At 51.2% G+C, this 71,322-nt stretch overlaps 4 protein-coding genes across 4 annotated transcripts in view; 1 reads left to right on the plus strand and 3 right to left on the minus strand.

Annotated features, from left to right (window-relative positions):
• Window positions 1-10,073: 10,073 nt before the first annotated feature.
• LOC122375824 (disintegrin and metalloproteinase domain-containing protein 10-like) lies at window positions 10,074-12,677 on the minus strand (the record flags this gene model as incomplete). Its single annotated transcript, XM_043355360.1, has 2 exons — window positions 12,458-12,677; window positions 10,074-10,212 (listed from the first exon to the last, which is right to left on the minus strand). Coding segments are annotated over exons 1-2 (236 nt in total), but the record flags the coding sequence as incomplete, so codon positions are not given.
• A 6,892-nt stretch (window positions 12,678-19,569) lies between these two features.
• Window positions 19,570-22,308, minus strand: LOC122375825 (T-cell acute lymphocytic leukemia protein 1-like). The gene is made up of 2 exons (XM_043355361.1): window positions 22,226-22,308; window positions 19,570-20,050 (listed from the first exon to the last, which is right to left on the minus strand). The coding sequence occupies exon 2, from the start codon at window positions 20,047-20,049 to the stop codon at window positions 19,570-19,572; it is 480 nt and encodes a 159-aa protein (XP_043211296.1). The 5' UTR covers window position 20,050; window positions 22,226-22,308.
• A 3,831-nt stretch (window positions 22,309-26,139) lies between these two features.
• On the plus strand, window positions 26,140-42,645 carry LOC122375823 (kinesin-like protein KIF9). Its single transcript, XM_043355359.1, has 10 exons — window positions 26,140-26,702; window positions 27,010-27,185; window positions 30,526-30,619; window positions 31,078-31,260; window positions 31,493-31,681; window positions 32,119-32,235; window positions 32,559-32,659; window positions 33,916-34,060; window positions 40,127-40,303; window positions 41,195-42,645. Exons 1-10 carry the CDS (start codon window positions 26,469-26,471, stop codon window positions 42,272-42,274), a joined length of 2,496 nt encoding a protein of 831 aa, XP_043211294.1. The 5' UTR covers window positions 26,140-26,468; the 3' UTR covers window positions 42,275-42,645.
• A 7,050-nt stretch (window positions 42,646-49,695) lies between these two features.
• LOC122375826 (homeobox protein Hox-A2-like) overlaps window positions 49,696-71,322 on the minus strand; it is a 24,592-nt gene continuing 2,965 nt past the window's right edge. The window contains exons 2-3 of the mRNA XM_043355362.1: window positions 68,607-68,779; window positions 49,696-51,464 (exon numbers count right to left, since the gene is read on the minus strand). Coding sequence (XP_043211297.1) covers window positions 51,246-51,464; window positions 68,607-68,779 — 392 coding nt within the window. The 3' untranslated portion in view covers window positions 49,696-51,245. The remainder of the gene's footprint in view (window positions 51,465-68,606; window positions 68,780-71,322) is intronic.

A 71,322-nucleotide genomic window follows, 5' to 3' on the forward strand; every position in this document is an offset into this window, starting at 1 on the left:
TGGTCGCCAGTTTACGACGGTCACCGGGGCGCTAGTGAGGAAGGTATCTCATCCCGACGCGTCGCACCTCGCCGAGGAATGACATCCCACCGCGCGGGTGGGAGTGCCTGGCCTTCGTCCTCCACCAAGGTCACCAACGGTAACTCAACCGTCACAGACATCGAACGGCTTGAACTCAACCGTCGCAGGTCAAAAAATTGGGGAAACTCAACCAGGCATGGCCAACCTAAAATGGTTTAGCTTGCTATATAGACTCACAAGGGCAACGACCTTGATCGCAAATGGTTCAAGCAGAGAGTTTGCATTTGATTTCGCAGTTGTCATGCTACCTGTTTGGCCAGCCTCGGCCATGTCGACGATAACGTCATCTTCTGACCATCCGGACATAGTGACGTCAGAAGACAAAGCGAGGCACGGACCGAAGCAACGGCCAGTATGTGGTGGCAATGGCGTCTGCTGGTTAGTCCAAGCCTGACCAGCTCCCACATATCAACTGCCTTTGTACTGACTGACGAGTGGTATCGGTTGAACGCGATACAACCAATGCATAGCTAACTATATCGATAGCTACATATGAGTATATTGCCAGAACCTTGGGCATGATATCGTCAATCCATGGCCCTTACGTCCCAATCAACATCAGACTGCGCATTCCACCCATGAAAGTCGGCCAGACTGTAGTCTGAACGCATTGGTGGCTGTCAGCGTCCCGACCATCGTCCGCACCGTCACAGCACGGCAGGCCGGGTCGGAAACCGGTCCAATTGTGAACGAGTCGCGACTATTCGAAGCTGGTCACGAAATCAGGCGGATTTGGTCGGTCAAAGATCCTTCATAGAGACTGATCTAGAGGCGGGCAGATGATTGGAGGGATTAACTGGAGCGCTCAAAGGTCAAGTCAGAGTCTGTGGACATTGTTCAATACCGATAAGCGTTGGTCAATGGTAATGGTCGCCAGTTGTTACAATGTCCTTAACGGTCTGAAGTTATTCGTAACTCTCGGTTACAGTGATGGTTAGTCAGGAGTCGTCAGGGTCAGGGTCAAGATGGGTCAAGGTCACTCAATATCCTTCATGAGGCTAGTGAGGATCGCTTAAAATCGATAGTCCAGACATATAGGGTTAGGCCGGGGAGCCACCACCTGCCTTTTGGATACCATACACGGCTGCCCGAGATCTAGATAATCTGATTTCACTTTGAATACCAGTAGGTGGCATCGGCTCATGGAAATAACAAGGCCAAAACTGGATTGATTCTTCTGGTTATGGCTAGAGAGAAACAAAAATCGCTGCACGACGCTCCACTTCACAAAAGGTGCTCACTGTGAAATTTACTCTCAGAGCTCAGGACCAAGCGTCTTCGACATATAGCTAGCTTAGGAATCATCTTATGTGTTGTTTTCAACCAAAGAGGCCCGAATAATCAATACGATTGCCACACTGATCAGTCCGACGATGGCTTCACACAACACGTCCTCCGTACGTCGCCTGGTGTTCTGGCGCTCAGCCATCGGCGCAGTTCATGTGGGGTGACGGTGTGGGTCGCCGAGACCTCCAGTTTCGCAAACAGTCGAACATCCGACAAAACCTGACCTTGTGATGCAACAAAGCGGGCAGCCACGCGCGCTGTGCTGACGGCGGCAGCGGCGGCGGTGACACCCGTGGCTCTGAGACCAGCGTGGCGTTGCGAGATGGGCCACGCGCTGCCGCCGACCTACGCTTGGCACCGTTGGGTGCCTCGCCGCGCCACCGCCGGCCGACGGCCCGTGGGCGGACCTGTAGGAGGGTGAGTCACCGGCGGAGCGCAGCCAACGGCCGCCAAAGGGATCCTGTTGGTTTGGCACATCCAGGGGTGCGGCCAACGGATGGGAGAATTTGTTTTCTAAACGTCATCGAACAGATGCCACCAAGGGAGTAACCCGACAGCCCTGGACGGCAGGGTGGGTAAAAATGCATGATCAGCGAGCTGTGGATGGCTCTGGCACCGCAATGTGTGCCGTGGGACTGAGACTGCACTGGCACACCCGGGTCCCAACCGGTAAAACTAGTGAAACAAGTGGAACTGCGGAACCCAAGCCCCAAGGAGAGACCCGCCCGACTTCCGGACTACCACCGTCCACCTAAACACAAGTGTGTCACGAGGCGGCCGGGCGGCGCCGGTGGCCTCTGGCCGCCTCCGTCGGCACTCGGCGTGGGAACGGCGTGCTTCTTTCGGCGTCACCTTGACTGTCGGTCGGCCAGCGCGGGGCGGCCGGGCGGTTATCTGGGCCAGCGTGATGACCACGGACACGGCAGTCGACTGACCGTCGCACCTGGCCCTGCTGTGTATGGAACAGATAGCCCATCTCTACTGTCGGTCGGGACTAGTCCTGTCAGTCGTTCTCTCTGGAGCTTGCTCCTGTCAGTCTGGCCCACTGAGTTTTGTAAACCACTCCTTTATTTCTTCCAAATGTGCTTTAAAAGTACCAAACCGTCAGGCAGTCCATTGGTCCCATTGGTCTCAGTCAGTCATTCCGCCAGTCCCATCAGTCTCTCCCAAAAGTCCTATCAGTCCGTCCCAACTTTCCTTCGTCCCTTCCCACCAGTCTCTTCAGTCCGTCCCACTATTCCAGTCAGTCCATCCCACCATTCCAGTTCGTCAGTTCGTAGTCCCGTGATTCCAGTCCGCGAGTCGCGTGGGTGTCAGCCCGGCCTGACTGGCTCCTCGCGACCGTAACGGGACCCAGCGCGGTGGCGGCCGAGCCCGGGAGAGACTGGCAGCGACCGGCTCCGCTGGTAGGACCACTGAAAGTCGGTAACTGCGCCAGAGCTGTGCCCTAAAAACACCTCAGTAGATAGGACTGACCTGGCACCAATTACCGCCACAGTCAGATTGTCTCGAAGGGATGGGTCCAAAGCAAACCCCGGGCTGCGATATATAGGGAGTGCATTGCCGCATCGGATCACCTTGTCATGCCACCGTGCCCCGGCCTAATTGACCTGACGTAACAGCGACCTGCCCCCCGTGGCCTCGCTGCCCGCCGGCCGCCGTCGCCGGACCGCTCGCGAATCGGCGCCGGCCGCGCGCGGAAGGCAGGGAGGGCGGTCGTCGGACCGGTTGGCCCTGAACGGTGGCTGCAGTGGCGGCTGGTACTGGCTGGACCGCGGCGAGCCGACAGCCGAGGGGCGGCAGCGGCCAGGGGGAAGGAGGTAGGAGTCACGGCAGCAGGTCAGCCGTCGCCGATACTGAGTGGACACACACGTAGTTACTGGTGGCCGACAGCCATAAGGGGTATATGGGCATGGCCAGCGCCTGACAGCCGTCAAAAGTACTGAGCAATACCTGACAGCTCTGTCAGAATGTCTGTCATACACAGGACTTCCTGGGTGTTCACTTGTTCAGGGAGTGACAAGGACCTGACGTCCGTCACAGCATGGATGAAAGAACCTTCATCCATGGTCACAGGGTCTGTTAATGACCTGACGTCCGTCAGAGGTACTGATTGGAGCCTCACGACTCATACAGGCTCCACTGGAGACAAAGCTGTTGCTGCTAATGACCAGTAACCGGTATACCTGATATCGGAACCTGACAACTGTTGCAAGACAAGGCATTGCCCACATGTCAGATAAGTCTAAATACGCAGGAGTAAGTGACCATTTGATTAACAGCCTTAGAAATTATGAACTGTCCTTCCAGTAAATTATTTTGCGTTCGCTCGATGCCCGGAATAGCCCACAAGGTAAGCGGCGTTGGCAACAGCCGGGTTATTCCAATCTCACGTGTAGAGCTCAGACTGTGAGAGGGTGTCGTGAGAGACCGCGGCTGATAAACTGACCGCTATGTCAGTCCCAGCCCTGCCCAGAGCCGGCGGAGCAGACCGGCGCGGCGTGGGGATGGTTTTAGCGGCGGCCAAGGACCGCCGATCACTTCCCAGCGGATAACGGCGGGCGGAGGGAACAGCTGACGCGGCACCGCTGTGCCATGGGTGCTGACTATGAAGGAAGACGATAGAGGGTCTGTCGCTCTCTCAAACGAGTGACCAGTCCATCTATTTTGGTGAACACCATCAGTATCCAAAAGTTACCATCAGAATACCATTCAGTCCATTTCGGCGGCCAGCACCACAAGCATCCCAGTCGCAAACCAGCATAATCAGTCCAGTGTAGGCAGGATTTGATGACACTAACCCAATCAGTCCAATCCTAAGCAAGCCGACCGACACTAACTATCCACTTATCCACTCCAGTCTGGGCCCATGTCTAGTCGGTGCCGACCAGCCACCACTAACGGTGCTGGAACCACGGGAAAGTAGCCCATGGCTTAAATTATTAGTCCTCCGTCAGTCGGTCGGTGCGCCTCTAACCGGTAACGGAACAGGCCCGACGGGCCGGCCTAACTCTCACCAGAATCACACCAAAGACCGGGCCCAGCACGGCTAATAGTCCGCGTCCGGGACCACTGATCGATCAGATCTCAGCCCCCCCCCCCCCCCCGTCAATGGTCCTGCTCGGTCCATCAGTCCAGCGTACTCCAGAGACAAATATTTTATGCGTATCTTTCTGCTCTTCTCAAGTCGGTAGGCCCGTCTCATAGTCTCAGTTTGACATTTCAATCTGGGATACTGACAGTGGGATGCACTCTTGAGTCGCGGCATGCGGCCACATATTGAAGTTAGCCACATATTGAGCATGTGGCTAATTTTATCCCGAACAGTCAAACCTCTGACATGAACAGATGCCACGCTGCCCTAGTTAGTGACCGTTAAAGTTTACCTATAATCGTGGGTTTTTACGTGTCTTTTTTTGTGGCTAGGATCATATTTATGCGATTCTTGCTGGAGCAGCCTATGAGGATTTTTCATATAGTGCAGGTAACAGGAAGACGGCTTAATCGCGGGCTGGCAAATCAGGTCGGGAGAATTAGAGAATGTGGGTCATGTGTGTACTTGAAGACGGACATCCTTGTAATGTAAATCAATGAACATCCGGGACAAGCTTTCTTGTCTATCCTGTAAAATCTTGTGAAAAAGACCACTGTTGTATTATGCGACCAGTTGTTTTATTAGCAAAGTATAATATGCAAATATGCATGCATTGCATGCTTCATTCCAAATGCATTGAAGCCTGACAATTAACGAATCCCTTGCGTGGCTGGAACCAATTAAGATATTGATTACACGTGAACTCAAGACCTCGGTTGAAGACAAATTATCCTCGGTAACTTCAGCGAACCCATCTCAGCTTTCTCTGTCTTCACGCTTTGCACAGTCATTATCATATTTAGTGTATTTTCACTCTCAGTCATTCTGGTATGCACTTTAAATGCGTACGTATTTAATTACCCCATTTCCCTCTCTCCCTCTCACACAATAGATGTTCTTACTGATTGATCATTTATGCATTAAAAATAGAATTTATCATGTCCCGTTGTCAGTTATCCATTATAATAGAGTTGCATCGATCGCACATACCTACCTTTTTCACCGCGTATCGACTGGTGTGTTTTTGCCTCCGGGACACCTGCATACCTACCACCTGGGCTAGCCAACCGCTATCGACCGGTCCTGTCCAGCCAATGTTGTACCGAGTTCCCCGGGGCGGACTGTACCGTTCGCGCAAAGCCCGCCCGGCCGACAATGGCAATAGTGCCGCTGATCCCCGGGGCAACGATCGGCCTTAATTTCCCTCCCCTGTTCGCTCTGTGGAACTAACAAACAGCTGCAGCACACCGCTGATCACGCACGTTACCACCCCAGCACGTGCCAGATACCAACACGTCACCACGCACGTAACCACCCTCACACGAGCCAGGCACCGATCGATCCATGGAATTTACCGACCAGCCGGGGTGGCTAGCTTGCTGAATCGATCACCGTTGTGTGTGCGAATACGTCGATCCAGCTCCCTCCCCGACAGACAAACAGCCTATGTAAAATCAATGCGCGCTCGCCGTAAGCGGCAGTAAGCAGCACCACCTGCCGCGGAAATGCGGCGTCATCGGCCTCGTTACAGCCACCGGACGGTGAGAGCCAGCTGTCCCGGTGCGGTGGTGGGCCGGCTGCCGGTGACCCCGGGGCGAGCAGAGGTCAACCCCCGGCCGCCGGGTCACACCCGCGTGGGAAGGAGGAAGGCGGTCACTTCCTCCCCGCTGGCTGTGGACCGGTTGTGGACTGAGTGTGGGCCGGTGGAGGCCGGGCAGTAGACTGGCCGTATGACTGAATGTGGACTGAATGTGGACTGAATGTGGACTGGCAGTGCACTAGCTGTATTGACCGACATGCACTAACGGCAGTGAGCCGGCTTAGTTCTGGCCAACGACTGACTAAAGGTCACTCTTTGACCACCTGTGGAGCGGTCTTTTGACTGTCCGTGGACCGACCATGCATGGATCGTCCATACGTCCATAGGCCGGATGTCGGCCCACTCAGCCACGACACTACCATTCAGTGCCGTCAGCCTGCGAAGCGGCGCAGCGGCCGGTAAAGCTCCTGTAACACGGGCCGAACACGGGTCGACTTCAGCCGCTCATTCACAAACGCGGCCGAAATCGCCCACGGCGGCAGGCCGAGACCAAATAACTGAACTGAACAGGTGTGGGTAATTCCGCGGTCCCTGTCTTCCCTCCAAAGCGATAGCCGATACATTCACCCCATCGCCGCCTCACCAGGTTCTACCAGCTGCTGCCCGGCGCCATGGCCATACCGGGCGATAAAAACGGGTCTGAGCCGCAACAAAGGGCCGGGCGCGGCGGCCCAAGCTCGACGGGCCGGCAGCGGTGCTCCCCACTCCCACCGGAGCGGACCGGCGCGGCTGAGAGTGGCCGGCTGTGGTCCATGGTCCATGACCGATACCGATCAACGAGGACCGGCAGATGGTCCGAGCCTGGGACCAGAGCGGTCCCACTGCCGCTGGGAGGAGGATCGGTGTTCAGGTGCTCGGCAGTTCTCCGTTAGGTGAGCAGTTGTAGCATATCGGCGATGAGTGGATGCATATAGTCGTCGATGCATTTGAATTTACCCTCTAAACCGAAGCCTCATGCTCCTGCTCCACTTCCAGTTTCGTCTCCAGTCTAAAACCCGTTCCCACCTCCCAATCCCGATCTTCCCAAGCTCCTCCACAGTTTAGCTCCAGACCGGCGCCGGTGCCACGCCCCTCTACGGCGTACCAAGTGTTTTTGCCATCAGTCCGAGCAGTCAGGAGGCCATTTCGGGCGTCTCGGTTAGCCTGCGGCTGGCCGGGCAGCCTCCAGGCCACGGCCCGTGACATTGACCCGCTCGCCCCCACGCGGCGCGCGTTGCACAACGGACGACACAGGGCGCGTGGCGCAGCGGTCGGACAGCGCGTGGGTTGCCCGCGCTATCTCCGACCGGTGCGGAAATCTGGTGTGGGCGGTACGGGGAGGAACGGTACCTGGCCTCCAGTCAGGACACGGATGTATGAAGGGGAGACACGGTATATCCTTCTAGTCAACGGACAGAGACACATGCAGGAGAGAAACATTCCCTGGCTCCCAGTCAAATGACGGAGAAACAGTAGAGAAGTGCTGCCTCTCCACCACTTTCAGGAAAAGGAAGTAAAGGGGAGAAACGGTACATTTTCTAGTCAACAGGCACTAGGCGGCGGTACAGAGGAATAACAACCTTACACAGAATTCCAGCCAGCAGAGAAGAAGTCAAGAGCTCCTTTCAAGGTCAGCAGCAGTCAGGCGTTTCAGCAATTATCTCCCTCAGAGGAAATGTGTGCGCACCACATGGCCGCTGGGTAGATGAAATGGGATGAATGCTGCTACTGGCAGTTGTTAGCGAGATTACTGTTCATATCTGCCACTCATGATGGCTGCGAAACCCAGACGTCAGGTGCAAGCATGAAGTAGTTCTGCGGCTAAGACTGAGGAAGTCAGGTGGGCACTCCCGGCGGAGCGCATCACCCACGAAAGGCAAAGCTCGACTATGTGGGAGTAACTCCGGTTATCATAGGTATCGTGTGACGGACTGTGATTCCTGCCAAGCGGTGGATATGTCTCAGGAATTCGCCGGCGGAATTAGGTCGGTCCGTCGGCATGAAGCTGGAAACGAGGCCGACGCATCGACAACACTCTGCACTCGCGCTGTAGCGCCTTTGGGTCGTCAGCAGCTTCTCAATAACGACCGTTCATCACATAAACAATCTCAGGGCACTGTCCGACAGGTTCACTACTCTGTACCGACAGAGACCCTAGCCTGCAGGCGGCGGCCGTCCCCATTGTCCGGCAGGGAAGAGGGGTCGAGGACCGGTGCTATCACCGAAACAAAGGCGAAATACCTCCGGAGGCTGACACCAGCCGTTCAGCCTTCAGTGAGGTCCACCGGTAGGCTTTGTTGACTATCATCAACGTGTTTGATGATCCCCCACGGGGTTCTTTCGCATATGGTGACCACAGGAAGAGACACGGGCCGTTTTTTTCGTGCCAGTCACCTCGTGCTGGTTTCGTTGTTGCCGCCCCCACCTTCCGCGGCCGGTGGAACTCCTCAGCTATATATGGGAGGGCTCAGAAGGGTGGCTCGGGAGGAGCACAGCTTCTCTGTGCAGAGAACGGGGTCCAGGGGTGGCCGATCTGCGCGTCGACTGGTCCAGGGCTGTCCGACCTGTGTGGCAGCGATTGCTGAAGGCTCTGACCCGTTCTTTTCGGTGTGTTTGACGGATTTAACTAATACATATCTGATATGACTTGAGTGTCATGATTAAAAAACTTTTCTTCAGGACTATATGTAATTAATGTTTATGTTTTTTTCGGAGTTGTTCAAGAGGATAGGTACAAATATTACATTTATTCAGATATTTCGGTACTCGTTGTGGTACCTTCATCGGTGAAATGGCGCACAAAGTTTCGGTTCGTAGTTCGACAATCACATACAATACAAAAACACGCGACAACGTCATCTAAAAACCTACACTTTAAATATGCCTGAGAAGACCTAATTACCTAAACCTAATTTAGCACCAAGCATATTACAGGCAATCTACCACCTGTTGGTGACTTCTTGTTTTATAATAAAACTACAACTGTTGGGGACAAACTTGTAATGTAAGGTTCACAATGGGCGTAATTGTATGACAAAATATACGAAAAAACGATATGAGAAAAGGTGGCGGCCGCTGGGTGAATACTAGAGGTTCTATAAGCTAGCGGTTTGAAGACGACGATACTATGTATGCTGCGGGTCTAGGTTAAGAGAATATCCCATATGGGGCTCAAACGGACGCCGCCCTCGTCAAGGTTCATAGTGGCCTGTGGCGTTAGCTTGACCTCTATGGCTTCTCGGACCTTGCGCCTCTTCCAGTGACCTTCAGTGGCTAGCGTCTTGGCGGTGAGTGGGTTCAAGTCACCCCTGCAGGTGCTGAAGTGTCTTGCTGTAGCAGACTTGTCCAGCCGTGCGTGCTCTAGTATTCACCCAGCGGCCGCCACCTTTTCTCATATCGTTTTTTCGTATATTTTGTCATACAATTACGCCCATTGTGAACCTTACATTACAAGTTTGTCCCCAACAGTTGTAGTTTTATTATAAAACAAGAAGTCACCAACAGCTGGTAGATTGCCTGTAATATGCTTGGTGCTAAATTAGGTTTAGGTAATTAGGTCTTCTCAGGCATATTTAAAGTGTAGGTTTTTAGATGACGTTGTCGCGTGTTTTGTATTGTATGTGATTGTCGAACTACGAACCGAAACTTTGTGCGCCATTTCACCGATGAAGGTACCACAACGAGTACCGAAATATCTGAATAAATGTAATATTTGTACCTATCCTCTTGAACAACTCCGAAAAAAAACATACACATTAATTAATACATATCTGTTAAACCTACGGATGATGTCGCCTGACTTTTGTACCATTACGGATTCGGCGCAATGCCAAATAAATTACAGTCGATCCTCTGAAAGTGGCGAAGTTTTATGCGCGCAAGTAATGCATAGTGTATACTGCATACCAGCTACCTGACACATTCTACACGAATTCTCCATTGCATTCCCCTTCCGTGCTGTGACTACAGCCCCACGGCGGCCCATGCTGCACCTGCAGGCGGCCGGGCCGTTCGGCCGGCAAGGTTCCTGACCTGGCACCGGTGCGGAACCGCAGCTGCACGTCCGGGCTGGGCTCGATGCTGCGCCGCACGCGCCGGTGCTGAGCCGCCAGCGCCGACGCGTCGTACTCGATGAGCTCGTAGTGGCGGATGAAGTCGTTCAAGATGGTACCTGAAGGGAGAGAGATGTTAGAATTTAGAGGTGACGTAAGGGAAGGCGATGGGAGGAAATTCATAACTTACAGAGATGCGGAGAGGGAAGGAGCGTCAGCTGGAGGCGTCGTTTGGATTCGCTGGCTCAGAGATTCATGGTAAAATAGGTGTCGTGATCATTTAGATGTTCGATTTGAGAGGGATTTGTGAGATTATTCAGTTCGTGGGTGCAGCAAGTTTGAGCTGATTTGCCGTCATCTGCCGTTTCTTGGCAAAACTATAAGGCGGGATGCAAACTAGCCATGAGTCTCCTCACATGGTTCTTGTTGTCTCAGAGCATGACAAGAGCACTGAACATGACATACGGCCGACTTTGGACATATACCCAACTCCAAGACAAGGAACAAGCCAAAGAAAAGCATAACCAGGACATACGAGTCAGCCCTAGGTCTAGGCAAAGCACGGACAGGATACGAGCCGGCCTCGCTCCTAACCAGGAAACTCGTGCAGTGTGCGCTGTACGTCAGTGTAACAGAACCGGTCCTTGCGGGAGGCCCCAGTCGGGTGTGTTGGTGTACCCAGTCACAGGTCTATGTGTGTCGGGCTGTGGGCGATTTGGTGCCGCAGCATTGACGATGAGTCAGCAGCGATGGCGGTCGAAATGGTGGTATCGACGAAACAAGCACGAACAGGATATGGCACTGGGCGAACTCAAACCACGGGACCCACAGACCTGGATTTTGGAACTTATTACGCATGTATGGTGTTTGGTTCAGGCTTTTTGGTTTAGGATGCTGACGTTATTTGTATCTACATAGTGTACGCTGGCTGACCACTGGCTATTGGTTGCAGTGAAGGGAGCCGCACCCCTTGCAACCGCAGGCCGATCGCCAGAATCGGACGAGTTAGCCCGTGAATCACCACTTTACAGGTTTCCAAAGGCTTTCCGTGGATCGGTTAATAATGGACCGACGAACAGATGGGCAGACGGACAGACGGACTGGGATAGACGGATAGACAGACAGATGGACAGACGGACAGACGGACAGGTAAACTATAGGATATCGTGCCGTCTCGAATATGAATATTGTATATAGCACAGTCCGACAGAGGCTGACGGCCGGCCGTCGGCTGTCATAGAGACGTTAACGAGAGCACAAGAGCGTATCTCGGGTTAGGTCGGTCCGTCCGCGATCGTCTGGTGCAGGTAGCCGTGACTGCGGAGGTCGAAGGTGGATGCTACTTGCGAGGTGGACAGAGTGGACCAATGAGTGGGTAGATACATGATCGTTATTTATTTTCAGATGAGTGACCAGTGACTATGGCCATTGGCCAATTATTATACGGCCAGTGATTGGGGCAGTTTTTGATGTCCGGGCAGGCTGGGTTGCCGGCGTTGTGTATAATGACAGTTTTCAGTGGACGCAAGGTTGGCTCCGTGTTCAAACACAGTGGACAGTTGGACACACAGTCCGTGGTCCGAGGTGAGACACAGTGGATACCTAGTCCATCCCGAGGTCAGACCCGTCAGACAGTTCAACTCCCAGTCTGTGTTTCGAGGTCAAACACAGTGGACACCAGCCTGTACCGAGGTCAAACACAGTGGACACCAGCCTGTACCGAGGTCAAACACAGTGGACACCAGCCTGTACCGAGGTCAAACACAGTGGACACCAGCCTGTACCGAGGTCAAACACAGTGGACTAGACACACAGCCTGTACCTAGGTCAAACAGCGGACAGTTGGACAGGCAGCCTGTACCGAGGCCAAACACAGTGGACATTTGGACACACAGTCCATCCTGAGGTCAGACTAGGTGAGCACGAAGTCTTCCCGCGAGGTCCAACTCTTCGGACTCCAGGGTCCGGGCCGATCCGGTCACGATGCACGGCGATAAGTGGGGAGATACGTGTGACGCGGGCCGCACCCTCGGCCGGCCCGCAGAACCAGTCCGCGGCAGTCGGAGGGCTGGCTTTCTAACAAGCATGACGTGCCGTGTGCACTGTGCAGGCTTTGCGATAGGCAGGGTGGTCGAAAAGACCAGCTGGGCGTCCCAAGTTCCACTCTTAGGAAGTGGGATGTCACAGATCTCAATAATGTAGATCTCTTAGGATGTAAAGTGACAGTACTTATTTGACATAGCTGATCAATCAACATCCTGTCAAATTGGGGCATCTAAAGCCTACTGCTCAATCCATACCAAATAACTCATCTACGAGTACATAGTCAGCCAGCGGCCAGCGCTGCAGTGGATGACGACTCACCTCTCGCGACGTTGACGCTCGCTCCAAGCACCAGCACTAACACGAGCACCAGCACGAGCGGCGGTGCGGTCCGTCGCGTCACCATCTCCGACGGCATCTGAGGCCCGTCAGGCGGCTCAGCAGCTCGCCATCGTGCACCGCACACCGCACACGCACCGACACACGCGCACTGCAGCCGCCCCCGCAGCGCACCGACCGCCGGCACTCCGCCGCCCTCACCGACTCGTGCGTCTTTGTGCCGCCACCGCGCCGCCGCCGCCGCCGCCGCCGCTCCGGCGAGGTCAGCTGGCGCGGAGAACGGGCCGTGACGTCACGGCGCTGAGTCGCTGACGTTACGACGGCCGCCGCCGGCGACTGCGGAGGCGGCAGAGGCGACGAGCGCGTGGTGGACTCCGAAACGGAAAATTTGACGAAGAAGCATTGGCCACGCTGCCACAAGCAGTTCGACATCAGATAATTTGGAGTTTCGCTAGGTGATTGATGGTTTGTTTCATGGAATGATAAGTGTTTGTTTTTTAATGCCTAAATTTCGTACCGATATCTGCCACAGGAATTGCTTCGAATCGTCAAATGCGATTTGTTGTAGCCATCGAGGCGAGCCAGGCGTTCTTAGTAGGTACTAGGTACAGAGATGCACCATTTCATAAATCATCCGCTGTCATCAGTTCAGCTTTTACCGCGCCCACACCCGTAGGACCGATTCCGCTAGGCGGATTAATTATTCTGCGGGGCTCGATATTGCACAATGCTCTGCAGTCTGCATGCCAACACTTGCAGGGCAGACAGCAAGCCATAGTAATTGACCACTGCACTGATGCAGGACAATCCACTTTGCAAGCCACTGTCAAAAATCGCTTGAGGACCGGTTTGGCTGCGCGCTCTGGTATCGCCCGACACCCGGCGAAATAACAGCATTAGGGGACTGTGAGTTGTGTGGCAACTGGCAAGCAGTGCTCGGTTTTAGCTGAATTCCGGGAAATGATTATCATCGGTGAACAATCACAGTTCATGGTGGTGGCTACTCTGAAGAACAAGGAAAACGCTGCCATCAAAAGGAAAAATGGTCCATGAAAAACTAACGGCTCACTTTCGCTATTTGGACACTGGACTGCTACGCAGCAGTCTCCGGAGCATGTAACTAAGTTGTGTTCAGTCTGACCTTGCGCCAAAATTCCTTCATGAATGCAAATATTAACCCGCGCATGACTGGGGTATTTTCCATAACGCGAGTGACTGAGGGGAGGGGGGCTCTCCAGAACCCCCCCCCCCCCACCTCCTTTCTCCGAAACTACTCGGCCAATCGTCAAAATTCAAACGGTGTCTGATAGCCCTGGAAAAACTGTCGAGCGAAACCTATTTTCATTGACCTCGAGGTCACCGATGACGTCCCAGGTTAGGTCAAAGTAAAAATTATCGGCATTTTTGCTTGTTCACAATTCAGGCTCTGGCCGCCGGCTGACAAATCCGATCAGGCTCATTTTTGGTTTACGCACTCCTTGATATATGCCTTAGATACCCTGAGGATACCAAACTTTTACTTCGAATTTAAATGTGGTGTGTATATGTGTTCGTGGGTTGAGGGTGAGAGGGGGAGGAGTGCTTAGGCCATATTGCCAGTTTCATATTAATGCATTAGAAAAACGTGGTGCGTAGCGCCGCGAATGAACATCGTGAATAAAAAATCATTTGGACAGGCCGCGCTAAAATGCCGAACCCAGGTCACCTCAGGTAAGGTCACCAGGTTAAGTTACCTCGTATAGCATTTTTGGGCATGTTTGCTTATGAGTTATTCATCAATTTACTAAAAAGTGCTGAATGGGGAACATTTGACCTTTCTTAACATTTAGAAGACTTTGTAGCCTGAGCTAGGAAGGACCTAAATATTTATGAAAGGAGTCTTTTGAGGCTATCAAATACTTTTATTCGCGCCCTTTTCCATCTCTTTCAGTTACATCATCTAATGTGTCCTAAAAAGACCCCTTTTATCTTTGCCTTAAAAGAGTAATGTCTTTATTTGATTGCATTGACAAAAGTAAGCACCAGTTCGAAGTTTTCTATTATACGGACCAGAGTGTTTACGGAAAACCGAATGATTGGTGGCACTCTTCCTGTGCGACATAATAGTTATACGAAAAACAGCTAGAAGAAAAACGGCCAGAAGGCGACTAAAAAGACGAGAAACGTTTATCTGCGGATTGGCATGCTCGCAGTATATACGTTCTTTATATACCTTCTTAAGCAGTACTTTTTAATGTCTTATTATCACTAAGCATCGTTTCTGAAAAGCGCATTGGAGACAAACTTTCACGTATCCTTTTGTTAGGTGACTACTTGTGTTTTAAAGTCGACGCCTTAACGTGCGATTGTATGGGAATTAATCGATCATTGTTGTTAATGCGATACAGGCTGATATTTTTGGATATATTTCATTGACTTTCATTATATAATCGTATTCCATATTGTAGCGTATCCTATTTACAACGAACCCTACACTGTAAAAAATGTTAACTAACTTCCGTGTTATCATGGCAAATCTCACTAACCTAAAGCGTGTAAAGTTTACACGCATCTACTGGTCAAACGTGTTTTATATAACACGCTTTTAAGAAAAAACGTGTTATGAAACTAAGACATTAGTTTTCGACGTGGTGTTGACCTACACGCCTTTTGCGTGTGACCGTGTTACTTAACTAATATCTACCTGTCAATGTACTAATATTATGCGTGTAGAGTAACTAAAAAGTTAGTTATCCTGGCAAATCTCACTAGGCAAAAGCGTGTGAAGCTTACTAGCATTTTGCGTGTAAGCGTGTTTCCTTTTGTGCGTGTTATGTAACACCGAAGTCAGTTATCATGCAACTAGGCATCGCCTAGTTGCAGGATAACTAACTTCGGTGTTACATAACACACACAGAAGAAACACGCTTACACGCAAAATGTGAGTAAGCTTCACAAGCTTCTGCCGAGAGTTGCACAACGTGCACATGTTATCCAGGCAAATATCATTAGCCAAATGCGTTATAAACTTCGGGATCGGGATGCAGTGTGTAAATACAAAGTTTACACGCATTTGGTTAGTGAGATTTGCCAGGATGACTCGAAACGTGCAAATATGTTTTACAGTTTATATACATGTTGTGCGTTTTCACACACCGTGTTGCGACAGGCGTCGAAATTTTTATTAAAAAAAAAAGTATCATACAGACGAGTATTTAAACACAAAGATGTTTATTCAAACCAACGAATGAAGCAACGCAACCAACCTCAAGCCAACCAACGTCATAAATCAGTCGGTAATCTGCACCGGTCGTGGTGACAAATCTGCACTGATTCACACCTGCAATTATATATAGCCTGCAGGAATCCGCACCAGCCATGACACCATACAGGCTCCAAATAACTATCACGAAAACATTGAGAATGCTTCATTTCTGTCGATATGGGTAAACTAAATTGCAACAAAATGGCAAAAATTCCCTGACCGAACAATGGTGGCTCATGTGTCTACAAGAAATTTATTTGACAACATGGGTGCAGTGACAGGAATTGCATAAAACAGCACCTCACCGCGTTCACTGGTTGAGTGCCCAACCAAAAATTAGGTACATTTAATTTCTTGTTCAAAGCTTAATGCGGTTTTAGTGTGCAACATGCTCATTGTTCAGTCCGTCATATGTACTTATAGACGTCAATTGACAGTCAACAAATGAACAGTGAGTGTCTCCAACCTGAGACCCTATAAAGCCTGGTTGGAGGTTCAATTGAAAAGAAAATGAGTGACATAGGTACATAAACCACACTAAAACGCCAGCAATATCTGCACTGATCTTTCCCATAATCACTCACCATACCAGTAAGGATGAAAGCCATTTCCAACAATCCATATCATTTCACTGTTTGACTTATTATTATTCTTATTCTTAACATCACAGCAGCTCCTTACATACTGCACACGCAACACTTATACGCCACAGCTCAGCTCCTTCACAACGCACACGTCCTCTCCCTTCTCCGACATGGCACAGACTGAACATGGCGGGCGCAGAGGGGCGCACAAAATGGCGATTTTTTTTTCAATTAACTAAGGTCTTTGTAATGCTACAACAAAAAGGGTAGTAAGAAAACTAAGATTGTGGGTTTCAACATGCGTTTCATTTGTTAGTTAACACGTTATATCTAGAAAAAAAGGCAAAGGAAGCATAAACAAACATGTTTGTCAAATAACACGGCATGGTTTGCACGGATAATATTTGTCGGCTTACAATGATGTTAGCTTTTCTGCTTCGATGAAATGGATGTGGTGTTAGGTTGCAAACATATGTGTTATCTGACCCGTTTTTTGCAACAACGTGTGTTTTAATACTAGATTTTGCTTGAAGAATTAACTAACTGGTTTGTTAGCATTTTTTACAGTGTAGCGAACTGCTGCATATATTTCGTTACTGCAGGATTTACTCAACTGCTCCAAGCATTTGCACCTTATCCGTGCTACTGTAATGAGCTGCAATTGCGCGGGATAATGTCAGTTCATATCATCAGTCAACGGCCTCTAACCATATTATCGACCGATGCTCGACCAGCAGGTCCCTGGCCAGTACTGCGGTACATAGGACCGTCCAAACCAGCTCGGCTATTGACTGCGTCATATTGATGGCGGGGGAGGGGGAGGGGGCACGTGCCACCGCCGGAACTCCGCCGTTGGACGCGTTGTCAGGCGCTACCGGCCACCATCTGCCTCTCCCCTCTCTCCCCTCTTTCCTCCCTCCCTCTCCCCGTAACCACCACACACACAGAACCATTGACGATCGATTTAGCACCGGCTTCCGCGCCAGCTGACGATGACGTCATATTGGCCAGGTGGGCGATAGACGCCGGACAATGACGCTGTAAGAACGCATCATCGCCGAATATTTCCGTCATCACTGTCATGGTAAAGACTTAGGTATTAATGCCGCTGCTTCAGTGACAAATGAATACGAACGTTAAAGGGACCCTCCCACCTTCAAAAAAGTTAATGAATTGGCATGAAAGTGATGTCCCTTGGTTCAGAAAGAGCGAAAACGAATATCTACCAAATTTCACCGAAAAATATTCACTGGTTTTCAAGATATTAGGCTTTTACTTTTGTTTACTTTTTGGGATCTCTCCTGTTACTAGCGACTTTATTTGGAAGCAATAATTTGGCAGCCTTAAAGTGCGGCAGACGTTGCGCGCAAAGCAGCGTATACCACCACGTGTTAACGATGGTTTTAGTCTAAGATTTAAAAATCGTTAGATCTCCGCTGACGTCACAAATTCTAAGGGGGCATTACAATGCATTAGCCCCTTAGAATCCGAAAACTGCAAGTTTGAAATTCCACATCTTCGAATTAAAGCATTTTTCGATGTTGTGAGTGCCCAAACCGGTATTTGCAGGCCATGGCCACCAATTTGGCTATCTCAACTCAAAACTAATGTTAACCCTCGCCGGCACAGGCCATTTTGAGTCCTTCGACGGCACAAGGGGGGGGGGTACGACCCCCCTCGCGTTTGGCCCCTGATTGAGCTAGAGCTTCGCGGAAAAAACGAGCGTGTTGCCCGTCACGAGACAAAGCCGATGATACCCAATTTTAAGGTCCTAGGTCATCGGGTGACCTTCCAGGTCAGGTCAATGACCCGAAAACCGGGAAAATCGGGACCTGTTAGAAAGTCGTAAAGTGTGGCTGCTATGTGGTTTTCCGGGGTGCTGATCACGAATATCGTGGTAGTTTTGATCAGAGATGATGTCTTTAAGCATTTAGACCAGGTCGGGTCAGGTCAGGTCAGGTCAACCGGTAGGGGTTGTGACGGGTATTCGTAATACGTGTCATCCGCCTCGGATATCTTCGTAACATGTTACGAAGGCACCAAAACTACTTCGTAAATGTTCAAATGGTTGCTAAATTCGAATTCAGCTGCAAAAACTAGCCTAGAAACATGTTAAACTCGAAAAAGTGAACCGAGGTCACCCGAGGTCACCAAAGGTCAATGACCTGACCTGACCTTCAGGTGACCTTGACACCCACCCTAATGCATGGGAGCAACATCAAATCACATGTTTGAACGTTTGAAACCACGAAAAGCTTGCAATCGCGCGGCTAATGCGAGCCGACATGCGCCGAACCGCGATTTCGGCCAAACATGGTCACAGAAAAATGGTCACAGGTCAAAGGTCATTGGGGTCAGGGTCATGAACTTTTCAGGGTAGGTGTAAAATTGATCAATGCGAGGGTACTGAAAGTTTCGTCGCGATCGGCCGCTTTTTACGCGAGTTATTCGCGAAAAACCTTAGGGGGGGCTGCATCAACCCCCCCCCCCCCTGTGCCGGCGAGGGTTAAGGTGGGAGTGTCCCTTTAACGCATCATAGCGACAGCAAAGTTACAATTACACTGAATGTACACAAATGAACAAATAACTACAACACCTCTAAACGTAAATACACACCTAAGCGTACTTGCAAGTTCCACACCAATATAAGCCTCAGTTGAAGCTGTCAATAGTCATCGGGCATTCTTCAAATGAACTGAGCTTGGCTGTATATCAGGCAATGTCGGGACATTCAATCCATCGGACTCAAGCGGTGCACTGTGAGCCTCCGCATGACTCAGCTGCGACACTTTAGGCCTCAGCTGGGCTAAGCTAAGCTGTTATGCTGTTGTCCAAGCCGGTGCTGCAGGGGCCTCAGAGTCAGGACCCAGCAGAACCTGCATGGGTCTCGGCCAGACCAGCTGGGGCCTCGACTCAGCTGGATTCAGCCGTCTGTTTGGATTCCAGCCATAGCGGTGCCCAGGTCTAATCCGAGGCTCAGCCGCCAGGCTCAGTCGGAGCATGGTTCCAGCGTCAGTCTGGATATTTGGACCTCAGCCGGAGTAGTATGAGTCCAGTGCAGATCTCAGCCTGCCTCCGCTGGAGCAGTGCAAGTCTCAGCAGGGCTCAGCCGGAGTGGTGCAGGTCTGAGCCGGGCTCAGCCAGAACGCTGCAGATCCAGTGAGAGTCTCGGCCGGTCCCAGCTGGGCTCAGGTGGGGTTTCAGCCGGAACAGTGCGGGTCTCAGCCGAACTCAGCTGGAGCGGTGCGGGCTGCGCCCTGCGGGTCTCAGCCAGAGCGGTGCGGGTCCTGGCAGAGAGGCGAACCGGCCGTCTCGGTGACCTCCTGTTTGACCCGGGCTGTCGGCGGCGTGTTCTCCAGCTGACTCTCCTGCCACTCCAGCACCGAGGTCAGCAGTCGGATGTAGCGGATCGACAGGCGCAGGATCTCGTTCTTGGAGAGCTTCTTGTCGGGCGGGTGGGCCGGCACCAGGCGGCGCAGCTCCTCGAACGCCCCACTGACGTTCTGCTGGCGCCACCTCTCGCGCGAGTTGGTAAACAGCTTTCTGATGACCCGCCGCACGCCGGTCGGCGGCGCTGGCGTCGCGCCGTAGGGTGACGGTACCAGTGGCGGTGGAGCGTCCAGCTGGAGACTGGCTGAGGGAGAGCCGCAGGGGGAGCCGCTGTCGGAGAGACTCAGCTCGCTCTCCGACTCGAAACTGGCCGCCGCCTCGACCGGCGACGAGTCCTGCTGCTCCTCCGTCAGCATGCTGAAACAGACAGAGCGGAGGGTGACAATGAGATTTGGTATCTCAGTGTCCATTCAGCAGCTCAAGTCAAGGGTAATTAATGCACCTAAGGGCCTCTCTATAGCCTAGATAGTAGGCATCTGCCGCGTGCTCAGAAATCCTCCACCAAGCACTTATCGGGGCCTCGGTAGCGCAGCGGTCCGTTATGTGTTCAATGGCTCTAAAGGTAGGTGGACAATCAGATGACTCCATGACTCTCGGGGGGGGGGGGGGGGGGTATAACTTTTAGCTTCAAAGTTATTTTCTTTATTGTTGGGTTAGGCTTTTTCGGTCTCATGAGACTATTTTAGAGCCGGAAGGATTATAGGAATTAGGAAAAGACCCTAGTCGTCTAGGCGGGCACCCTAGTGAATTGTCGGGGCTGAGCCCATCCAGAAAACAGGCCACCCATTCCCCAAAACATTCGCTGCACCCGGCTACGGGCTTGCTCCAATGGGAGCTTCTTGCACGGGATAGAGTTTCCTGTCTAGCCCGGAACATGGGGCTGAGAAGTGGAGGAGAAAGTTTCGCTTGTCCTGGCCCCTGGGGATGGAAAAGACGGAACGGTGTGGCTTCACAGACCCCCGCAATGGGCGTTTAAAAGAAGCTCGGAGGGCCCCATTGGCGCGGAAGTCAAGAGTCTCTCGGCAGCGCACAGAACGCATTCTATCAATTATCGGAACACTCTCCCCAAAACGTGGCCTCTATATGAAGACTTCCCTGAATATCTGGCTCCGAAAATGGTATTAGTTCTTTTGGCGTCGTATTAAATATCAACAAACAAGTTTAATAGAATGGAGGCTAAAAGCCGACATGAAAAGAGTGCAAAATGCACATCCGCGTAAAAAATCATTGTTTTTTATCCATTCACTTTATGTTTTAGGAGGCCCTTTTCCGTAAAGGTAAATGTAAATTAAGAATGTTTTTTTAATTCCTTCACTGTATCTTTCGAGCAAGCCCTTTGTCATTAAGGTAAACGTAAAATAAGTAATAAAACAATGATATAAAAAGGTATAGCCCCACTCATCCCGAAATGCATCAACTTTCAGATGACAGCTCCTTTTACAAAAAAAACACATGGAAAATGAGACGTTTGGGCGAAACGAATAAATCGGTAAACCGCAAGATTGAAGAGGAGACCCACCCATTTGAAATACCTAGATTCACGGAGTGACCAGTTGCGCGCCTCAAGGGCTTGTTCCTTGAGACGGATCGAGGCTGGGACCACGGTGGCACATCAACTGCGGTGGCCCGCGTCAGCTCAGCCCAATGTTGTCGGCCTTGTGCTAGCTGAGCCCATGGTGATGACTCTGTTTTCAATTAACACAGAGGGGTTAAGGATAAATAAAATATACCGGGCGGTTGCCGATATGTATATCAGGCTTTTTAAAAGCGTCATGGGGCCGAGTCGCGCCGGGTCGGGTCGGGCCGCTAATAACTGATGCTTTTCCGTTAAGCCACAGATGAACTATGTAGTTCACCCTCTGCGGCTTGTTTCTTTGTTCATCAACCGTATTTCTTCGTCAAACAAACATATTACTTTTTTCGAAATGTCCTTATTTTATATGCATAATGCATTTACCACTGGAGATTTAGTATGTGACATGATTCTTTATTTGCATGTCAATTATACAGCCTAGTTTTACAAGCATTTGCTGGTGCTAGGTCACAAAATGGCTTGAAATGGGAGGAAATTACATATATTTGCAGCCTACATACCTACACATTCGCATCGCCGTAAAATATCTAAGAAAAAATAAAAAAAAATGGCCCTGGAGCCACACAATTTATCAACACCATTTCTACAGCATATATAATGCATGTGCTATTATCATACGTTTTTAGGGAATAAAAAACTTATTTTGCCATCCGCTTTCTTTAAGCAATTAACGGCAAATATAAGAAGTGAGCCCCATGCGGCCTGCCACTAAAAAGGTGAACGGATACGCAGCACATTAACTATGTCGGCTAAAAAGATACTATAGGTATAGCGATAAGCTGTAGGCAATTAGCCACTGCAGGACAGGTTTTAACAGTCAAGTGGCGCATTGTCAGTCCACTGAACTGCGGTACCGGTAGATACCTGTAAGACGCAACAGACATGCATGAATTCCACACAATGCTGTGTGGACTATGAGTGTGAATTATGTAACTTACCTGACCACGAATGTATCCTCCTATGTATGGCACCACAGCGTCAATAGTGAAAGCTTTCTTGTCCGAGAGTCTTTCCTCCTTTGGGACTGACGTCACGACCAATGGGTGCCCTCCATCGTCGTTGGGCGGGGCCTCTCGACACGGAGGCGTCACCGCCGGCGAAGCTTTCCAGCGAAGAAAAATCAATATAGCTGCAATGAGTCTGAATGCTTGAGTCGTGAGACACATACACATGCAGCGTCACTTACTGGAGCTCAGTCCTTGTTCATTATCCGGGACTCGATTAGAAGAGACGGATCGGTTGATATCGGCGAATGAAGAGGACAACTAACCCGCATAGCAGGGCGGTAATGCGGCACAGTATCAAAAGACCTTAACGCCTGCAGCAAGACATAGCACTGTAGAAGAGCTGGCGCGTGTAATGCGGCACAGCATCAGGAGACCTTAACGCCGGCATCACAGCATAGCACCGCAGCAACTGACGCGTGTGGTGCGGCACAGTATCAAGAGACCTTGACGCGACAGCAAAACATAGCATTGAGGCAGCAGCGCAGCTGGCGCGTGTGATGCGGTGCAGTATCGGGAGACCTTGACGCCGCGCTGGTAGCAAACCACAGCACTGAAGTTGAGCTGGCGCGTGTGATGCGGTACAGTATTCTGTGAATACGGTGAGCTTCAATTATTGCACTTTGGGAGCCATTGCTGAAAGGTATGTGAGTCTTGTCAAGCTTGATGTATTGCGGGAAACGCTCATCCAATGTCTGATCATCCTGTATCCAAACACACAAAACATAATGGCCATCAGGTATGCAAGGTTTACGAAGCTAAAATTTCTTTTCAAAGAGGATGCTGGCTCAAGAGCTGTTTGTAGCCGACAACTAAAAATTAAAAGTCAAATAAGCCTAGCTCGAAGCAAAGTGCTGGTTACAAAGGACGAATATTAGCCGTTTTCACGACGGCCCTCTGGTACACATTTGGTGCACATCTGGTACAGATTAGGTGCAGATTTGGTCAAATCAGGTTCAGTGTGTCTCTTAACAGCTATCAGCTAGGGTTGCACTAATTGCTTATATGCCTGCCTTGTCATATTATCAGAGAGCATCATCGATTAAAACACTGAAATGAATTCATAAAATGAAGATATTTGCTGTAAAAGAGATTAGGTGCAGATTTGGTCAAATTAGGTGCATTGGCCGGATAGCCCGTCGTGAAAATGGCTATTGGCGATCTGCAACTTCGCCCAATTTTCCACATACAGTTCTCAGAAACATACCAAATAGAACACTGATTATGTACTTGGCATACAATTACATTCTGAATTTGTATGCTTACGAGGAGGTACCTATATGCACTGACAGAGCCCGTATAGCACACAGACTAAGACACAGCCGTCAGCCAACTTGGGGGATGCGGGAAGGTCAAAGGTGGCTATACGAGTACGAACATGGGGGATGGCAGGGTCGTGAAGAGTTTCTCCGAATTTCAAAACTTTCCCTTGCTGATGTACGTGTATGTATAGCGGTGCAACTTAAAAGATATTGTTGTTTTGATAAGAGTTGAATGGCGGTTTTATGCAAATTGTGAGTAACTGGCCAATTTTTAATTAGAAAAGCTCGGACGTTGCAAACCACTTTGGAGGGGACATCAGCCCTGCAATACACTTTGCAATCCGTAGGTAGGTGACATGCTGTACCGCTCTATGTCCTCAATCTTCATACCAAGCACGAGCATGCTAAAATATTGCGTGATAAGCGACAGAGCCTACCAGTGTCATGCCAGTCAACTGCTGCGGGTGGCCAATAAAGGGTGGAAGAAAATTCCATAGCTATCTAAACTATATGCCTGCATATACGTTACAGTGGTCTGCATTGTGTAATGTTTACCCTGTAGTTCGTTGAACACTCCAGCAGTCTACAGCTTCCCTCAACGCCCCGCACGCCCCTGTCACCCCCTCCTCTCCCTGCGGCGCCCCCTCCCTGGTCACGTGTCATCACTGTCGCGCCACTGCCCGCTAATAAGCTGGCGACGGTCAGCGGCAGCGGCGTAAAATCGGCACTTACAGCGCGGCGGCCGGCGGCGCGCCCAATTTCGGCGCGCCGCCGCCGGTTATTGGCGCGCCACGTGAACGGAGCGCGCGCTAATCGGTTTAGTCGCCGGCTCATGTCGTCAGGGGCCGCTCGGGCACCGCAGATAGACGTTATTGAATTGAATTACGATAGGAGAAGGCGATTGTTGATGCAGAATTAGTCGAATAACTACGGGGGTTGGGGTGCGTTAAAAACGTGTGGAATTTGAGGCTTGGGTTGAATCAATAATACGGCACCAGATAAAAAGTCACATTAATAGAAAGAGGGGCATCAAATCTGTGAAATTATCACAACAGAAGCAACGTTAAGAACATCGTAAGAGGGAAATGGTAGCGGACAAACATTTACATAAAATAAAAAATGAAAACACTGTCAGAAAACGCGCTTTTTGTGTGACCTATATTTATCTATCAATTTATTTATTCATTTGTTTATTCATTTTCTACCTGCCTTGAGACCCTGACTAACCACAACCTGGCCTTTGGATGTCCGCCACTCTGAACAGCTGGGGACTGAGACTCTGAAACAGCTCAGCGGTAGCTGAGGACAGCCCTCGGCAGCGCGACTCCAGCTAAGCTCGGAGAGCGGCCCGCGGCTGTCGTCCTTCGGTTGGTCGGCTCGGTTCAGTCGGTTCGATGGCTGTGCTATCAGCCGGCGCCAGCGGCCGTCCCGGCGGCTGCAGACGAGAGATAACACCCCTCGGAGGGAGTGAGAGGCGGGAGGGGGGCGCACGGCTGTCAGTTCACGGGTGGTGCACCGCAGTCGAGCGGCGTCCGGTGAGGTGACAGGAGTGACAGCGGGAGCCGCCCACGGCCTAGTCGCAAAGTCACTGACAGTGGCAGCTGCCCAGTCATACAGGGAGAGCTACAGTCCAGCTTCAGTCATCATTACGTAAAAACCATCTATTCAGTCACCGAAAGTAACATTCTCCCAGCCACAATCACCGACAAGGGTAGTCATCCAGAGACGCACTTACAAAAGAACAACAAAACAATTAAAATTGCACTTGTTTATTGTGTGTAACAGTGTCAGCCGCTGTAGGCCATATGTCAGAGCTTGTACGACCGAGGCGACCTCTACTCGTAGTCGACGACTGCGCCGGCCGCCGCCGGGTTGGGGTGGTCAGTCTTACTCAGTCTAGTCTCGGTCTCGGACTCGGTCTCAGTCGCGGTCGGTCTTAGTCTTGGGCAGTCTCTGCCGAGTCTCGGCAGCCCACCGACGATTCGCGCTCGGTCACTCGCCATGTGACTCAGTCTCTCTTGCTCTCGGTCACTCTCCTGGACTGACTATCTCTCGTCTGTCTCGAGTCAAGAAATACAGTGAGGTGCCGAACTGAACTCTTTTTATCAGAAGATTCCACGGCGAACATTTTAATTTGTTACATTGTGCGACTAGCAAACAACTATAACACATGTCGCACCTCATTTTGTTTATGTTTGCCAATGACTTATTGATATTGTGGCACTCGTAACCTATTAAATACCAAACAATTAAGATGTCGGACAATTCAAAATATTTTGCATTAAGGCATTTTTGCTTACAAATGAAGCTATTCAACCGTTTTTTTTTTGGGGGGGGGGGGAGGCTTCTACTATAAGTGAAATGCAATATTTTGTAGGAACTATGAGCACATTTACGATCTTATCGATAAACTTGAAATATGTCAGACTAGAATAAGACTGAATATGGAATGAAATGGAACGAAAAATGCAAGAACGTGACGTTTTCCCATGTCATGTAATCAAGCGCATCGCATCGGAGGTCCTTTAGAGTAACCATGGCAACCATCACTATCACGAATTGTTTTTATCACGAACATAAAAATATTCATCCTTTTGTTTTGTTTATCTTTTTATGTGGATAAATTGACAAGCAATGCAAATAACGTATTGAAATAAAGCACCACAAAGATGAAAAGGCAGCTCAGATATTGTTTGATTTTGTTCAACGCTGCAAAATGGTTTAGAAAATAAAACAAATATGATTTGCTTACAATTTTGGCACAGGTCTGAAATGGCGCACAAATAACTGCATTTATAATTTTATAGCTACGCCTTTATCAGAAACATTCATCTTATCAGCAAAACAATCTCTCTTAAGTGAAATAGACAATACAATCCTACCATCGTCCAGAAAATCATACTAACAAAAATAAAATGCCTGATCAGCCTATAACCGACAAGGAACCAACAAAACTGAGTGCTCGCGAATATAACTCACCGGAATCAACATTTCGACAAGCCGCTGATAGAAAACGGGGCCCGAAACTGGGCAAATGTGAGCCGTACAGACCGGATCCTGTTGGCCCGAGGCCAGTCGCCACCTTCGTCCGATTTGCACCTACATCCTGCTTCGACCATGAATGCATCAAAGTCGATAGAGAAAATAGTGTAAGTATGAATGACGTAAAACAATGGAAATGCAATTATGCCAATTGACTCTCAGAATTGAAATTGCCAATTGAAATGTCAATTAACTATTAGTAAAATAATACAGTTATTAATATATTAAAACAACTAGTGGGGATAGACATAAAATGACACAATCTAAAAGACTATTATACGCTATACAAACAATATTATGTAAGATACACGTTGACATACCTATTTCTCGTATGTACACTTAATTCCTCTGCATTCTTTTGCGTATTACGCTAATATACACTCCCTCGTTGTTTATTACTCGTCTTTATTTCAGACGGTGGATATCGAATGCGGGGCTGCCAACGGGAAGCTTCTGTGCTCCAAGAAGGGATTCAAGGCTCCGTCTACCACTCTAAATCGCAAGTTTTTATCATTTGGTGCCGATATGGTTTTTCTCAACGCCAGCCAAGATTATCTTTTTACGCATACAATGGAGGATATGGTCGACAAGTAAGCGGTATGGTGCTGGGGAAGTTTGCTATATGCTACATACCTAATAATGCCGATGTGAAACCTGTTCACACCGATCGATTTTCGTTCTTTTCATACACGGACGTATAAATAAACTGGACTGACAATCCCAATGGACCTCCTATGGAAGATAGTGAAGCCGACAAGGCGCCATTTTACGTTGCCAAAAAACCGTGCTCTGGAAGGTCATCGAGCCAATACAATTAGAATTGCGTCCAAACGGATGATCGGATCGAGATGCTGGTGGTACCGTTCGATGGGTAATTCCTTGAGGCATGTGATGATGGATGTCACATTCACCCGGTGTCACATGGCGCGTGCCACGTGCCGACAAACTTATAAAGGGCAAAAACCTTTAAGCGACGCTTCAAATCAAACGAAGGGCGGTACAGGTGCCAAACTCACAGGTCACATGTCCCAGTGTTCGACCACTAACATATGGTATGTTCGGCATCAGGGGGTGCGGAATGCACGCGCTAGTGGCGAAAAACATGTTTTGAGGCGGCATCCTCCGATTCCGGAAAACCTTGACCTAGGCACACCAAATTTGGCACACTGACACTACTGGACACGCGATTTAAGGTGCTGTACAAATAGGCGTGCTGGGGTACACGGTGCACGTGCTGTGCACGTGCAAACCTTTTGATGTTGCACTCCAGGTGTCAAATATGCGGGTAGGGCGGGTAGCGCTGGCAAGCTCAAAGTGCCAAATTTACACAGGCCACCCAGAATGTATTCCAGCATAGTTATTGAGCATATCCATCTACTGGTGGCCCCCAAAGGTGCGCTCTGCACGTGCAAAAAATTATCCGCGCCGGGCGGTGGGGATGATTGGACACCTTATGTGGATTTACAGGGTGACACAAAAAAAGCGGTCATCACCAAAATTCGAATAACTTCGGAAGTTTTATTCAGATCATCACCAAACTTCGGCCACTTTAGGCCACACCTATGTAGCAGACATCCACCAAGTTTCAAGTCTTCACTACGAATACTTTTAGTACAGTGTGTGTTTTACGGACGCTCCACAATGTGCTCCAGGTGAGCGCCCCGGCGCTGCAGGGCGTAGGCACACCTGCATCCGGCGGGCAAAGTTGCCGATAACCCGATAAGAATAACGTTTCAGGGGTACCACACCCCCTGAGCACTGTCTCCAGATGCCATTGCACTCTGTAAAGTGCACAGCCATCGGGTTATCGACAACTTTGCCCACCGGATGCAAGTGTGCCTACGCCCTGCAGCGCCGTGGCGCTCACCTGGAGCACATTGTGGAGCGTCAGTAAAACACACACTGTACTAAAAGTATTCGTAGTGAAGACTTGAAACTTGGTGGATGTATGCTATATAGGTGTGACCTTAAGTGGCCGAAGTTTGGTGATGATCTGTATAAAACTTCCGAAGTTATTCGAAATTTGGTGATGACCGTTTTTTTGTGTCACCCTGTATGTAAATATCTCGAAAACGGCGTTGTTTAGCGCCGCCGTTTTCGGCACACCTTTTCATACATCTTTTTCACAAATGCTGCATAACTTTCAGACTTAGGTCGCTCAAGGTTAGGTCACCAGGTTACGTCCAAGTGGCCTTACCTTAGGAAAAATTATAATGCTCGTCATAGCTACACAGACTATACAATCGGCTTAAAACGTGCAGCAATTGATAAGATCAACAGTACATATATATTATATACGTAGAGTACCTACCTCTACCTCGAAATTTCAATATCACTGACCTAGGGTTCTGTTGATTTTGCGACCTCAGACCACCAGCACGGCAAATCATTTATTTTGTCAAATTCGGGCTCCTAAACTTTTTGCTACCCAGCAACGCAAATTTACGCCTCAATCGCCGGCCAGCGCAGCATAGGCATCTTTGTTATCTACGTTGTTTGCGCCTGCAGTAATACTGTACCGCAATAACCATTATCTTCATCTTTCACCCATAGATGGCAGTAGCAAAGCGCCTGCATCTATGCTGTGCCGCAGTGCTCCTACAATACGAGCTGAGCAATGAGCATTGAGCAAGCAAGTGATATTGAAATCATAGGCGGCGGAACGAGGGGGGCACCGGGGCACCGTGCCCCCCTTTGATTTTGGCATTTTAACATAGCCCTTTCCATGCAACGCCCATAGGGCGTTGCATGGAAAGAATGGGACCAAAAGTCGGCAGTGCCCCCCTTTAATTGAAGGTGTTCCGCCGCCACTGATTGAAATTCCGAGGTAGAGGTACTCTACGTATATACGGTTGCTCTTATCAATCGCTGCACGTTTTAAACCGATTGTTCAGTCTGTGTAGCTATGACGGGAACTATAACTTTTCCTAAGGTAATGTCACTTGGACGTAACCTGATGACCTAACCTTGAGTGACCTAAGTCTGAAAGTTACGCAGCATGTGTGAAAAGGATGTATGAAAAGGTGTGCCAAGAACGGCGGCGCTTCACAACGCCGTTTTCGAGATATTTACATAAATCCACATAGGGTGTCCAAGCATCCCCACCGCCCGGCGCGGATAATTTTTTGCACGTGCAGAGCGCACCTTTGGGGGCCACCAGGAGATGGATATGCTTAATAACTATGCTGGAATGCATTCTGGGTGGCCTGTGTAAAATTTGGACTTTGAGCTTGCCAGCGCTACCCGCCCTACCCGCATACGTGACACCTGGAGTGCAACATCAAAAGGTTTGCACGTGCACAGCACGTGCACCGTGTACCCCAGCACGCTTATTTGTACAGCACCTTAAAGCGCGTGTCCAGTAGTGTCAGTGTGCCAAATTTGGTGTGCCTAGGTCAAGGTTTTCCGGAATCGGAGGATGCCTCCTCAAAACATGTTTTTCGCCACTAGCGCGTGCATTCCGCACCCCCTGATGCCGAGCATACCATATGTTAGTGGTCGAACACTGGGACATGTGACCTGTGAGTTTAGCACCTGTGCCGCCCTTCGTTTGATTTGAGGCGTCGCTTAAAGGTTTTTGCCCTTTGTAAGTTTGTCGGCACGTGGCACGCGCCATGTGACACCGGGTGACATGTGACATCCATCATCACATGCCTCAAGGAATTACCCATCGAACGGTACCACCAGCATCTCGATCCGATCATCCGTTTGGACGCAATTCTAATTGTATTGGCTCGATGACCTTCCAGAGCACGGTTTTTGGCAACGTAAAATGGCGCCTTGTCGGCTTCACCTGAATGGAGGTGGTTGCGGGTCCAGTTTATTTATACGTCCGTGTTTTCATAGCATTTTGAATAGTCGTTGCAACATCGACCTCGAGTCGATATACGACAGCGCATTGCCGTACCACTGACGATCTATGTTTGTCAGGGCTCTGAACGGCTTCAGCGGTACGATGATGGCCTGCGGTCCGGTGGCCGCCGGGAAGACGTACACACTGTTCTCGCCCGGAGAGAGGTACCCGGTAAGTTAGCCACACTCATCGCTACAGTCTACAGTACAGTATCTAGAGTCTACAGCGACACTTCTACAGTCTACAGCCGCAGTACAATCTACAGCTATGTGAAAAGCGATAATGTGAACACATATACATATATTGCACAAACCGGTTTCGATATTACTTCATCAGTGTGCAAATATATAAATAAAACACACAAAATACAAAACGGAGACGAAATAGGTACAGCAGATATTACACTGATGAAGTAATATCAAAACCTGTTTGTGCAATATATATGTGTTCACATTATCGCTTTTCACAAACGTCAAACTGTCATACCACAATCTACAGCTACCTCGACTTTTGCACCTTTTTCATAGCTCAGCTATTATTGCACTGGATCCCGAGCTGCGGTTGTGTTGGTAGCTGAGCTGCGCCAGCACTGCCTTTATTCTGACCTAAACCACTGCCATTTCCTGCAGTACCGGGGTCTGGTGGCACGTACCATTGAGCGAGTGTTCAAGACGCTAAGCGAATGGGACGAACGGACAGCGGCCGTCACCATCTCCTTCATCGAGATCGTCGGGGAGAACGTCTATGACCTGCTCTCGCCCAAGAAAAAACCCATCACCATCGTGGATAATGGGAAAACGTTTGAACTCAAGGTTAGTTGGAATCGCCATTCCGAAAGACACTTTGCTATGTGCAGGTAGGGATATGTTTCATACAGACGCTAAAAAAAATAAAAAATCAGTACACAAAATTAAGGGACCAATGAAAAAGCTATGGGTCAAATGTCATGACTGTTCGACATTTTAACAAGAGGAGAGAACAGCAGTCAACATGCCTTACTCGGTGTATCAAACATGCGGTTTGACCACCACTCTCCGCCCCCAGGGCATGACCCGCCTGCGCGTCATCACCGCGGAGCTGGCGCTGACGGCGCTGTTCCGGGGCTGCGCACTGCGCACCAGCCACCCACACCCGAGGAACGCGCGCGGCAGCTCCACCGGCCACGCGCTGCTCAGTGTGGGCATAGAGTCCCGCAGCCTGGTGGAGACGGAGCCGTTCGATAGACATGGCGAGGTATGTGGGGATATGGCCCTCCTTGGGGCTACAGGCCGGTCCCGCCTGATCCTGCAAGGGGAAAACAATTCAATAACGAGAGGCAGATTTAGAGGAATGTCGGCAGCACAGGGAAAAACAGCAATTTGAGCTTCTTTGGAGGCGTTTCACTCTACCACACTCACTTTCACTCTTTTCACTCACTCACTTTGTCTATCTATATTGACAATCACCAAACCACGGCCGCACACTGACGATAGAAGACGGATATCAGGAAGTCAGCAGTTAACACTCAACTGTGATGCTGCTCATCCTCAATGCCTTGCCGTTCGCTTCGCCTCTTATTTTGTTGTTTTCCTCAATATCTTGCCGGATGATAAATCGCTGCCTGAACTCACAATCGACGTCAGGGGATGAGCTACACCCCCACCACATGACCGCCATCTTTGTCCCGGCAGCTATCGTTTGTGGACCTGGCCGGGTTCGAGAAGATACGTAGCTGGGAGTCGGGTACTGACCGGCCCGGGCCGGGGGTACTGGTCGACGTCAACAAGTCCATGACCTTCCTCGAACAGGTGGGTGTCAGTGGTAAGGGTTTCTGTAGGGGAGCGAGCTGGGCTACAGTAAAACCGAAAACGAGGCATGTACCGCCTTTCTTACCTAAATCTCTATACGGAATATCGATGCCGAATGCCGATGTCTCGATATCAATTTAAGCCGCAATCTATATTTCTCAATTACCCTATGGTAGTGAATGGGGAAGACCGGTTCATTTCGATGGAAAGTCTCCTCATTAAACGTCAATCTTTATCTACTGCATGAACCACTAAGTCCATGAACGGATTAAGCGATCTTTCACATTTTTGTTATTTATATGGATACTGTTGATGTGTTCCAGTTGATTATGTCCATGGCCGACAACCGCTCCTACATGCCGGTGCGAGTGTCCAAGCTGACTCACATTCTTCGCTCCAAAATTGGAAATCAACGCGACACAAGGTTCGTATAGCCGATAAGCAAAATATAACTTTCTCTATCGACCATCATCTCCTACTATTGTCTTGATTATTTTGAATCGCCCATCAGCCCAAAAGCATTGCAAATAAATTGACTTATCCGATAGTACTTATTCAGCGCCTGTCGAACGGCATAGCATCAGGCACATACGAGATTCTAGGTCACGTCTTTGTATTGGCACGGCAGCATACGGGTCGACCCAAAGACACGCAATGTTGCCATGACTTTGTGTTGACTTGTGGCAAATAAATAGCACCAACGCATACTTCTATGACAAACAGTTAACGTCTATTGTTTCACGTCTATGTATAGCCGAGCCCGTGTTAGGTCAGTCATATGCTATTTAAACATACAACGACATCCACTCAAAGAGGGCTTTTCAGTCGAGGCACAGTTCCTAGACAAGATACGGTAAAATAAGAGTATTCACACTCAGGTCATAAAGCACACTCAATTCGGTACACACGTAAGCCTGCCAGATCACAACATGCGGACCGATCACCTTGCATCTGCCTGAATCGATATACGTGCGTTTCTGCGCACCGTTCGCCTGGATGTACTGGACAATGGTACATACATGAATTGCATCTTTCCATAGTTTGTTTTAACGCGCGGTAAGATAAGTTGAGTTGACTGTCTGGTGTCGCGGGCAGCTCTCTCGCGGTTAAACACCAGTGATGATCGAATCATGTCAGGTCTGCCGGTTTCATGTGCGTTGGGATAAAACATGAGAAATCGTTGCTGAAAATATTGAACAGAAGCGGTCCTAAGCATTATCCCTGGAACGTTCCAATACCGATATTTTGAGATGAAGACAGTGTTTGGTCTATTCTGACGCGTTGTGTGTGCCCCTCAAGGTAACTCTGGATCCATCCGGTCGAAATCTGAAGGTGTTTCAATTTTGTTATCAGCATGCTGTGGTCAATAACATCAAAACAGCGACTAAGATCAATCAATGTTAATAAAGTTGCTTAAGACCGGTCCATTCCTTTTAATATTTCATCAGTGATTGATATGAGCGCCGTCGCCACCACATGGTCGAAGTGCGCTTCTCTGTACCACTGTTTGTTTCTCCCACTGTAGACTGGTGACCTGTGTCAGTGGGGGAGAGGGGACACTGCTCAATCCTGGCTGTGCTCCTCCCGTTGCAGAGTGGAAGCCTTTCTCAGTGAGGTAGCCTTCCTCAGTAAGGAGTCCTTCCAGACTCCTCAGTCCTCATGGTGTCTCTCTCGTTGCAGGCTGGTAGCCTGTGTCAGCGGTGAGCAGGGCCACCTGGCGGAGACTCTAGCCACCCTGAGGTTCGCCGTTCGGCTGCGAGGGGTCATCTGCGCACCCAAACAGGAGGTCATCGACGACCCGACGCTGCTGCTCTCCAAACTCAAGGTCAGCTCATATTACAGCGGTTATAACTTATAGTACTGTTAGAAAAATTTCTTGTCCCCCTCATTGCCAGCAGTGTCACGCTCTTGCCCTCCTCTGATAGGTGTAGTGTAGGCTCGTGTGTTGTCTAAAGCCTGAAACAGACTCTTTCCGCAGTCAGGAAATCGCACGCGAGAGCCTATTCAAATGCATAAAAGCACGCTCGCATCAATCGCACGCACCTCCCGCAAGCGATTGCTGCGAGAAGAATTACAATGTATTTGAATAGGCTCTCGCATGCGATTTCCTGAACGCGGAAAGAGTATGTTTCAGCCTTAAGCTTTTAGTTTGCAGCTATTTTGCGACTTCAGCCAGGGTCTCCGCCACCAGGGAGTGGGTTGGCGGGGTTCTAGCCCCCCAATAATTTCACTTCCGTAATGCATCCTATTGTAACTAGGCGGGTGTGCATTTTTTGATCGCCTCCCAATCCTGAAGCCTTGGAGGAGCCCCTGATTTGATTTAATCCTAAATTTATATCGCCTATTCGCTGACGGCTGACAAAAGTAATTCATAACGTCAAATTAATAATTACTATTTTTCTTGTCAATTTGCCGTCGAAATGTTCTTGCTCGATGGTAGGTGCTGCACGGTATGCATGTAGAGAACTGTTGGTAGTTACCTACTAGTTAGTACTTGGCACTGATCTGCCTTGGTGCAATCCTAATAATTTAACCGATTTTTTTGTAGGTTTTTCAAAGCCAAGAGGATATGAGGACGAGTTGCCTACTATTTACCGTGCACCGCTCATTTTTAGAAGAGCACCAACTCCCAAAATAAAATAGCTTAAATACACAACACAATTTCAGACTCAGTCTCACCCCAATAACATGTGTCCGTTTATCGGCGTAAACGACTACCACAGCGCTCGTAGCACCCCTTGTCAAAACCAAAGTTTGCCAGCTTGTCTCACAGATGTCGCTAAGGGTACCTAGCAGGTCCGGTCGGCGGTCGCGGCGGCTGCCGGGCCGGCCGGGGGATCATTTCGAACAGCACACACGTCCAGCCACTGAGCAGCGGGTCGACTCGGACATCTCTGTTATCGCACCATCGTGGGTCTGTCGGCCCTGGTTCGATCCGGGCCCGGTCGGTATGCCGTCGGCTCGCGGTCCTCGACTGACGAGGGGAACGCTGCCTCCTCACGGCGCGGCGGCGCGGTCACCGGCGGCTGACACGCACCAACACACGCTGACCGCAGGCATGTGCCAGCCATGTTCGTCTGCTAGTTCTCGAGAAAGCGGAATCGGGACGCCTCGGCCTGGCTATTGTTATTCAATTAAACGACGAAGAATCGATGCAAGAATCGTTTGCCGCACCTATTACCATGGCATTTTAAGCTTTTATTGAAAATGTTTCGGAATGTCAGCACTGAAAAAGGCCGCTGAATTTAGGGTCCGATGGGCGAATGAAGCTTTTTCAAACAGATGCTTGTTAACGGACGAGGAAATAAAAATCATGAGACAGTTTATTGGATGAATCAACGACCAACGTTGAAACGAGCACAAATACCACAGGAGTCAGAATTTTTTAAGGCTACTAGTAAGACCGATGAATGGTCATACGGATTTATAAAATGCTCGTATCGTGCATGCTCTGTATCCGGTGACCTACACCATTTAGTGGAATAATCTCCAATCTCTGTCCACCTGGCCGCTCTGTGCTGACCTAGGCTCTGAAATATCTAACCGCTGACCACACAAACTACCGGCTGATTACTACACCCTGACCACAGCGACCAATGAGTCTAAATTTGCTCCTTGGCTCACGAGTTCGGTCCGATTTCAGTCGGACCGAGCTCTCCTTTTTTTAGCTGAAGCCGCACTGCCCACCGCCCAATATAGGATCTGAGGGTATTTTTGGACCAAATCGAGGACCTAAGATGGACTAATTAATAATTTTACAGAGCATTATAAATAACAAGTTATTTATAATTTGTACACTTGCATGGGCACTGGGCGGTCCGCCCGTGGATCTGCCGGCCCGTGCTCGACTGCGAGCTCAGCGCCCAGCTACAACAGGACTGATCCGAGCTCAGCCGAGCCAGTGCAGCGGCCGAGCTGTGCTGATGGTAGCCACCGATAGCGCGGCGGGCACGCGAGCTCCGGCACCGAGCTCAGCCGCTGATCATCCCCGGAGTCAGAGTCAGAGTCAGAGTCAGAGCTGTATGGCCACCGATAGCGCGGCGGGCACGCGAGCTCCGGCACCGAGCTCAGCCGCTGATCATCCCTGGAGTCAGAGTCAGAGTCAGAGTCAGAGCTGTATGGCCACCGATAGCGCAACGGGCAGGTAAGCCCCGGCACCGAGCTCATGAGCTGCTCGTCCCAGGAGCTAGAACTGAAGCCATGGACGCCGAAGCCAGAGCCGGAGCCGGAGTCACAGGCAAAACCAGAGTGCAGAAACTACTGAGTCGGAGACTGAACCAAAGCCTGTCTCCGCGCGTCTAGCTGGTCGTGACACAAGGCCCATATGACTTGTGGGGATCACGCGAGGCTAATTATTTTGTTTTCAACATGTGCGTCAGGTGTTTGTTTCTGCAGACAGCCAGTCATCGTGGCAGTTACTGCCACTGGTCTACGCTTCCATCATGTAAGCGGCCCCACCCTTGCCGGCATTCCAGAAGCTATCCCCTTTTTTGCTTTGGACGGCATTATTTAATGCTGTCAACTGAACGTCACGCCAATTTGCGCCCGTCACTCAACTGTCATCAATGAAGAGCCTTATCAAGCCCGGGCTGGCTTGTTAACCCGCGCCCTGCTGGGGGTCCTGGATTTCCACGCCCTGCTGGGGGGGGGGTGTTTGAACACCCCCCCTTCTAACTCGGCTCCAGGGCCACGTAGCGATACGCGGAAGGCGGCGTTCGAAAGAGCGTCAAAAATAATGAGGAAATCACTTCAGTCAATTTTTTGGTCAGGTCAAAGGTCAGGTCACCAGAGGTCATTGAAGGCAAAATTTCGCCGATTTCCAGGTCGAATGTCGAAAGTTTCCAAGAAGCCAACGCATAACTCGGGAACCAATAGAGCTACAGCGCCGCGGAAAAGCGCATTCGATAGCCCTATTAACGCCCTTTCTGAGTAATTCTCTCAGATTTGACCTAACTTCAACGGTTTTGCCTGCAGGGGGCAAAAACTGCAAAAATAGCCGACTTTTTCGGAAACAGTTTTTCTGCAATAACTTTTGACCCAAGCCTTGTACGAGCTTACTTTTACCGGCATCGTGTTCCTCTCGTCAAGACGCATCGAATGAACTATAACTTGACCTTGAAAGGTCAACTTGAAAATTTGACCTCAGGTCAAGGTCACGACCTGACCGGAAAGGGTCATGTTGCATATCAGTCGATCCGTATCGTCGAGCTGAACACATCTAAGGCGTTTTCATCGCTATAGCATGCCTCTGTCAAAAGTTATTTGCGAAAAACTGTTAGATACCATTCGTGACCTAAGATGACCTCAGGGCATAAACAGGGGTCACGGACACCATTTTCATGTTCAGTGTGTCTAAAACACTTGTAATTCAGTGTTTGGGAGTGTTTATAATGCCTTTCGTCCAAAAGAGGCGCATTTCAATTTTCTCCCATTGACTTATAATGGGGAGGTCGCAAAATTGACCTGACCTTAGGTCATCGATATCAAAATTCTGAGATATACATTTTGTACATGCTATTGCTCTTAGCAATCGCTGAAAGTTTCAAAGCGATCGGTCACTCGGTGTAGCTATGACAGACATTGAAACTTTTTATGAGGTGAGGTCACTTCAAGTGACCTGGTGACCTGACCTTGAATGACCTTGGTCTGAAATTTTGACAACATGTGTAGAATTGATGTATGATAAGGTGTACCAAAAACGGCGGCGCTCCGCGCCGCCGTTTTTGAGATATTCGCGAAAAACCACAAGGGGGGGTGTTCAAACACCCCCCCAGCAGGGCGCGGGTTAAACCTGCACCCATTCACTGTTGGTAAACGTTCACATCGGACTGAGTTGGCTGTGGCGAGTCATGTTACACATACCTAGGCTGAATGTGAGCTACAGTTCGGTTTAGCTACCGATCTTCTCTGGAATGTGAGGAATCAAACCACTTTTTAGATGCTGCTCTGAAAAATATTATGTCTCTCAACCGCCTTTTTGTAGGTGGATACAGCCTTATCCTCTAAGACTAATATATTCAGGCATGAAAGTATGTACCTTAGTGTGTTGGCATGATAAGAAAACAAATTAAGCTGGAACATTTGTCACACTTTTTGTGTTGTGCATGTGCAATGTGCATGCTGTATGTATGGCATGGCGCTTACTCCATCTTGTCCAGTCATGGACCTTTGCCGGCTGGCGGTCCAGCCCTCAAAATGACACACTGGATTTCATAACTGCTCTGGCCGTGTGTAAGACCCATCGAAGGCCTCGTTTTCCTAACAAAAGCTGACTTGCCTCCTGGTTACCTGAAAAAATGTCATATCATGCAAGCTTTGCTCAGTTTGCCGTGTGTGACTGCATTCAAAGACCAGTAGTTGGCAATTAAAGCCCGATTATTGGGTGAACAAAGGCACATAAAGCGTTCTTTCGGTGCGGTCGGTGCGCGGTGGCCCACCTACCTGGCTGGCCGTTTTTCCGGACCGGCAGACGGCTGAAACTGAGCTGCCCTGCACAACCGGCCAGCTGCAGCGGCGCCCACGTTTTCATTAGGCCTGACACTCGGAGGCCGCTTGCAAAAGAGGAACATGATTTGCAGCACTAAAACCAAAATAATGTAACATGTCAGCTGGAATCCGATCGATCGGAAAAAGGCTGAGGTCTCAATCAGGCAGGTAGGCGGTTGGTGAAGGGAATTTCCGGGACTGCGCCCGCTGAGTTCGGACAGTGACGGACGGGGGAGACTGGCGCGGTACGTCCCGGGTCGAGTTATTCACTGCACTTTGCTCCCACTCTGGGGCCATGACTGGTTGGAGAACGTAGTCATCAAATGCCAGTTAATGGTAACGCCGCATCCTTGCTCAAACGCGTATCCGCGGTTGGCCTCTAGACCCGCGCCGGCCGGCACTGTCGAGTGGTGATCCGACCTGACCTCGCCGGAGGGTTCGTGACGTCACCAGCGGGCCGCCGTGAGCGGGACGGCTGAGGTCCACTCAACGCAGCCCGGGCGAGTGAAGCGGACCAGCAGCGGTCGCTGCTGAGCACGTTTTCCTCCACCCACCCCTCCAACCATCTGCGTTGGTTTTACTTACCTTCATTTCCTTGCCTCGTCGACCGTCTCCTCTCTCTTAACGATCGCCTGGAAGGTGAATAGGATATAAGGGAGAGAGAGACGACCGGCCGATAAACAGCCAACACATGAGTATGGAGCATACGATGCCGAAGCGTTACGGGATTAACTAAAGATAACGCCAGTTATCGGCATTTTTTAGTAACGTTCCGCGATCTAAGAGTTGATGTTCAGTTTGAAACTCTTCGATTGAAGGCTAGGAGAGCGTTTATGGTTTGCCCCGCATGGTTGTTAGTTACAGTTACCCTTCAGAAAACTGGCGATGGTAAAATATGATTTTATAGAACCAATTTGGTGGTACTTTTATTACGCCAAGTCGCTCATTCGCTGGTGGTCTATGGAATCATGAATGAGCATATTTATACTGCTTTGCCTGCTGCCAATAATAGGTTTATTGGATATATTTTAGCAAACCCTTCTGCAGAAGGCTTATTTTCAAATTATAAAACGTATTGCGTTCGTCAGCCGCTTCTCGCTATTTATTGTCCACGCACAGTCCCGGCGTCCACAAAAGAAAGTGGCGTACCTGTCGCCTATCCATGATCCAACCAATGCCTCATCCTGCAGCCCAACTCGCGGCCCATCCTGTTCCTGGCATCCTATAACCCATTCTCTGAATCTTCCTTCTTCTCTTGAATCTTCCGTCCTGTGCCCTGTCCCATGTAAACCTTCCCATCCTGTCCTGCCATCCACAGAAGGACCTGACGTGCCTGTGATCTACCCGTGGCCCATGCTCTGACCCGTCTTGTGCCCCTTCCCATCCTGTCCTATACCGTCCACAGAAGGACCTGACGTGCCTGCGTCAGGAGCTGGACATGCAGGATATGATGGCTCGCCGGGCGCCCAAAATGCACGGTGACCTCTCGCACCAGGAGCGGGCTCTGGTGCAGGACCAGGTGGAGCTCTACTTGGACGGAAAACTCGAGCAGCTCCAGGTCGTCAGCGTCAAACAGATCGAGGTGCGTCAGTGGCAGAGCTCGAACCATGTGCTGAATGTTCCTGTATTGCTCAGCGTAAAACTTGACATCAAATTGTCGTGCTAGAGTTCGGTCAGGCCGAGTTTGTTGGTTGACAGCTTTGTTGAACTCTAGCAAGATTGTGTACCATGCACATTTTTATACAAATATTTATCTCCAAAATGCCTTGCTTACTACCTGAGTGTCAATTTGTGAGGACTGAGGACACATAATTTTCTGCGATAAACATAGGTATGTTCGGTGCTACGCATCCCTCAATGGACGGGCTGTCTCGGCCAGGCGTGAACAATTTCAACGGCTGAGCCCGTGCATCGCGCCACCACTGACCACATAGCTCACTCAGCTGCGTGACCGGGTCAAACGAGGCCCCATTTTTGCAATCAATGCTGCTAATGAGGGCCGGCAAACAGTCGATCGGCACGACATGAGCGGGCCGCACCTTAGTTCGTGGCACCGTTCGTACGGTGGCGGCAGTCGGACTGGAATGCCGCTAAAAAGTCGTGTACCGGCAGGTCTTTAATCCTAATTAGTAGAGCCCGCATCCACGCTACGCTGACCGATTAAATAGTGCTCCAATGTTACGTGGTAAAACAACTGTTAGGGGTTGTAGAACTGCATAGCAAACATATGGGCAGCGGTTTTCGAAGCCGAGACAATTTAGTGAGGAGTGTTTAGCGTCTGATTAGTAATTTTATTCGCATAGTGACTGTATATTAGTTCATGTCTTGGGAGCTTCCATTTGGATTGATGGTGGAGGAGCACGTAACCACAAATTGGCCGTATTTCTGTTCTTCGCCGTGCCTGCCATTATTTGTCTAGCATGCGATTCGCCTCATTAGGGGCATTATGACGGGCCTTTTGCGCCATTCACAGGCCGTGCTCGAAGCGGTGAAGACGACCCAAGCTCGCCGTGAGACGACTATCCGCGAGCAGCTGACTGCCGAGCTGCAGCAGCAGATGCAGCAGCAGCTTCAGCAGCTGCAGCAGCAGCTGACGGCTGGCCCGCAGCCGGTGGCGGCCTCCGACCCGCGGCCCAGCGTGCCCGCCCACGGGAGGGAGCGCGGCAGCAAGCGGCGGCCGAGCCGGGGCCGCGTCGGCCGCGGAGAGACCGACGACGACCGCAGCACGCCCGGTGACCGGAGCCGACGCGACGAGCGCACGCCCGGCGCTGCCTCTGCCGACCAGAGCGGGCCCGGCTTCGGGGTCGGCGTGGCCGACGGCCGGCCGAACGCAGCCGCCGTGGCCATGTCCAGCCGCGGCCGGGGGAGGGGTGCGGGCGGCCGGGCGGCAGCCAGCTCCTCCCCGCCAGCCAGCGTGGCCGAGGAGCCGGTCGAGGAGGCCGAGGTGCCCCCGCCGACCGACACGGCGCCGGCCACCAGCCAGGAGGCGCTCCGCCAGCTGCTGGAGGCGGACGGCGGACAGCTGCAGGCGGAGCTGGACCGCGCGCAGGGCGCCGTCGCCGAGCGTCACCAGCTGTGCGCGGCGGCGTCCCGGCAGCTGTGCGAGCTGCGCTGCCAGCACAGCAGTCTGATGGCCGAGCTGCAGCTGCTGCAGGCCGAGAGACACGTCCAGGGCGAGCGCTACGACGCCGAGGATAACCTGGTGCTGAGTGCCGAGGAGCGGCAGCTGACGGGCCGACTGCGGCGGCTGTCCGCGCAGCTGGCCGACTGCCAGGACAGCCAGCTGACGCTGCGCCGGGAGCTGGTTGAGGCGCAGCGGCAGCTGACCGAGCGACGCGCCGCGCTGGCCGCAGCGCTGGCCGACTTCCGTCTGCGACACAACGTGGTGCCGGAGGAACCGGGCGCCGCGGCAGCGGCCAGGGTCTCCAGCGACACGGCTGCTTCAGCAGGAGTGCAGCACCCGCCCGGAGCAGAGCCCGGCGCACCCGGTATCTACTACACCGCCCAGAAACGGGCGCGCGCCCAGCTCCGGCGCTCGCGCTGCGCCAAGTAACCAATATCCACCCCTTTTGGATTAACAGCTGCTACACTGGAAAATTTGTTCGTCTCCTTCTGTCCTTTTGTCCCTCAAGTGTAGCATGCAGTCAATCATCTTCATCCGCTCAACTTGCCAATCTATCTGAAGTGGCTCGTTTCATCAATCTCGTGGTAAGCATTTGTAAATGCCTGTTTGGCTGGCCCCTTATGTCCGAGAGGAATCCGTCAGACATGACAGCCGTGTCCTCTTGCGGGCAGCGGTAGCTTCTGATGGATCTGATACCACTAACTAGCCTCTCAGAATACCGATATACGAGCGATAAACTCCGATCGAAATCGACTACTGAGTCGTGTAACCACCGAGCCTCTAATACATGCCAACGAAGACGTGGCCATTTTACGACATTCCCGGTGACATCAGCGGCGAGCATGCAGGATTCAGCGACAGCCGGTGATCACATCTCAATCACGGCTCCCGGACAGGGCCCGGCTCGCCGCGGTACTGCCGGCGGCCGCGGCCCGCGCTGGGCAGACGCTCCTCTAACCGGCCTTCTCCGCCCCAGTCGGCTCAATCACACTCCTAATCACCGCCACATGCAAATTGAGCCATTGAATCAATCAGCGCGCCCGGCTAATGGGAATTAATACGTGCGGCATTCATCATACGTCTTCGGTCTTTGTTCTCGGCCGACTGCCGGCGCGGTCGTGCACTCCATTTCGCGGCGGCTGCCCGTTGTGGCTGATTAATAAAGGTTCGATGTGAGCCGGCCCTCTTCTCGGTAATCGTAGCGCCCCGATATAGGAAGACGGCCGGTGAGCAATTATGCAATGCGCATGGATTGAGACAGGCAGGGGATGTGACAGAAGGCATACGAAAGCTCTAAGTTAGAATACCCCCCAAACGGAAATATTATGATAAAGAACATGTGTTTGTGTCCTTGACGGTAATAAATGGCGATGGTGATGCTGTGCATCATTATAAAGTTCATGTATTTTTAGATATATTGAACTTTCTGTCCTATATAGATTACTCAGGATGCTGTGTTTTGGGGGGAGGAGAAACGTCCGATGAGATTTAACATTGCAATTTGCAATACAAGGTGACAACTATAGTAATGAGCCCTGGGACTCGTTGCTATGTCCGGGAGACCGCAGTGTATCTAAGGGTCCAGGAGCCGCGGTGTATCCAGGAGCCCCATGTTGTATCCAGGGGTCCGCTATTGTTTCCGTAAGACCGCGCGGTGCGTCCGGGAGGAGGCCGGCGGTCCGCGGTCCGGGCGGCTCGTTAGAGGCTGTTGGGTGAGCGATGACCGTAGCCGGCGCAATCTCCATTCTTCACACCTTATTATTAGTGCCGGACCTGTTTGCTTTCCAATAGTGGCCGCGCGCCGACACTAATTGTTAGCCGGCCTCTCCAAATTCGTAGATGGCTGTTTAGGGGTGTAGCCGTAATTGGATTCGTATGCAAATTTCCTTCCGCCGCGGTTTCTGGGAGGAAAACGAGGCCGACTCGGCCCGAGGCCAGGCATGCGCGGAGATTGGATCTGCGGGCGAACAGTATCCACCAGCACGTCTACAGAGCAGCTTCGGCTTACACAGATAGGCTCAGTGTATACCACCACGGAGTTCAGCGCAATCTACACAAAATTCCAGCAGATGGCCATTTGTTGAGACTGACAGGAATTTAACAAAGCGCCTTTATGCTAAGGATATTAAGCGCTTAGCACAGCAGTTCATGTGACTAAAGCATGACCATGGAGACATTCGGCTACTAAAAAATAATAGCATTAAGTAGGCTTGAGATCTTCATCTAAAGTATAACAAAGTCCTCTAAGTTAAACAGTACCGCGGGTGTTTCCAAAATTAGTCGGCCCCATCTGTACCAGGCCTGTTCGTCCCTGCGAGCCCGTCAGTACCAGGTCGGGGGACCGTCTCGTCCGCGGTATGTGCGCTGGCGGTCGTCGCCGGGCCGGTCGGCGGGTTTTTGCTGACCGGCCGGCCGGCTGCTCCATGCGGCTCGTCCACCTGGCCGTGTCACCGCTCTGGAGCGGACGCGGACGGGTTACGGGCGCGCCACGCTGGCTGGACGGACGGCCAGCGACGACTCGCGGGTCGGACCGGTGACGGCGGTCAGCGGGTCGTCGGCGGCGGTCGGTGCAGTGCCGTGCTGTTCTGCTGCTGATGATGCTGCTGCTGCCAGCTTTATACTGCTGCTGCTGCTGCTGCTGCCAGCACTACTAACTTTCCTATTGCCTGCGGCCTGCGCTGCTACTAATGCACTGCTGTATGGTTGCATGCCCTCATTGCTTTGCTTATATTTTTGAACTATCTGCCTTCCTCTGCTGAAAGATGAGTCAAAATGTTTATCACACTCGAAGGCATAAAATCGGTCCAAAATTGGGATAGGCATTTAGCCCCTGGGCTGTTGATCTCGTACTAAGAGCTGGGATTAAACAATATGCTCAATAGGCTATCTCCACTCCATCCATATTCTGCTTAACTGGTCGCGGTCATTCGCTCCATCTAAAAGATTTACGTAAAATATATCAGAGTAGTTACTGCAAAAAAAGTGTTTTGCATCGACAGGTATATTGGTTATACTTTCCTTTTCACGTTTTACGCGGACAAATTAACGCATAACACGCGCTCGGCAGAGGCTACCACATGCAAATACCCGTGCACCTTGTCTCGGCGGGGTCAGTAAAAAGTACAGCGGGTGGCCACGACGCCGCATTACACGCTCGAACGCCTATTGAAATATGCCCGCTAGTAATGGCTTGTAACGAGGTGTTTGGCCGTGGCCGGCAGGCCGGCGGCCCAGCCTTCATTGTGCTACAGATTATACGGCGAACGTGAGGAGCGGTGTTTACGGCGTCGAAACACCGAGTCGAACAAACCCTGCCCGCTACAAATCCTTTTTATGTTCTGTTAAAGAAGTATTAATTGGAATTTAGGTACAAAGGGAATTATGACAAGCGCATAAGTAATTGCCATCGGTGATCCTTTGAGGATGAAAGCCCATTGTGTCAGTTTAGTTTATGACCCGGCGGGAGAAAATTATCGGTTGAGGGAGATATCTATCGGTGTGGCGGCGGCCTCAGCACTAAACCATTCTATTCAAATAGGAGGAGCAGTTAGCGCCGGCAAGACCGCTTATCAGCGTGTCCAAACATGGGTAGGGGCGGGGAGGCGGGGAAAGGGAGGGAGCGGGTCAACTATGCCGAGGTCAGAGCGTCGGCGGAGGCGGGGGCCATGTCAGACTGGCGGTGAGAGGGGAAACAGGGGGATCATCTGTGCACTGAGAATGTTGCAGTGTGGATGAGGCGAAAACTATCCAAAAATTTCACGCATTGGTATATCAACGACTGCAATTAGGTGGATCTACTAGGCTGAAATTATCACTAAATCTGTCAGAGCGCAATCAGAAAATACCCCCGAACTGAAGACAGTCACCAAAGCCGTCACTGTGAAATGTGTTCGATGTTATGGTTACGGTTACGGTAAATTGTTACGGCGAACTCATCCGATATTGGATTTATTCATTTCCGATCAAGAAACGCCGAGAAAACCTTCTTATGAGTTTGAAGTGCATGTCGACTGTTCAATGCCAGGTGTGTCTAAGGAGCTCTGGAAGTAATTGAATGCTGAGTGCGTTTGTGTACAGTCGAATTTGCTTGCTTATTTTTTGAATTTATTTCACACAAAATATATTTCACATACCTGTAAGAGGGCTAAGAGTGCCTCCTCAGCCTGCTGGCTGCCGCTGCTGGGTGCTGGCTGCCGCTGCTGAGTGCTGGTTTCCGCTGCTGAACGCTCCTGCCGCTGCTGGGTGCTAGCTGCCGCTGCTGAGCGCTGCTGCCGTCCGCCGCCGAGCCGTTGTGGTCCGGGTCGTGGGCCGCCCGCGACAGCGCTCGTTGGCGGCCGCTGATTGGCCGCCTCGGGGCGGCCCCGACCTGGCGGTGGGTCGGGCGCTGCCTGCGCGCGGCATTCTGGAGTCTGATGACGTGTGGGGTGGCGGCGCGGACGTGTCCTCACCGTGTTTGCTAATACAGTGTTGGCAATGGCCACCACCTGTGACGCTGGACGGAGAACCCACCGAGAGACACGTCTATATACCTAAAATGGTGTCTGACCTATGTCAATTGATGATTCAGTCACGTATCCAGTTATGATTTGTTCCAATCGGCATTATCTAATTTTGCAAGCATAACGTTTACGACTGGTTCCCGTTCAAAAATTAAATGTGCTTATCTTGCATTTGAACCTTCAAATTCAATGCTTTTACATTGACTCTGATGACATTGATTCTGATGACTTGTATCTGTCAAATTTGAAGTTTGTTTAGTTAGGCTTGGTTACGAATTTTGCCAAGCTAACAGCACTGGCTGTCAGCTGCTGTGAGCGGTAAGTGGGAGTGAAAGCCGTTGAGATATCGCCAGCGCGTGGCGGTGTGATATTAATCATGGCTCAAAAGAGTAAAATTCTCACCAATTATCAAATAAATTTAATGTAATTACGCTCGGCGCCGGTCTCCGGACGACAATTAGCAGCGCAACGCCCGGTGCACGGGACAGCTTCTGTCACTGTTCTGTGCTGCCGCTCTGGCTAACGACCCTGTTCACACGGGTGCTGCTGCAGCTATAAAAGCAGCATCTTTCCACTGATCCTCCCCCCCCCCCCATTGCCTCCGTTTTCGCTGTTGTCCTCTCCTTCGCTACTGTCCACTCTCATGGCTACTGCCCGCTCCTTTAGCTGTTGTCCGCTCCCTCACTGCTGTCCTCTCCCTCGCTGCGCCGTCGTGCTGGCTACCGGGTCCAGGGTCGGCGGTGTAATGATGCCGTCATGCCCAGATCCGCTGGCGCCATCAGATACCAGGACAAGGGAAACAAACACCACGCCACGGTCACCACAAACACAGGGGAACGGGCAGACAGTGGGCGCAGCTAGTGCAGCTCGGCGCCACTGCTGGGCTGTGAATATGGGCAGCCGGTGAAGTTCGGTTCCAAAGCCTTACAGCGAGTAGACAGCCGGTGCATAGATGGGTGCCGCGGTTAGACAGTGAATAGACAGCCAGGGAAGTTCGGTGCTCCAACTGTGCTCTCCGCTTTGCTCGGAAGAACGTAGCTGAGGTTCCGCGTGACTTGGCAACCTTACGAGCGTGTGCTCGTGCTGCTCGTAGCCTCTCGTATGTATATTATGCCCTAATGTAGTTTTTTTTTCTTCGGTAGGACTGTTGGACTTTCCCCACAGTTTCTTCTCAGCATCTAACACTGATGTGATCCCAAGTAACTACCTTAGTGCCTTTGCCCGGAGCCAAGAGCTGTTGCTGGCTAGTGCCGCTGGGTTCGATCTGCTGGGCGGCCCGGTCCGGACCGTTCGGGTGGAAGTCGGGCGGCGGCGGCTGGGGCGGCCCTCCAGCTGTCCCGGCCAGGAATGTCGTGTTAACACTGCTCCGGCATGTGAACGGGCTCCACTCGACGCGCCGCCATCGGTTATAAATTAATGGCGGCCAACCCTTCTGGCGACCGGCCGCGCCGCCGTGAGAGAACAGATAGGAATGGGAGACAGCCCGACCCGCGCTACCACTGCACCGGCCGGCGGCATCACTGACGGTCACCGCTGGCCTGTGACGTCACCAATGGTCGCTGCTAATATGTGACGTCATATTCACTGCCGATCTGTGACGTATCGACAGCACCCCAGCCCCGTAACGTTGCCGATAGTTGCTGCTGTTCTGTGACGTCATATTCACTGCGACCTGTGCTGTCACTGACGTCAGGTCACTAACTAGAACGGCGGTGAACCGATGTGACCATGATTTATTCGAAGGAGTTAATAGTGGCTAATAACATTAGATTAGGCATTATTAAATTTGTTAACATGGCAAAGGAATGGGGATGATATGTGGGATCCTTTTTTGTCAGGAATGACCCTAATAATGGGTCCAGTTGTAAGCGGCGAGCCGTTGGTAACCGTTCCGTCGTTTGTTCCTTGTGACTCACTCGGCTCGGTTCATGAGTGAGGCTCCTTATTATGTGGCTGTCAGTTGTCACAACTGGGTTTAGTCGTGTTTTATGGGATTTCAGATTTCGGCGCATGGAATAGGGGGTCATTACGGCAATTTACGGCCGGTGTCTTGCTGTCTGCCCCCCAGGCCATTTACCAATGCCCCTGTTTGATGACGGTCGCTCGGTACAGGATAGTGTCGGCTCGACCATGAAATGTGGTGCAGGTCAGGGTTGCCTTTGGGGCCATCAGTGCCAGCGCGCCCAAAGTTCACCACTAAAACACCCCGTGGCAGGTGCCCTGATGGCTATTCGGCCTAGGAAGTAATGTGCGATGTCCACCCTACGACAGCCAAGCCACGGCAGCCAGCTCTCGACAGCCACCTTCCTTACGCTAGCCATCCTTGGACAGCCAACCCACGACACTCGCCTTACAACAAGCCTACGACAGTCACCCCATAATTACGATAAACCCCACTTGCGATCCACCTAACAAATGTCTGACCATCCATCATCTGACGACCACAAAACAAACGCCTCATTGCACTGACATACAATGGGACCTTCTTTATTATCGTCTCGGCTCCATTCCAATCAATTATTTGCAACAAACACGAGTAATTGTGACGGTGACTCGGCGAGGGGTCCCCGCAGAGCGGTGGCCGCCGACGCCATAGCTCCTCTTTGCTCCCTCTAGGCGGGACACAACAAACAAGTGGTTACACTCGCGGGTACATACAGGCGCGGCCTACGACGCGGTGACTGCTGGTGGCGCCTAACAAACAGCGGTGGAGCTGTGTGACAGTGCCTACAGTCGCGCTCCGGCGCAGGTCCAAAGACAAGCCGATGCGACGCAGCGCAGAATAAGCGACCACCGCGTGCCGCCGCCGCAGCACGCAAACAAATGCGCACAAATGCGCACAAATGCGCACAGGTGCGCTGAAACGAGCGCAAACGCAGACGAGCGCAAATGCGCGCAGCACGTCGTCAGCACGACGCGTCAATATCACCATTCGAGCACACATTAAATAAATGGGCCAGCCCACGCAGTAGGTATCTGGCCTCGGTCACAACTCACAACGCTACAGTATGAAGGAGGGCTACGACGGGTCGGGTCGGGTCGGGTCGGGTCGGGTCGGGTCAGGTCGGGTCGGAAGGGATGTTGGGTCGGGTGAAGTTGGGTCAGGTTGAAGTGGGTTGAGTGATGCTGAAGGTTGAGGCCCAGGATGAGGCAGTGAAGGAAGAGGGTGAAGTCAGTTTTGTATTGAGGAATGGACATTGGACATACATGTATGTATGTATGTAATGTATGTATGTAACGTCAAGGGACGCTATACCTATCTCACCTAGCAGAAGCAGTTGTCTAAGCGTTAGTTTTGATGTGGTGTCCGATATGTTATTTTTCAAAAGACCACCTAAACTAAAAAAAAGTCAATAAGGAAATAGCTCAGTGGCACACGGATGGCTCGTTAGCTGGCTGGAAGCATGTTCATAATCTCATCGGTGAGCATGACCAAAACGGGGTTTTCTGTAATACACATGGGAAAGGTATTTTTGACAGAATAGCAGCCATAAAGACAAAAAAGGCCTCGTGCATTTAAATACGGAATGTGGCGAGAATAGCAAGAATAAGTCAATAAAGAAAAGAATGTTGAACTGCGAATAAGCTGTGAACCTAGCCAATGGCTGGCGCCTGGCAACAAGCGACTTTCATTACTAATTGGATGAGCACTGCGCTCTGCACTCTGCAAGGTTATCCACACCAGACAGGCATATGCTGGTGTAAAAGGGCTGTCAAAAGCAAAATATTCGATTACTTTGGTTCTCCTTTCATTCCATTCCTCCGACCTCATTTACAAATTGCAGCTGCAACGGTCTCACGTTATTAGAGTTGGTCGGATGTTATCACTCATCACGAACAGATATTCATTCAGAAGAGCATGCAAAGGGTGCGATATTTGTGAAAGGCTACCATTCAGGGATTTTGAAATTCTGAAGTACCAATGACCTACTCAAGTGGCTGTTCTTTTTACAGCGAATAGGAAGTGCTTAACCATAGCGCTCATAAAAGGCTGAATGGAAATGGTGCATTGAGTGCAGCCGCTCCACCACCGTCGCCTTTCACCATAGCTAATCCTGGCTCTGCAGTGCAATACGCAGTTGCAGGCCTGCCATCGTGTAGTTCAGGATTCCGGCCGTACACCTGGGCCCGGCGGATTTCGCCGAAAGGAGCAGCCATTGCCGTCATGCGTCTAAATGCAGACTAAATCCTGGATAAACTGCAAGTGCCATCAGCTGCGGTGTATCTCCGCCCTATCATCCCACATAAACCGCCCGCCCGGAGTCATCCTCACCGCCCGGCGCAACCAACAGGTGTCGACTATTTAGCGAAATGACTGGCTTATGTATAAATTTCATTTACGTCAGCAGAGCTTTACCGTTTCCGCATAGTAATAGTGCATGGTGCGCTGAGTAGAGTTGTACCTGAGTGCTGCATGGGCCACTTATCAAGATCACCGAGCATCCTAAGAGATGTTGTCGCAAGGGCCGTCAGAAAAGAGGAAAGAACATTAGAAAAAGATTGCTGCTATGTATGCGCACATAGAAACTGCTTAGGGCCGGCAGATGTCGTGATTAGTGAATGACGTACACATCATAGCTGGCTGCTCGCGAAGGGCCGCCTGTCGGCATCACATAATACTCGAGTCATTTCAAAATTAATGAGGTCTGCCTACGAGCGTCAATCAACACACGATATCGAATAATCAGCATCGCCTATTCATAGCATAAATGAAGAGGAAGCGTTCCAATGCGCAAACACCGACCAATCAGGCGCACTGGGGACCGAGTGCCGGTATAGTGTCCAGAAAGTCGCATCCTGGTGCGGTACGAGCCAGGCTAAGTAAAGCGCATCACCAGTGCCTCAGGTCAGCACTGTCAGCTTCCGACTCAGCGATCCCTAATACCAGTAACTCGGTCGCCTCAGTTGGTGACGTCAATACCGGCGCCGGCGTTATCCTCAGAGTCGGAGTCGGAGTCGACGGCGGGGTGCGCCGACGAGCCGCCCTCCTCTGAGACGGCTCCGCCCTCGCTGCTCTCTCCGGCCTCGGCGCCGTCACCTCCGTCACCGCCCTCGCCGCCCTCGCCGCCGTCCGACGAGCGTTTGTGCTTGGTGCGCCGGTTCTGGAACCACACCTTCACCTGGAGGGAACAGAACGGTAGCAGCTCAGTGACTCGGCCAGTGACGAAGGATATCGATGAGGGAATGTTGTTGAGCGTTTTGGCGTAGTTCATATCCATGCGACCCATCTACAAGTGGTTGGTTCGTCACTCAGTGTCATGCGTTCCAAAAAGTTTTGATAACGCAGAAACGAAAACAACAGAAACTGTTGTCATTCTGTTCCGTCTCCTTTGCGATATAGATCGAAATCGAGATGCTGCAAGACATATCTCGATCCACACATACACAACGTCGACAATTCTCTGTTTATTTATACTTTGATTTTCTTTTGAGTCGGGGCTGTAGTGCAAGCATATGGTTCATGTAACGAATACCTGTAGAAAATGACAAATGTTAAATGCAGCTTTCGTTCGTGGCTAGCTTTGGAAGGCGGCGACTCTAAACGATTACTGAAAAGAAGTGGTTAGTAATTACTTATTTACGATATTATTTATCCTAAATTTTGACGTGATAAAAATCATCCTGAGAACATTGGCATCGGTGCGAGGGCATATGGGGTACGGCGATCTTTAATGGGTGAAGGACGAAGGTGTACTTTTAAAAACATTAGTAGGAAACGATTGGAATGTGCTCCTCTCTCCACTAGGAGTGTGCTACTTTCAAATTCAGCCTTAGGCGTGTGTTACTTCGATGTAAAGATCTTTCACAACCGTAGGGCAAAAACTCACATTCCACCGTTACAACAGCTCAACGACCGGAAGATATAATTTGCCGTCGACAGCATACACTGGCAAATTATTATGCTGAGCGAAATAAATGATTGCCGGGCGTCACGAGTCATGAAGACTTTGATTAATATCATGTGCCAATTTGCAGCTGTTTTATTCAGAGTTTTATAGTCAGCCATAGTCAGCATAATAAAATAACTAGCTGGCGAAAATTTACTGAGTGGATTTTGTCGGCAGGTCTCATTTAGTTATGCTTGGCGGCTTTAATGACGACAATTCCTTACAAGTGCATATATATCATCAGACATTTCAGCGAATGTAATGCTAATATGACTCCCAGCTACACGGGGGCCTGCTACACCCGTCGCGGATACAACTTCCTCGCGGTGGACAGGGTTCACCTCTGCGTGAATAGCAAACTGTCCAATAGCCACCGAGCTGAGCCCGACAATCAGCACATCGCTACAGCCAACGGCGTGTTTTCCTACATGCTTTCAAGTCTAATGAGTCCTAATGGTGTCCGCATCGTGCCGGCAGCAGGCAGGGGCCGGCTATCGCCCTGGCAGCGCCGGCGAGCACAGTTCGCGTGTCCGCAGCGCGCCGTAAAGACACGCCGAATCACGTGACCGAGGAGCCGTAGCGCCACGCCTACCCGGCGAGCACGGCGGTGGTCGTAGCACGGCGTAGTGGTGGCTGCTATCATGCGGTGCTCCCACCTGCTAGCAACCGAGGGACGCTGGACTTTGGGGGATGTCTGGGCAGATCTACGAGTGGTCGCTGTAACACACTCTGAGTGGTCGCTGTTAGTTCAACAAGCATACTGCATAGGTATGGGGTCGGACATTATACCTATGACCGTTGCACATTGACTGCCTGCACGCCTAGCAGCATTGCACTCAACTCGCCTGTCTTATTGCAGTGAGGCAGTGGGACACTGCGGTGTGGCAGTGGGTCACTGCAATACAGCCGCACTAGCCAGCTCGGCACTGCAGCAGCGGGTCAAGTCATTCCGGCCGCGTATATGGTCCTGTCCGGTGACCGGTGACCTGACTGACAGCCGGCGGAAGGGCGCACTGACGAGTCGAAGTGACCGCAGAGGGTCGTTTGGGCCGTGCCGGATGTCCATTAGAGCCTGGGTTCCGCACTGTGTGCTGCGATTACCTTTACTCATTTGACTCCTACCTGTCCATTATATGGTGCAGAATTCACCCATATCGCCGCTGTTGACATTGTGGCGGTGGTAGAATGACAGGGTAGTGCGCTTTGCTAATGCTGACAGCCATACAGAAGGGAGAAACTGACCATAAGTCAAAGCGCAAATAATGTCCTATCGCCGACCTGTTGTTATCATTAAGTGCAATTTATGCGAGTTCAAAGAAAAGCAATAATTAAATCCTTAAATAATCCTCAAAGGGTATAGAAGCCACAAACAGAAAGCGGCGATGCCAAAGTGAAAGCTGGCTCTCAGTAAGCAAGTTGTGCAGTTTTGCACCGCTCCTTTGGATTACAAGTCAGACAACAATAAGCAAATTATTGGTTAGGAAAGTTGATCGCGTCTGACCTCTAAGGTGCGAAAGGTCCTTTCATGAGATCCAGGAATAGAAATATAGGTCTTTTGCTACCACAACGGATAAAAGCTACTACTCTTTTGAGTTGAGAGTTGGCGGCTACCTGCTGCAACCGTGCGTCAGCCGGGGTGAGGCGCTCATGACCCGGCCCTGCCGCCGAACCGATCGCCTGCGAGCGATCTGGCACGTCTCAGCACCACGGGCTAATTCGAGTCCGCGCGTTCAGGCTGCAGCGGGGTGCGGGCTCGTCTGACTGGATTAACGGCCAAGACATGAGGCGATTATTTTCAATAGCGCCGGCTGCGGGCTGCGGGCGGACGGTGGTGGGCGTCCTGCACCGAGAGGGAGGGACGGCGCGGATCGGGGGAGGTGTGGTAGGAGCACGCCCTGTCAGTCATCAGACATGGTCAGCGGTCAGTCAGTCGTCAGTCGTCGGTTGTTTCTGGCTGGTGCTCAGTAGTCAGTAGTCAATGGTCATTGGTCAGTGGTCACTAAAAGTTGGTCAGTGGTTAGCGGTCAGTGGTCAGTGGTCAATGGTCATTGTCCAATGAACTGTAGTCAACAGCCAAGTGAGCACTGGATACTGAGTTACGGAGTGGCCAGGCCAGTATCTTTGCTCATTCAGCAGGGTTCAGCGTTCAGCGCTCACGTGCTCATGGTCGCCGCCACCCCCAGACTCCTCGGCACGCCACTGCTGTGATCGAACCGATCGGCTCAGCTCGATCACGTTCAGCGGGCTACCCCGCAGCCTCCGATCCAGAGAATCACGCTCAGGCGGCCTTCGATCCGGCCACTTCCTCGAAGCCACACAGCTCGTGAAAATCCACCAAATTAGTCCATATTCCAGCCAACACTCGTTTCAGACATCATCTCATAAAAACTATAAATGCCAACTACTATTTGCTCATGAGCAAGAATAGAATTTCTAGTCGCATTATAGCTTTCGACATTAAATAAACTGCATTGCCACTTTATCAAATATGATGATAAATCTCCACCCTATGTTTATAAATGAAAGCCTGATACTTTTATTAATTAAGGAGACATGACAGTTATGAAGGAGTTTTAAAACCACAATGGAGCATTGACAAACTGAAGTAATTTTCCCTTCCCGCTCCCTCTGTTATAAAACACGAAACGTAACCACAGCCCATTCCACTCAGTACACGTGAGGAGATATGGAATGAAGAGCTTAATTAGTGATAGCACCAAATGTTCTGCAGCTTTTGTTCATGGCCGTAGATCACTGCACGTCTTCATGAAGTTCTTACAAAATCTGTCAAATACCTATCGATTGATTACATTTCACTTAACATGCTGTTCGGAGCTTGCGTTGATACCTACTTGTGACTTATGTGTAGACAAATTAGAACTGTCAGCGTAGCTGGAAGCATGCGGCTTTCACGGGAGATGTGTTCGTACATCGTATTCAGCCCCAGTTCAGCGGTACACACCCACCCCGTACCTGTTCGTCGCTGCCCGCTGTTCAGCCCGCGGTATCTGCTGCTCGGCTTGCAATGCTTATTGCATACGACTGCTGCTGGATGCACCGCCGGCCCCGTGCCCATTCCAGTCCTGCGTCCCGCCTATTCCTCCAGTCATGCATCTCGTCAATTCCGCCGACTCCGTACCTCCCATTCCGCCAGTCCCGTGTGCAGCCCATTCCGCCGACCCCGTCCCTCCCATTCCGCCAGTCCCGTGTCCAGCCTATTCCGCCGGTCCTGCGTCCGGTCCATTCAGCCAGTCCCGTGTCCAGCCCATTCCGCCGGTCCTGCGTCCGGTCCATTCCACTGGTGCCGTGTGCACTGTGCAGCCCATTCCGTGACACCCTTAGTCATGCCCGATCATTAAGTCACAAAGTCCGGCTTTTAATGGCCAAAGAGCTGACCGGACCGCCTCGCCGGCGCATTAATGCATGCGCCATCCCAAGACGACTGCGAAGATGAGTAATAGAATTAATCAACAATTAATAACCTTTACGGGGCAGTTAAAATTCGTTGCTACTTACACGCAATGAAATAACGACTGCATTGCGGGAATTCAAAACGGCGTTACGCTGATGCTGCAGCCGTTAGGCTAATAGCAACAGCAGCGTGAATGAACTACGGCCGTGTCTCAATTGTGAGCCTCGGCGCAGAGGCCCAGCTGCGCCAATTCAGCTCCTGTGCGCCACATTCGCCTCAGAGCTAGCGGTGCCGTGGCAGATCTCAGTAGGATGAGAAAAGCTTGGTGACTAGCGGCGATGACATTGGTGTCTGGTGGTCAACGGGTTTCGTCCACCGAGACGACTACAAATTGAGCCGGTCACTGGCGATGGATTGGTGACGTGGCGACACGACAGCTGGGTGGGACGGTCGGCGAGGCCCTCTGTCCAGCTGAGACTGACTGCACGGCGTGACTGCGCGGAGAGAGGAGGAAGAGGCAAGAAGTATTTAGGGGTTTGAGAAAGGATAGGAAAGAAAGAAAGAAAGAAAGAAAGAAAGAAAGAAAGAAAGAAAGAAAGAAAGAAAGAAAGAAAGAAAAAAAGAAAGAAAGAAAGAAAGAAAGAAAGAAAGAAAGAAAGAAAGAAAGAAAGAAAGAAAGAAAGAAAGAAAGAAAGAAAGAAAGAAAGAAAGAAAGAAAGAAAGAAAGAAAGAAAGAAGGAAAGAAAGGAAGGAGCTAGAGAGGAGAGAAAAAGAATTACTGTCAAGATTTAATGGAAGACAGAAATAAGAAATGGATATGGGATAGATATATGGGATAGATAAAAAGGGTATGGGTATGGGATGGATAAAAATAAGAAGATAGGAGGTTGACATTTTTGAGTAAGATGACTCAACGCATGAACCGTAACTTGTACTCGGAAGATCGGAAGTTTTCCAACGACCTCAGGGGCCAGGGCACGCTCGAAAACCGCGGCGTCATCCTCTACCCATTGTCATCATGAATTGAGCACATTAAGCCCATCCACGCTTCACACCAGTATGTGTATTTTAGCTGCGACCGGAAGGCCGTGCCGGTGGGGCCGCGGTCTCCATTTCAGAACAATGTCAGATGGACCGCGAGGTGTTGGCGAAATGAAGCGTTCGGGGCTCTAGCTCCAGCTTCTTTTTTATGACCGACACATAAACTGTCATAATTGAGCCACTTAGTCGGCGAGCGGATATTTTTGTTTGCTGGCACAGAGGCTAATTGTGGCGCCGCTGTTTATTACCATTGAATCGTGTGTGTATGTATGTATGTGTTTAGGAGAGCAGTGCGCTGCATATGCTCCGATAATGACTCTTAATTACAGTCCGCGTCGCCGGCACCATCCGCAGCGCCGTCTTCTTCACAAAACTCTGCCACAATGATGCCGCTTTCGCGGGCCCATAGTAATTAATGTCCATATTGTGGACAATTACCGCACTCATTGTGAACGTTTTGTGGGGACATTTTTGGCACTGCGGCGCTGGCGGCCGCAGGTGCGCCAGATGCGTCGCCGTGACGTCACGCCGCGCCGGAATCAGTAGCGGACGCGGCTATTAACCCGCGCCCCGTAGGGCTACCGGCGGACCCTACCACCCGTAGGGGGGGGGGCGTTTCGGCCCCCCCTAAGATCTCGGAAAGTTACCGGCCGATTTTCAAAATTCAAACGGCGTTCGATAGCCCCACCCGGGAACTACCTTGTGACCAAATTTCATTGACCTAGGTCAAACCGATGACGTCACAGGTCAGGTCAAAGGTCAGATTTTCACCGTTCACAGGCATTTCAAGAAATGTGTTGTGAAATCGAGTTAATTGGTAATTTATTGAAAACCATCGATGGTACATTGTTCGTCAAACAAATACTTTGCTATCTGAGGTCACTGATACCAGGTCAGGTCACAGCGAGGTCAGGTCACCGGGGTCACAATATGAAAGTGTCGTGTGATACATGTTTTATGGTCCATTTTACATGACAAATGCGATTATGTGGGTTAGGCAGCCTTTGGGGCCGGCCTAGGTCACGTTTTGGTGAAGGTCAGGTCAAGGTCAGGTCAAATAAGGTCAAATTTCAAAGTTGATATTTTTGCATAAAATGGGCATCGATTCGATGCAGCTCGTCACGGGGAGTCTAATGGTGGTCTTTGTTTTGCTCTACGAGGTCTAGAACTGCCAAAAATTGAGTTTGAAAATTTGACGTCATCAATTTTGAACAGTTTTTTCGCTATAACTTGGCCAAAAAACGAGGTATCGATCTGAAATTTGGTATGTAGATAGAAGACGGTAGGTACTATCACATATATTCCGGTTTTTTTGAAACTCAAAAAACTTTTTGGATTTTTTGGCTAATATATCCAAAAAAATGTTTTTTTTTTTATTTTTGGGGTTCAAAACTCAAAAATTTCAAAAATCCGAGATAGCAGTTTTGTAGCCCTGTCAATTCTACACCTTTTATGTCTTGATCATTTTTCTGTATCTTCAAAGCTGTAGGCCTGACAGGTCTTCTCGCGAAGGTCTTTTTTCGGTCGAAAATGACAGAACATGACGTCATTCTGACGTCATTTGTGGCCAACCTATCATAGCCTCTGGAAAAATTTTTGGTCACAATGTGTAAAATTGATGCCCGGAGGGGTCCTGAAAGTTTGGTGGCGATATCTGAAGCGGTTTAGGAGATATCGACCGAAAAGGACAGGGGGGGGCCGTTTCGGCCCCCCCCCTACGGGGCGCGGGTTAATTGCGGCGTTATCGTTCGTGACTGGCGTGATGCTGGCGCGGCTGGCCGTGAGATGGGCCGATAAGGCACAGATCGTGGCGCCGCCGCTGCATCCCGTGCCGCTGGCATGCTGTTACCGCTACTGCCACCACCGCTGCTGCCTGCTACACTGTTGCTGCCACCCCTGACTGCTATTGTGGCTTCTATGGCTGACACTAAAAATTGACGTTGCTTTGACGTTACTATGACCGGTCTAGCTTTAGACCTATGGCCATCATGTAATATGCACTTCTCCTTCCTAATACGAGTGCCTATTTGAGTTTACTGTCGTGGCTCACAGCTCGTGTTCTATGCCCTGCACTGGTAACCAGCAAAACGAACACTTTTCTGTCTAGAACTCACGAATTGTCACGCCTGGCCGGCCGACTGTGATCGTGTACGCGGTCAAAAAAGCTCGACGACAGTTGATCCCGCAGGCCTGTCTTTGGTGGCTGCCTCAGGGTACGATACGACTCGGCACGGGAGGACAGGGCGTGGTTTGCGGGCAAAGACGGCAGGTCCTTTTTCCCAAAACGCCCCTCGCTGTGGTCAGAACTCAGCACCGTTCGAACTGACAGCAATCATAAATGAAATACGTCTCATCCGATTGTCCGAGATGTATCGTTACCTTAGTGTTGACAAAGATGACCAGCGCCAGGCGTTTCGAACAGAAATTCTTCAAGCCAGCTCCGTCCACACACAGCATCTGTCATCACTGATAAAGTGAATAGTGATACAGGCCTTGACCATGTTCACCAGTTCTTCCTCATCAAGCTCTTTCACCGCCACTCCCTGCCTTCACATTCAGCTTCTTCTTCAACCAGTTTCTGTCTTCAGCTATCTCCTGTCCACGTCCACCTCCCGTCCACATCCACCTCCCGTCCACAGCCACCTCCCGTCCACAGGCACCCCCCGTCCACAGCTATCTCCCGTCACCAACCACCTCTACTCCGCTGCAGCAGCGGCAGCGTCCCGCTGTCGGCAGCAGCCAGTCGTGCGGACCGGCGCGGCGCTCCCGCTGTCCCATCCGATTAGAATGCGCCACGAATAATGTCTTCATCGCAGACGGTGGACGGCCGTTTAGCGTATCGCTGACTGCTATCAGCAGCTGGACAGAGATGTGAGCGGCCGGCGACCGGTGTCGAGTCTGTCCCGTGCCGGTCCGTAACGGAGGGACGGGGCTATAGGCGCCAGACGGTCCTCAGTGTATGTGGTGCAAGAGACGATCCTTGTTCCGCCCCAAGGAGGATTCACGGTGGAAGGAGAGTTGTCCTCATCGGTAGCTGAGGGCCCTGATCGTCTTTACTGGTAACAATCAACAATAAAATAGTCTTCGCTGATGGGACAGTCCTTAGTGAAGATGGTTAACAGCATTATCTTGGCCGGCCTTCCCTATGCTGAAGATGCAGTGTTCGGTATGTGAGGGATTATCCTCGTCGATAAAAGACAACTTTTGCAGGAAGCGAAAAGGTGAAGAACAATACATGCGGCGCCAGTTAATGGTCCTCGGCCTAATCACCCTCCTCGACTGACGACTACCCGGTAGGGTAGAATGCCTCTCTGGATGGCATGGCGAGGTTCTCATTTGATGTTGACGGCTCTCTGCAAAAGGGAACGGCCATCCGTGATGGGAACGGATTTCGAAGTCCCGCGGAGCGATATTTCAGAGGCATAAGCGGGTATGTACTGTTCTATCAAGTAGCAAGGCTGATCTTGTGTGGTCGATGGTCTTCACTCTTCATTAGGTCTAACAAGGGACTTGTCCTCTTTTAAAGGGACGGTCAATGCATAGTAGCTGGAATAGTTCAAAATTTGTGATTGGTCAAACTAGGCAATATGGTTTGGGTTGCTACGGTATTGTATGTCTCGTGATATGTAACTCTGTCTACCACAGCCGCTGTAGGGATAAAAGGGATGCTGGTCAAACCACTAAACATGTATTCATTAAACTGTCAGCACGGGTGCAGAGGTGTCCGGTGGTCGGTAGCGTTGCGTCAGATAGACGGGAACTCATGTTAAATGCACCTGTCGGCCGCGCTGCAGACGGACACTCCGTGTATGACAGACCGACACGCGGAGTGTCGACATCTGTCATGCCGATTGCGGATGACGGTCTGCATCTACCAGATGGCGAGGAGTGAGGACAGGTCTGATGCTATAGGGGCCAGACGGCGTTTAGGGTCCTGACATGGTTCAGCCGGCTGTGCTGCGGCTATCTACTCCACCTTTGGTTCGTTTCAGACAGATATGTTCCCATCCAGCTCACTCTGGACTGACGGATGTCCTCTACAATCCGACTCAGACTGAGGTTCCTCGTCCACGGTCTCGTCTCAGACTGAGGTTCCTCGTCCACGGCCTCGTCTCAGACTGACTTTTTAGACTCCTCGTCCACAACCTATCCTAGGCTAACTTTTCTTGTCCACAACCTGTCCTAGGCTGACTTTTCTCGTCCAAAGCCCGTCATAAGACGAACTTTTCTCGTCCAAATCCCGCCATTGGTTGTCTTTTCTCGTCCATATCCCGTCTTAGGCTGACTCTTCTCCCACAGTCCTTCCTAAACTGACTTTTCTCGTCCACGGCCCGTCCTAGACTGACTTTTCTCGCTTTACGGCGCGCCTGCCAGTCTACAATAGCGGCATCTCTGTGTCGGCCGCAGCAGCCGCTGGCCCCGACAGGTGACGGTCGGTCAACAAGTGGTGGGCGACAGTGACGAACGCGGCGCCGGCTAACAACACAGCGGTGACAAAAACGACGCGCCGCAGACTATCGCCGCGTCGTCTCTCCGCGCTGGGAACGACCGGAGGTCGCTGAGACGCCCGCCACGCAACATCAGCGTGCACAGAGACGGGTGGACAACGGGGTACCACTGGCTTACTGATTACACGCGACGCAGAGGTGAGGTCTTCCGTTGTGAGCTTTTCCACATAATGAAGTTTATGGGCCTCTAAAGGCCTGATTACTACGTTATGGTGCAGAAGGTGTCTTCCGCCATTCTATGTCTTTCGCACCTTCAGTTAACCCTCGCCGGACCTATTGGTTTTCTACATACGCGCCGGCCGAGGGGGGGGGGGGCGGGTACGACCCCCCTCGCTGTTTCGCCCCTGGTGGAGCTAGCGCGTCGCGGAAAAAACGAGCGTGTGCGCCGTTACGAGACGCAGAGATTGGTACCCGATTTTAAGGTCCTAGGTCAACCGGTGACCTCTGAGTTCAGGTCAAGTGCCCCAAGGTACGGTTCAGTTTTTGGTGAATAACTTCGCAAAAAATGGCCGCAGAGCCGCGATTTTGGCAGCATCGTGTTCGCCTCGCTCAGGCTCGTCGAATGATATACTTTTTGTTCGGGTCAGGTCAACTTAGGGTGTTGACCTCAGGTCAAGATCAGGTCAGCACCCCCAGGTCACGAAGTTGGTCGAAAGAGATCATGTCGCATATCATTCGATTTGGCAGGTCTTCCTGAGTCCACTGGTGGTTTTCCCGACTCGCTAGCTCAATTTGATCAAGAGTTATTGACGAAAAACTAATACGACCTTGATGACGTCATAAATGACGTCACGCAATGTCAACATTGCAAAAATGACGCATCTAACCTTGCAAGGACTGCATCAAATCACATCACGATTCTGTGTGCTTGAGATAGTTGGAGATCGTTCCCGGCGCTAGAATAGCAGTTTCCATTTTTCCCCATTGACTTATAATGGTGAGGTCACTAAAATGACCTGACCTCATATGACCTTTAGGAAAAATCCGAGATATACAAGTTGTGAGACTCATAATGGATACTAGATCCTGCAAGTTTCATTTCCCTGTGACATCTCCTCTGGCAGTGAGGGCGTTGCGAAGTTGCGACATCTGAAGACCGTGCAGAGGTTCACTTATGACGTCATAGGTCAGTGACCTGACCTGACCTAAAAATGCGGTTGGTGTCAAAAGATCCGACTTGAATCAAAGGTCAGGTATGCCAAGTTTCAGCTCTCTATCGCCAGCGTGTTCGGAGCTATCTTGAAAAAAACCCTATGGGGGCGGCACCCCCTATAGGCCGGCGAGGGTTAAATTGTCAGAAAGCTGTTGCTGAAAAATAAACATTCTCTGACAGTGTAAGTTATGTGCTACACCATAATAATGCATGCACTGTTAAGGAGTTCCTGACTATTTAAACGCAAAGCACACCACAAAGCAAAGCGATATGAATTATTTGCGGCTATCAATTCAACAGAATGTAATTACTACCCCTGTTTCGTGCTCATTATGATAATGTGCGGACTGTAGGAATGTGTATTACGTCCTTCATTTAAGCACGAGAACATACAGCCAGCATTGGACATTCAGCGACGGCAATTCGTTTGGCGAGGCGGTTGGAGCATTTGTCATTCCGTCGAAACATGTCTCATTTCGGGTAATGCCAGCAGAACAGGCGAGTCAGCTGCCGTACTCGCTATAGCACATTCTCGCTCAGCCCTGCATATTTCAAGCACCCAGGGGCGTAGGCAGGGGGGGGGCCACTGGGCCATGGCCCCCCCCCCTTGGGCGCCGAAGGCGCCCTTTGCGATTGGAGGGCGCCGAAGGCGCCCTCCAATCGCAAATGCAATTGTGATATAATCGAATCGAAAAACAATCGCGACTGGAGGGCGCCCTCCAATCGCGAATGTGTTTACAGGGAAAATACGGATGGAGGGCGCCCTCGGAAGACGCCCATTCCAAATACGCCCTCCAAATACGGTTGGAGGGCTCCCTCGGGCGCCCTCCAACCACATTTGTAGGCTGTAGCTCTCTAAGCGTAACGGTGGTCGCCTATGTAAGCCGCTGTCCTGTAAATAAGCGCCCTCTCACCCGAAGGCACCCTCCTGTAGGTCGCCACCCTGCTACACATTGCCGCCCTTCTGCTGATCGGCGTCCTCATAATTATTGGCGCTCTCCTACCTATTGAGCCCTCATGTGAAATTTTGAAGGCCGCTTTTCTCCCTTTTGGCACCCTCTTGTTCAGTGCCGCCCTCCTACCTATTGGTTCCCTAGTCCTTCCTGTTGAATGTTAATCGGGGCCCTTCTCCTATTGGCGCCCTCGTGTAGATCGCCGCCCTCCTAACCACTGGCACCCTCCTGTTGATCACCGCCCTCCTATCCACTGGCACCTTCCTGTTGACCAGCGCCCTCCGCACAGACGCCCTCCTGTTCGTGTCATCCTCTTGAGCAAAGGCGCCCTCCTCACCATTGCCACCCCCATTTTAATCGTCACCCTTCCGCTCATTGGCGACTTCCAGTTGATGACCGCCCTCCCACCTATTGGCGACCTCTTGTTGATCGCCACCCTCCTATTGGTGCTCTCCTGTTCCTCGCCACCCTCTTACCTGGTGGCGCCCTCCTGTTGATTGTTGATCGGCGCCCTCCTACCTATTGGTGCCCTCCTGTTGATCGCTGCCCTTCTATCCATTGGCGCCCTCCTGCTGCTCGCCAACTTCCTACCTATCGGTGCCCTACTGTCGAAACTCGGGATGTTGATCGGGGCTCTTCTACCTATTAGTGCCCTCCTGTGGATCGCAGCCCTTCTACCTATTGGCAACATCCGTTGATCGCTGCCCTCCTATCATTTATTTACTCCTTTGGCATGTTTTTCAACTTAGTCGTTCTATTGCACATAGTTGATGTCTTGCCTGTGAAAACTGCCACAAATGAACGTGCATTCAGCACAATGAATGAAGTATCTATACCTACCAAAACTATCTACGCTCTACGATGCATAAAACACGTCTTTGGTCTTAACGGATTGATCCTACTTTACGTGCATCATGGCATCTATATGGATTACGATTAAGTATTGTCAACAGGTTCGGGCGCAACAGCAGGCATCTGAAGTTTCGGTGATTGAAACTGGTTATGTGGGTACACTGTATGCATCTGTGAGAAGGCTATGAAGGCTGGTCTGAGGTAATTTGGATGATGTTTACGCATCTCGCGCTCCGGTATCAATCCGATACGGTGATCTGGTGCGTAGATATGCCACCGCCAATAAACTTTTATACATCGACACCCATGAGCCAAGCTTTCTGTACAGTTTGTGTGGCAGCGGCCCGACCAAACCTTAGGTATTTTTTACACCTTCAAATTTGGTAAAAGAGCGAGAGGAGCTTTGAACAGTGATCGTATAAAAGGCGTGCCTAAAAAGCGGAGGAAAAGGTTGTTTTCAAAAATTTCGCGCGCCTTCGGCGCAGCATTTCAAGAACACTTGACCTTTTGTGACCTGGAGTATAAAGAATACACACGATGCAAAATCAATGCAGCACGACCTATACGAGGTTACGCAAAAAAAAAACTGGTGGCATGGTAAAAAACGCCTCCCAACCCCCCAACCCCCACTGAGCGATTTTTTATCTCGCGACCGTATGGCGCCCTCCTTGGGTGAGGTGGCGCCCTCCAAACCCTTGGCCCCCCCCTTCGCGATTTTCTAAATACGCCGCTGCAAGCACCGAGTGAATTGCAACAGTTAATTAGCATTTCGACCCCAGCAATTAAAGGCGTCACTTGCGCTTGCAATCAGGCCTCCCATGTCTTAAATTATTTAGCTTTCAACGACTCACTTCATTAGCGCGGGATTAGAAAATCAACCGTTGCAATAAGCAAACAGGGAGCGGGACGAGAGCGATCGAGCCGCCGCCCGCCCACAATTAATTGATCTCCAATTAGGTTTCTCACAATGGTAGCTGCAATGGGCAGTTAGTGGTGCTCTAGCAGAGCGGTTAATCAGACCGGGGCTGTGGAGGGAGCGGCGCTGCTGAGGCCGGCGCCGCCACCCCACCGCCCCACCGCCCCAGCCAAGTCCCGCTCAAAGACCTAAAAAAAACTGACCAATATCTAATGACCAACTAAACGCCTATTCCCTGATACCATGCTCGTTTTTCTCAAGCAGTTGATCACCACCAGATAGCTAGCTGAGTTCATAGCAGGTGTCCAAGTCAGACTTTCCACTTTTTCTCCGTCGACAGTTACCCATCTTCCGAGCAGATTCCTCCCACCCGGCAGCTGCCCATCCCTTTCTGGGAGCTGCTGAAGCTGATGATCTCTCTCCTATAGTTACCAGCCCTCTCGCTCTCCAGCAACTACCAACTCCTTCTCCATGGCCAGCTACCAACTTCGGCAGCTTCTCCATGGCCAGCTTCGGCAGCTATACACCCTGCCTCGCTACGGCCTAGTTTCTTCGCCAGCTGCCTTGGCGGAGAGGAGAGCAGTCTGCTGAATGGTCTACCTATACCGGAGCGCACTGATGGGTCAGCACTGTGCCACCCGTTGCATGACATCTTGCACCTTAGCTGTCCGTATTTAGTATCCTCGACCGGTGTGTGTACGTCTCACGGGACATGTCTATGGGTCAGATCGACCGTCGCCGCGTCTAACGGTCGACGGCGCGTCGGTCAGCGACGGGCACCACTCAGATGCCATGCACGTTCCGACAGCCATCGGATTTATCCCATATTCGACGTAAAAATGCTGCCCAACATTCGAGCCGCTTTGTATTACAGGATCGGACCGTGTTCCAATCTGTTCAATTTACATCCATCAGTGCCGCCGCAGAGGCGAGCCCAGCGAACCGGTCCGGGAGGGTCGCTCGCCGACGGCAGCCGGTCGGTGGGGGAGTCCGTGACGCTCCTGTTAGCCCACCATTAACGATCGAATACCAGTCCGTAAAAACGCTGGCCGCAGCGTGGCTTTGTCTGTCATACACCTGGCGTATTTAGCTCTGTTGTGTTGTGTCATTTGGAACTGTTGTGTATGCCTACTCAATCAGTCTTGTTTGATTGGCACATTCTGTTGCAATGAGGTAAATTAGTTTTGTCTTTAAATATCTTGCAAGATTCATCAGTTTTTTTCCTTCTGATATTGTCCTTGTGAGTAGATCAATTATATGCTGTGCGGTGCATAGCCCCTCGCTACATCTCTATCAAAATACCCAGAGTGAACACTCGCTCGCACGCCGCCGCCGCCGCCGCCGCGCCGCCCGTGCCACTTCGTTCCGGTTGTGTCGCAACGGCGGCGGCGGCTGCGGCGGCGGCGGCGGCGCATCCAATGGGGCGCGGCGTGCCAGACTGACGGCTGACGTTTCAATAAGCCCAGCGACGCCATCTTGCCTGCCGACCGGCAGCAGCGCCGGTGGCGAGCAGCGACGCCCGGTGGCGAGGAGTGCCGCACTCTGGGGAGTGGCGCACTGTTACGAGAAGTGACGCGCTGCGTGATGAGCACTCGCAATGAAGACACACATTCCAAAGATCAGGAGCCTGGAGCGGAGATGTTTCACTAACATGTGAGCCCTGCCAAACGGCGCTGCCCTAATTTTGACAGGAAGTCTGCGTGTGAACGGATGATAATATGTGCGTGATACCTAGATTTAGGTTTTGAGAGAGCACCAGCTCGGCATTCGTTCAAAATAGCCCGTGCCATGGTTGGTTGGAGAGCGACCTTAGCCGCCTTTTTCAGATATCACTGTAAAACCGGTTTCGCCACAGCTGGCACCGGCTGGGATTGAGTCCTCACACAGTGACGTCACTCGTGTCCAGTCGGCGGTGATGACGTCACCTGTGTGATGACGTCAGTCGGCGGCCGACCGAGGAGGGTTAGGGTGAGGCGGACTGAGAACGACCGGCGCTCGCGGCGAGCCGCGCCGAGGAACAAACCAGCGAGCATACCTCCTTAATTGTACAGATTGTCACAAAAAGACAGAGTCGAGCGCGACTGGCATGTTAGACATGGAATGTTAAACGACATGGTCGGCAGGCCGACAAAAACCCGGCGCTGATTCAGATCCTTGATTACATATATTCTATGTCCAATCGATCCATGTTCCGCGCCCTTTGTCGCTGTCGTAAACGTCAGCTGGTTGAGGAGTCAATGCATCATCGTACTATACACCTCTCGGGGACTGGGCCGACCGGACGGGTCGTCCGCCCCTCGGTCCCCGTGACAGCGTCGGCAGACACGGCCGTCCGGCGTCGCCGAAAAACGGGACAGAGCGGCGGCTCCGCGGATACGGTAAAGACGGCAGCACGGCACGGCACGGCACGGCACGGCACGGCACGGCACGGCACGGCGCGACAGCACGGCTCGTATTGACGTAATGATTTACTATTTAGAGTGGCTGACAGTCGTGGTGGCTGGCATAGCTATCTGACGTCACTGACGGCTATAGTATCACTCTGGACCAAATATGACGTCACATTTGCGTGCCGCAGAGCTGAGCGTGACTCATTTAACCCATCCCGTCACGACCGAAAATACTTCATGACTGTCTAGCCGCTTTGTTAGCCGAATCAGCTACCATCTATTCAGTTATTTGCGTTGAATGTTAATACACTACGTGATATGCCGCGATTAAAACATATCCAGCATTTTCTTCCGTGAATTATTTCCTGACGGCAATTTTCAAATCCCACACGATATAAGAGAAGCCGACAGTTTCATGCGACTACATGACAACTCTATTTGCCCAGCGTGTCTGTGCCGCCGTGCACCTGACGACGCTTTGCGGTCCCGCACCGCACCAGACAGACCGACCATTTTCCGGGCGGCAAAAAATGGCCGCAAACGTTGTGACGTCAGCGCTGGCTGCATTTCCGGGGAAAATCGTGTTTGCGGCGGGCAGTGGCAGCGAGCTGCCTCCGCCAACAGCGGGCAATCGGAGCTGCAGCTGCCTATTTACAGGTCACGGAAACAAACGCTGAGGTGGATAGGTAGGTACTCACTTGGCAACAGGGAAGGGGTCGAGGGAACAATGGCCGATGGGCGATTAACATATTCACTCCTGATAACAGGGACTTTGTATCAGAGGAAGGATGGATGATCTATTTCTGGTGACAGGGAGTCGGGAGGAGAGAAGTTGACAGATGTACGAATACTTCGTGAAAGGCGACAGCCAACAAGGCGCGGTAAGAGCAGGCAATGGAATGGATTGGATGCGCTCTTTGTGACATCGTCAAAGCCGGAGCCAACAGGACATCGAAGCGATACGAAGGACATGTGTGCTTTTCAATCACATGTTTTTTTTTAGTGCGTCACCTGGACCACAAAAAATGTGTTTTTAAAAAGTCTCCCGTATTGGAGAATGTCATCCACCCGTACCATTGATTAAGTAAGCCCGAGAAAAATCAGCAATCCATCTGATTGATTGTCACTTCGTTCCGACCATGGACATACCTGTGTCTCTGAAAGACTCAGCGTCTGCGCCAGCTGCTTGCGCTCCTGCCCCACCACGTAGTGGTTTTTCTCGAAGGCGTGCTCCAGCTTCAACAGCTGTGTTGGTGAGAACGCTGTTCTGATCCGCTTGGGTTTCCGAAACGGTTGGAACAGAAACTCGGGGAGATGTGGACCTGAGAACAGAAGAGGAAGGCCCGTCAGACACTGCAGAGAACAGAAACACTCCGAGGACCAATGTCAGAACACGCCGAGAAACGTGAACTTATCAGAATCCGAAGGGAGAATGAGGTTTGTCAGAACCTGTGGGTGACAAATTTAAGCAGGACGCTTTCGAAGTCCGAACCTTTATCAGGTTTTAGGGTATCCCAAAGAGGGCCTCGGCAGAGAGTACTGAGGAATGTTCGGGGCGTGACAGCGGAGTCGTGATGGAGAGGACGCACCCTTATGCTATGCCCAATTTACGAGTCCTCGCATAAAACACAAATATCACGATGTTCCGCACGAGTCCGCAGCAAGTTCCGCGCAAGCTGCTGTATATACAGATGGAGGCGGTCGCTAAGGTCAGCAGAGGCGTGAGGAGACCCCAGCCAGCTGTTGCAGGCAGGCGAGGGGAAGGGGTGAGAGGGGAGGGGCACGGATCGACAAGGCGGATGCCGATCACGTGTCCACGCGGCCGCCGAACAGCGCGTGCTGATCGGCTTAGTCTGAATGGGGTCATGATGGCATCTCTATCGGCTGAAGTCAGCATCACTCAGGGCTCAAACACCTCTGCGCGGCCCTAATCCTGAGTGATCGTCGCCAACACGTGTTCTTCTGGCTGCCCGGCGTGGGCTTCTGTGTCGTTCTCGGACCGCCGCGGGCTAGGTCAGGCTCGTCCCTCGGTGTCAGTGTCCGACTGACAGACACGGCTCTGAGCGGCCGATGGAAAAACGTCTGTCAGCTCGGCAGTACTGCGATAGGTTGAGCCTAGTGATGCTGCCGTTGTGTTTGACAGTTCATCCGTCGAATGCCTCTCTTGACATTTCGCTACAGCAGACCCGCCCACACTTGGCCTCAAAGACCCGTCTTGGCTGCTGAGAGCTGAATTACACAGCCATGGTAGATGATCAAGCTACAGCAGAAACTACGTCGTCATCGCATACTCACGATAAGACCCGGGCAGAACCACGGCGAAACCACGCTCAGAACCACGCCTTCTGGTTATAATCCCACCTGCCGGCCATACTGGTTCTGTCGGGTTCGCGCTGGCCGCGCCGCGAGGCGTGTCGGTCGCCTCTAAGCGCGTCCGGCTGGCAATGACTGGGCCTGTTAGCCGTCAATAATTACCGGGTACTGCGCAGTGTAATATATAACGACCCTAAATCAGTTAAGTAATTGCCAATTTATGAACATTTACATTGTATTTACATTTAATGTGCTTTTTAGCATGACTGTAACAAGTGAGTTTGCACTGGTAATCTGCACCATGTCGGCAGAGCAGCACACTGCTAATGATAGTGCCGGGGGACCGGTGTATAATGGCGGCTGGGCGGCAGCGCCGGTCGTCCCAGCCCCTCTGGTGCGCCCGGCCGCAGTCCACACCGCCCGTCCGGCACGCCGTACCGCTCCACCGGCCGGTCAGCTCTCTAATGAAGACGTTATGGAGGTAATCTATGCAGATTCGGGGCGGGGCGCGGTGATAGCTCGGTGGCAGCCGGTGGAGGATCGCTCATCTGTTCCTCCCTCTTATCCCACTCCATCATCTCCAAGGTCTGTGGGCTGGCCGGCCGGAGAGGGCTCAGCGCTCCCTTCTGGGCTGGCCCGCTGCCGGGCGGCTCTTGTTACCGGCTGTCGGCGCTCTCTCCTATTAGACATGCAACATGCGGGCCGCTGAGCCTAACGACCGCTAATCGAATCGGCTGGTGAATCGAGAGGAAATATCGGCCCCAGGGAAACGTGCGAGGGTGACCGGGGAGGAGAGAGGGGGCGAACGTCAGAGGAGAGAGGTCGGGAGTGGAGGGAACTAGTGCATGGATACCACTGAACGGAGGCGATGGGGCAGAATCGGAAAGGCCGGCCGCATCGGCTGCGCGGCAACCGTCGAGCCTACGCGCCGGTTGGATAAGCGAAGTCTCGGCATTGCAAGGCATCACGGACATCTCAATCCTGCAACTTATGAGCGCAGTGATTCTGGATGAGGTCGCTATTTTCTACCCTATTTACCAAGCGATCACAATTACGCCATAATTTATCATGAGATCATGTTTGATGCAACAAATAACCCGAAAAGGAATCGCCAAATAGCCTGATATTCCTTTGATCCCAATATTTGAACATTTACATGCTTTCCATTTTGTAAGTCAATCCTTGATGATGTTCACTAAGCCTGAACAATGGTTGACCTTTATCGCTGGCTCCGACTGCCCGCTGCCAGTCCATGATGGTCCCAATGGGTCTTACAGATGCACCGGTGATCCCCATTCCTCAATGGCTCCTCGCCCTTCGCCGGGCAGCGGCCCCCGCTGGCCCACAGGTCCCCGCCGGTCGCCACTGGCCCCACAGGTCCCCGCCGGCCCCCGCTGGCCCACGGGTCCACCACCTGTAATCAGGGCCGAGATCGGGTCTCTGCGACGTTTATGGAGCTGCGGTAACCCAACCGTCGCGGGCGGCAGATTGATGGCACGGTCTGGCCAGATGAGGCGGCGTTGGACACCGCGGATGCCACCGCGGCGCGCCT

This window comes from Amphibalanus amphitrite, unplaced genomic scaffold (assembly GCF_019059575.1).
Source record: "Amphibalanus amphitrite isolate SeventyFive unplaced genomic scaffold, NRLGWU_Aamphi_draft 001931F_arrow, whole genome shotgun sequence".
Lineage (NCBI taxonomy): Eukaryota > Metazoa > Arthropoda > Thecostraca > Balanomorpha > Balanidae > Amphibalanus > Amphibalanus amphitrite.

What these genes read in the sequence shown, in the direction of transcription:
- LOC122375825 (XM_043355361.1), bottom strand. Translation starts at nt 20,049, where the DNA reads ATGCTGACGGAGGAGCAGCAGGACTCGTCGCCGGTCGAGGCGGCGGCC.
- LOC122375823 (XM_043355359.1), top strand. Translation starts at nt 26,469, where the DNA reads ATGCCTGATCAGCCTATAACCGACAAGGAACCAACAAAACTGAGTGCT. An exon ending in GGAAAACGTTTGAACTCAAG is followed by an intron (nt 31,261 to 31,492) that starts GTTAGTTGGAAT and finishes CTCCGCCCCCAG; the next exon opens with GGCATGACCCGCCTGCGCGT. An exon ending in CGTTCGATAGACATGGCGAG is followed by an intron (nt 31,682 to 32,118) that starts GTATGTGGGGAT and finishes TTGTCCCGGCAG; the next exon opens with CTATCGTTTGTGGACCTGGC.